This window comes from Aethalodelphis obliquidens, unplaced genomic scaffold, assembly GCF_003676395.1.
Source record: "Aethalodelphis obliquidens isolate GAN/ISIS:26980383/991018 unplaced genomic scaffold, ASM367639v1 scaffold11, whole genome shotgun sequence".
Classification (NCBI taxonomy): Eukaryota; Metazoa; Chordata; class Mammalia; order Artiodactyla; family Delphinidae; genus Aethalodelphis; species Aethalodelphis obliquidens.
The window spans coordinates 25,821,371-25,882,318 of NW_020837955.1; the positions used below are offsets into that span (position 1 = coordinate 25,821,371).

The following is a 60,948-nucleotide window of genomic DNA, read 5'->3' on the forward strand; positions in this document are numbered from 1 at the left end:
ATCATCAAAAACTGCAAAAACTTGACCTTAAGGATGGCAAAGAGTAAAGGAAGAAAACTTGTGAACATGGAATTAATGCCCTACTGAAGGCAGACCGCAAAAAAGATTTTAACAAGACTCACCACTACCCCTGAAGGTAGGCAGGACCTGACATCTGCTTCTAATTAATAGAATATGGCAAAGGTGGTGGGACGCTGTTCCCATCTGGCTAAGCTGGTGAAGTAAGCATCCGTGTTCACAGAGCTCATCTGTTTGGCTTAAGGTGATTGGGGTGGGCATTGGTTTTTGTTTTCTGTTACTTGCAACAGGAACTGTACTAACTGATATTACACCACTGGCAAACTCAGAAGTCTAGTTTCCCACGTTGATCTCCACAGCAACATAGATCAATCAGAGTTATAGATTTTTTTAGGGCTGAAAAGAACCCATTGAATTTCTAGTCCAGCACACTTTTCTTTATGAATTAAGATCCACAGTGTTTTGGAAAAGGGTGACAAACTATATACCGATCAAATTTCTTGACTTGAAGTCAAATGATTTTTTTCGACTACTCCACACTACTTCAATAATACATTAAGAATCTTTTAGACTGATTTTTGATAACCAACTATGTACTCAGCTTTCTGCTCCCCCTTAAAGAAAGACTGAACATTGAGAAGTACTGCCCTTTGGAAAAACTGAAGAAAGGCATAAGAATGTCAGTGCAAACAACAGTAAAAATTCTGTGCCCCCTCCAAACATTCTAAGATGATATAAGATTTTGTAGGATTTATATTTATCCACATATAATTTTCGAAATAGCCTATTTTTTTCCAATTTTTTATTGTGGTAAAATACACATAACAGTATTCATAATAAAAGTAGTGAGTGGAAATATAGTTGAACTATACTTGTTAAGGACCTTTTTACTGTGTACCTTCAATTACTCCTTCCTGTCCTTTGTGCTATCATTGTCATGTATTTTAATCTTATGTATGCTATAAACACACAAAACATTGTTACTATTTTTGCTTTAAACAAGCATGTGTCATTTAGAGCAGTTAAACATAAGTACATGTTTTATTTTAAAAAAACTGAATAGTTTTTTATCCCCTATCTCCTATTTCTCTTCTTCCTTCCTTTTTCTCAGCCACCATTACCACCATATCATTTATTGCAGAATATATTTTACTTAGTCACAGGTCAAATTGATCACAGGTCAGATTTAATTGACAGGTTCTTAAAATTTAATTGACAGTTATTTTTTTTAATTTATTTTAACATATTTATTTATTTTTGGCTGCGTTCGGTCTTCGTTGCTATATTCGTTGCTATGCGCAGGCTTTCTCTGGTTGCAGCGAGTACGGGCCACTCTTCATTGTGGTGCGCAGGCTTCTCATTGCGGTGGCTTCTCTTGTTGTGGAGCACGGGCTCTAGGTGCGCGAGCTTCAGCAGTTGTGGCACGTGGGCTCAGTAGTTGGCTCATGGGCTCCAGAACACAGGCTCAGTAGTTGTGGCACACGGGCCTAGCTGCTCCGCAGCACGTGGGATCCTCCCAGACCAGGGCTTGAACCCGTGTCCCCTACCTTGGTGCACCACCAGGGAAGTCCCGACAGAGTTATTTTTAATGGGATTCTGGATATAGGTGGAGGTAAGAAACTCCTTATCTTAACCATAATTTTCAATTCCTTTATTTATCATAGTAAATAATTTCTGAATTATAGCCATTAATAAAATTAACTTCTCTATCTACAAAATGTAATATTATCTAGAAGTTGTAAACTTATCTTTGGTCATTTTTTAAATACACAGTTCTACGTGGTGATGGAGCCAGAGTTAATAATTTGGACCTCTCGTTTTACTTGCTTTCAGTGGGAAAAAAATTACGTTGATACCAAAAATTATGTTGATAGCTTTTTAGAAAGGAACCAGCTGAAAGCAGTGGATCAGGAACAATCTCTAAATATGGATTAGTGTTACATTTGATTCAAGATGGATTTGGGAACCTGTTTCAATCGGGTTTAATTGTAGGATGTACATTCAAATGTAATGAAGGGGATTTTGCTCCTGGCCATAGAATAGCTATAACATCCTATCTTTTGTTCTATAGCCAACTTGACCTAATGGATATCTATAGAACATTCTACCCCAAACTGCTGAATGCACATTGTTTTCAATTTCACATCTAACATTCGCCATAACAGACCAGATGCTAAGCAATGAAACAAGAATCAATACGTTTTTAAAAACTGAAATCAAAGAAAGTATGTTCTCTGACCAAAATACAACTAAATTAGGTATTAATAACAAAATGATGTCTTAAAGATCTCCAAACATTTAAAAATTAACATATTTCTAAATAGCCTATGTGTCAAAGAAGAAATCACAAAAGAAATGAGAAAAAATGTTGAATTCATGAAAATTAAAACAGCATATCAAAATACATATGATGCAATTAAAGAAGTGTCTGCAATATATCCATGTACAGCACAGGGAATATAGCCAATATTTTATAATAACTATAAATGGAATACAACCTTTAAAAATTGTGAATCACTATGTTGTATACCTGAAACTTATATAATATTGTATCTCAACTATACCTCAATTTAAATAATAAAATAAAAAGTGTCTGTAGGAAAAGTTATAACTTTGCTTACATTTAAAAAAAATGATAAACATACAAAAATCAGTGTACGACAAAGATATTATAAGAAAAGACAACTACAGGCTGACATCCCTTGTGAACATGGATGTTTTAGAATTATTTTTTAAAAATTAAGAAAGTGAATCCAGCAATATACTTAAAAAGCCAAAAAATTATGACCAAGTGGGAGGTGTCACAGGAATGCAAGTTTGGGTTAACATTTAAAAATCAATCAATAGGGCTTCCCTGGTGGCGCAGTGGTTGAGAGTCCGCCTGCCGATGCAGGGGGCACGGCTTCGTGCCCCGGTACGGGAAGATCCCACATGCCGCGGAACGGCTGGGCCCGTGAGCCATGGCCGCTGAGCCTGCGTGTCCGGAGCCTGTGCTCCGCAATGGGAGAGGCCACAACAGTGAGAGGCCCGCGTACCCCGCATACCGCAAAAAAAAAAAAAAAAAGGAAATTGCATATGTACAGAATGGCCCAATGTCTGTGCATATGATGTGTATGTGTGCATAAATATTCTTTTATCCATGCACACATACTTTTTCTATATATTAATGAATGCTAAATACAAAGAAAGAAATTGGCAAAAATACATAGCAAATAGTGGTTATACCTATGGGGTATGACTTGGGTTCCTAAAGCAGCAGACCCAAAGACAAGGATTTGCATGTAAGTGGTTTAATGGGAGACAGCTCCAGGAAACACTGGTGGGAGAAAGGGAAAGTCAGACGCAGAAGGGAAGGAAGAAAATAAAGGGTGTGTTATTGAACAAGTTCCCACAGTGGGCAAGGAGGGCTCAGTCCCACTGAGAAACCCCAGGAGGCAGTGTAGACCACGCCTCGGACATCCCAGCCAAGGGAAGAGGAGTCCGTTTTCCCATGCCCAACCATCATGGTCTGAGGCCTCAGGGGCTTTAGCTCTGCCGGCCCTTCAGGCTGCCCCTCATGCGCAAGTCCAGAGAAAGCCAGATAGGGAGTAGCAGGCACCTGCCAAAGACCACTGTCTATAAGTAGTGAGACAATGAGACGCCTGCACTGTCCACTGTAGGGTAGACCACAGTAGACTGCCACTTTCGACATGATTTTTTGTTGTTGTTGTTGTTTTTTAATATCAATGATGTATTTTAAAATCTGGAAAGAAAAACTTAGAATACTCAACAAAATATTAGGTTTTCTAGAGAAAAGACTTAAGAGGCTTGAAAGTAAGTCAGAAAATATGCGGGGAGGCCAGGGAATCTCTCCTCAAAGGGGTCCTTCCACCTAGAAAACGTGCCCTGGACGTGAGCCCACCCCACACACAGGGTGGATGGTGCCGGAAGAAGAGAGACGGCGGAGATGAAGCACGTTCTGACATTTTATTCACTGGTCATAAATACAGTCTCGTGCGCATGAAGGGGATCATGAACAAGGGACTAGCACCTGGAACGTGACTGTCGCAGAGCACTCACTGCTTCACCATCACTGGCCAGAGGACTCCCTGCAGCTGCTCGGGGCATCCCCCGGATCAGGCTTTTGGCTTTGTGGCGATCCTCCTTCTGGGACAGCAATTTATTCTTGGCTCATTCTCAACAATTTTAAAAAAATTCATAAAAGAGTGTTTGCAAGAAAATATCAAAGAGGATAAGAAGATTTTCAGTTCTTCTCAGAGTCTAAAAGTAAAACGGGAAGGTAAGGAAGAAGGAGAGAAAGGGAAAAGATGTCAGGGGTGGGCCAGGCTTCTTCCTTTCCCCAGAGCGTTTAAAAAAACAAAAACAAACAGGTATTAATGCTGTTTGGAGATGGGCTGCGTCTCTCTGATGAGCCACTCGAGGGCTTCCTGGCGGCCCTGTTTTTGCAGTTCCTTCCCGATCACGTCCCTGCAGGTCAGGTGGTAGTTGTTGAGCCAGTCGCACTGCAAGAGGGAAGGAATACAGATGTGGTCTCACCATCACACCTTCACCAAAGGCTGCGCAGCGAGCAGTGAGGCACCATGTGCTGAGATCACAGGATGAGTAAAGGAGCACAAAACCCTTTCTCCCTGCTCATGGACAAGCGACCTCCTTGTGTTCTACCTCCCTGGAAATAGATGGGACGAGGCCACATGGCCGGTGGTGAAAATGCTCCTGGAACGACCTGCATGTGGACTGGAGTGACGGTGAGGGAACCACGAATGCCTGACGGTAAGCCGTGGCTCTGGATGCAGAGTAACCTGTAACCGGGTGTCCCCCTCGACAACACCCCTGGAAGCCATGACGAGAGAGTGGGGGCAGGGGTCTCACAGCTCCTGCACCCACCCTGGTTGCCTCAGCTGCTGTGAAGACACACCTGAGGCTGTCCTGCCAACGCGCTGAGTTTCCTATCCCGTGTCCGCCTACAAAGCTGAATAAACTAGGATCAGTCAAGCCGGTGAGGGTCTTGTGAGTGTGGCCGTCTGGATGCGCCCAAAGCCTTTGGAGGTCAAGGCCTGCGCTGCTGCAGGGTGAGGCTGGGAGTAAGCTTGACCTTCAGAGCCTCAAATGAATGGAGCCACCACACCAGGAGATAGAAAAGAGGTAAAGTATGGAACCTGACCGGACTTGGGGGGTGTGTGTGTGTGTGTGTCTGTCTGTTGGGACGGGGCAGGGGGTACTGATGCGCTGAACCTGATGACAAGGGTTCTGCCAATCTCCTCTGGGTGAGGAGTGAGGGAGGATGAGGGCTGGAGGGAAGCCCGCTCTGCCAAGACGACGACAACCCATGCTCCCCACTGCCCCGAAGGGGGCCTGACCACATCACATCAGACAGACGGGTTGGTGTCGCCGATGACTTTGACCCAACTGGTGCTCCTAGGCCCACGGATAAGAGGTGGGGAAGAGGGGTCGGATATCAAACACAAGCAAACGGCTGCATATCAGCAGCAAGGCCAGGCAGGGCTGTAAGGCAGCCTGCCGTCCAAAGCAGCTCAACAGTACAGACAGGAGCAAGCCTGGGGCCACAGAGACACTCCCAAGACCCTTTTGGTTGGGGCAAGCTGGGGCACCCGCCACCGCAGGGGGCTGGAGCAACGTCACAAAAGCCTTGGCAGCCTACAGCACACACATTCATGTCCAACCAAAGTCCTCTGCTGCCACCTGGTGACAAATCGATGGGAATGCAGCACTAACCCCAAAACTCCCTAAAGTTTCTACTAAGACTGGGAGACGGTAAAGGGCAATGACTGGTACTTTAAAAGCCCAATGGACAGCATCTTGCTGTGGGGTATTACGATGCCTTAAGACAGAATGAAGCCCCAGATTTACTGAGTGGTATATGGGAAATGAACACTTTTGCTAAAAGAGGTAATAAATACACTCTGCTTGGAATATTAAATACTGTCCTCTACTTGTAATTTGTGGAAACTTGCTAATGATTCCAAGGTAAGAAGATATTATCTGTCCTATAAAAACTAACTGGCTAAAAGAATAGTTCAGTGATTGGGGCATGTAAGGTACAGTAATGAACACTGGACCAGGCAGACAGCACTGGTCTCTGTCCAATGTCACGGGGGAGTCACAGGTTAAAAAGACTCTCCCCCAAGGAAAAATGGCCTCGCTTAACCTTCCTCAGGCACTATTTCCCTGGATAAAGTGGAAGGTCACGCGGGAGAAATGTGTCCTGACTGGTACACTTCACGCGGACAGCAAGGCCTATGTGACCTGGAATCACTTGGCAGATGCCACAGCCTTGGGCTTCCAAGAGGGTAAAGTGACTTCTTAGTAGAGGGTCCCTTGCTAAGACCCTGGAAGCTGTGCTCGAGGGCCACAAGAAGAGACTGGCTCCTTGGGCAGAGGGCTGTAAGCAGGGTGGCTGCCGTGCTCACTTCTGTGCTGTCATGCCCTCTCACCTAAGCCAGCCCTGTGGGACCGGAGAAGAGGCCCAGGGCCGCAGGAGAGACTCTTCCCGCTGAAAAGACACACCTGACACTGTGCTGCTGACAGGCTGCTGCCTGTTGTGTATCCATCTACAGCCTGAATAAACCAGCATCAGCAGGGCTCGTTTGGGTGCTGTGAGCGGGAACGTTTGGCTGAATCGAGGCACTGGCGGTCAAGATGAGGTGCCCAAGCACAGAGGCAATCGAAGCAGCAAGTGGATGACCTTCCTCTGTCACCCATCTGTGAGCTGGATGGGGCAGAGGGGAGCGTCTGGCTGGGAGGAGCCCGTTCCACGGCCCTGCAGAAGGGAGCTCCTCAGCCCTCAGAGGCGCTTTCCTCTAGTGCCAAGCACAGGGCCCACGCAGGCTCCATTGAGGGTACGTTTCTGCCTCAGAAGCCCCTGGGGTGAGGCCAGTGGCTGCCTCTGGTAACAAGAACTTCTCATCCCTCGAGTGCTGCACCACGCGCCTGCCTTTGCCTTCTGCTGCACTGCTGCCTGCCTGCCTTGCTCTGGAATTCCTGTCCTTCTGGCTTCTGGCTTCCTGGCTTCCTGGCTTGGGCCTGACCACTTCACAGCAGACAGACAGGGTGGTGTTGTTTCCACCCTGTTTTGACCCTTGTCCCTGCTCTGACCCTGATCACCTGCCCCATCCCTCAAGCCTTACTCCAGGTTCCTGGGCCTGCCGCCTCACGTGGCCTCACGAGCCTGGGGACCCGTGCTGGGATTTGCAGGGCTTCCAAGACCTGTCACCCTCTGAGCCTGACAGGTGAGCGCTGCTGTGCGTCTGCTCTGTGACGGGTTTCAGAGCCCAGAGCAACAACCTCTCTCCCTGCCTGTGACAAAACTCGGCATATGGTAATAGCGTTTGCTTCTCAGTTCCTTAGTTTCACGCAACACAAGAAAACAATCTGGCGTGTGCAATGGCCCCACCCACCCACAAAAATGCAGGGAAGACACATGCCCATGTTTGCTAAACACGCCTCAGGGCAGCTATGGCTCTGGCCCTCCTGGAAAACAACAGCACACTATTCATTCCCACCTGTGAAGCCCTACCATCCCCAACAGTGAGGAGAGCAGGGCTGTATCTACCTTGAGACCCAAAAATACAGGAAAAGCACCTCCAGTCCTCAGGAGACCTAGGATTTTCCAACTCAGCTGGCCTAGGCTCTAACTTAAAAGTGACAGCGGAGGAGAGAACGTAGGGCAGCTCTCCACCCCACACGCTTCTGCCCTCCCCCAAGGCTTCCTTGTTACCTCTTTGTCTGTAAGAGAATCCACATCTATCATTTTGGTCTGTATCGGAACCAAAGTTAGAGGGTCAAAGGTCAGGCTTCCCCGGTTACTGAAGTTATACTGTGGGAGAAGGAAGAAAACAGAAGCTTTTACTCCTCTTTACCACAATGACCCGCCACGAGGTCACTCCCACCCGACAGGACCGTCCCTCAGAGCCAGGTGTAACTAGGAATCGAGACGTGGTTAGCTGGTCACCATTTTTAACAGACACGGGAGACACGATGAACACAGCGGATGCCACTTTCCAAGAGCTGCTCCACTGTGCAAACCATAGCCTGTGCCACCAGGAAGAGCCAAAGAGTGCTGAGGGGCTCCCAGCAGCAGGTCCACAAGGCTCCTGCCTGCTGTGATGGAGGAGAGGCACAGAGGGTGTCTGGAAGCAGGGGGAGCTCTGGTTTTGGTTCTCGAGCCTCTGCTAAGGCATAAGTTCCCCAGCAGATCCCTTTTTTTTTGACATCAACCGTGCAGCCTGCCTTGACCCAGCCAGGCCCATCAGGTGACAGGTAACAGGTCTGTCCGGTGCACGTGGCATGGAATGGCCAGGGTACACAGGGCACGCTGGGTCTCTGTTCCTGGCGGGGCCTGTGGGAGTGAGGGGAGAGGCCACTCTCAAGAAGAGTGACATGAGTGTGCAAGCAGAGAGCAGACTCCTGCAGTCAGCTTCCCTGAAGACTGAGGAAGCCACCTCCCTCCAACGGTTCCACGTCCAAAATCACCCATGGAGGAGAAGCAAACACGTCTTCTAGGTCAAGCCCAGCACCTAAAGCCTGTGACCTCTTGGTAACGTGATGGGGAGAGGGTGACACACCTGTCTTCCAGAGGGCACCACACCTGTGGGGCCCGACCCAGGGGGTAACTCGGGCCTCCTCAGCTTTACCTGATAAAAATCATCTGGGGCATTTGTTGAAAATAGTTCCCGGGCCCCAGCCCTGGAGATTCTGCTTCAGTGTCTGGAAGGGGCCTTTAAGCGAGCACCCCTCCCCCACAGCAGAGGCGGCTTGACGACAAGAAGCTGCCTCCAGTAAGCTCGGAGCCCCAACTAACAGCAGCAGGGGGCTGCCTGGGGCTCCACGAGGTCCAGTTCAGGGTCCCAGTTCACTAAGGATTTTCCTTCTGGCTCTGCAGAGGAGAATGAATTCCAGGAGAGGCACCACTATCAGGGGAAGGAGGCTCCATTCTGGCCCCAGAATGACATGCTCTTGGTTCCAAGGACAAAAGTCCTCATCCTCCCCCATTAAGGAATAAGGGAATTTAAAAAACAAAATCCTAATTACTCACCTTGGTCTTCACAGGCACCACCAGGACAACATTCTCAATGCGAATTCCGAAAGCCCCGTCTTCATAATACCCTGGCTCTAAAACAAACCAAACCCCAAAATGAGAAACAGCCCACCATGAAGATAAGCACAGAGAAGCCTGCACTCCTGGGACGACAGCGCTTCCCAAGAAACAGATGAAGGGCCACTCAATCTGGGTGTAAGAGCCCAGAGAGCCTCCTCCCGCAGGGCACTTTTAATAGGCACTTGAGGTCCAGACAGAGAAAGGCTCAGAAGTTCCTGAGAACTGGCTGCAGGGTAGGGAGTACAATAACAGAGGATCCGCCAAATAAATGATGGGGCATATCCATAAGACACAATGATGCAGGCAGTAAAATACATTCACAAAGATGTGGTAACGACATGGGAAAAGACAAGAAGCTAACGTAGCAAATTATTAAGCCATGTTTCCCCTGGGTGTCTGGATTACAAATGATTATCATTTTCTTCTTTATACTGTTCCATAGTCTCACTTCTTCTACAATGAATATTTATCACTTTTATAATCAAAAAAGGTTGTTGTTTGTTGTTGTTTAATTCAGGAGGGGGAAATTATTTCCAATTTACTTTATAATAATGAAAATATAAGAAACAACAAAGAGCTTTCAGAAAGGCCAGAGGACCCATGCACACCCTCTAGGTAAGGGACACCTACCATCAGTGACAATCATGCCGGCCTCCAAGGGCTCATCAGAGAATGTTTTATAACTGATGCCACAAGGACCCTCGTGAACATTCAGAAAAGACCCAACACCGTGTCCCGTCCCGTGCAGGTAATCCAGGCCAGAATCCCATAAAGCTGAGCGGGCGAAGGAGTCCAGAAGGTGGCCTGAAAGACACAGTAAGAAGCACTCGGTGATTCTGTACAGTACTTTTCAACTTGCAAAGCACTTTGGAGATTACATTTGTTATGTTTGGCTCCAGAAGGCGAAACAGAAACCAGCGGGTAAAAGTTACTGGAGGATTCAGGTTTCAGCCCAACACAAAGAAGAACTTTCTCACAGTCAGAGCTCCTGAGGAGGGCAGCTCCCCCACCAGTCAGAGCTCAGTCTGAAGCTGGAGGATGCTGGTGAGGAATGGTCGCCTGTAGCAGGTAAGGGCTGCAGTAGATGACATGGACGTTCCCTTCCCAGCGCTGGGACCCTACAGTTTCAGAATTACAAGATGAGATTCTAACCAGACTGCAAGCGTGGGGAAAGTGGTGCCCAGGGAGATGAGTGCCGGCCCAGCCTAAGCAGACTCAAGGCCCAGGTCTTGTCAACTCCCCGTGCAATGGCCCACCCACCCATCCTCATGCAAAAAGGTATATGTCTCAAGTCAGGTTCTCAGTAAAGTAAATCCCAATGAGGGTCCTGAAAGGAGGCACTGGCCCAGCACTGAAGGGCAGACAGGAGGCTGCGCCAACTTCCACTGGGGCCCTGAGGCCGTCATGCCCTGCTGCCCTCTCCTGGGAGCCACCCACATGGGTCACCCGACACCATAATAGGTCAGGAGGGAGGCTCACACCTGACCCTGGGCCCAGTCCGAAGCCTGGCTCCCTGGAGGTCCTCTCAGCTCAGTCCATGCAGCACCCCCATTTGCCCAGGATGGGCCTGAAGTAGGCTGGGGGCTGGTACGGCAAGGGAAGGACATGTTCTTCCACCCAAACTTAGACACGTCTGATGCCTGCCATATGATTGAAGGAATCACCTACCTTTGGTTCCAGTCGGGAAAACAGCTGCACTCACAGCTATGTGGCCCTTGAGGACACATGTGAAGCACTCCTGCCAAAGAAAACCCAGAGGGCATGTTCAGGACTGGCAAAGACGTTTTAATCCTGTCGTTTTCGGGTAGCTCTGAAAACCTTGCCTCTGAAGGTTTTGTAGCAATACCACAGAGAAAATCAGAGGAAAAAGGAAAAAAATCTGGTGGTGGAGAAAAACCTTGGCCTTGGTACCAATTTTCCAGAAAATCTTGAAATTCCATTTAATAAAAGAGAACTGACTGAGAGATGACCCCACAAGTCTTTCCCTTGTAATGAACATTCTGCCATACTCTCGGCCATCTGAGCCTCAGAAAGACTGGGGAAAAGTACTAAAAAGTACTGATGACACTAGCTAACGCTTACTGAGCTACTCCTCTGCCAGGCATGATGCGCACAGCACTGTGCGTTTAATCCCACACTTCTTACTGGAGGCACTCTTGCCATCCCCACTTCATAGATGAATGCCAGGTCACGCAGTTCATAAGTGGCAGCATGTGGCCTTGGAGCCAGGCAGCCCTGCTTCAGCCTCTGTGCACCTCACCACCATCTATACTCAGGGTTTAGTCCCTACTGCCTGGACAAGAAAAGTGCTGTTTGGAAGGGTAGTGGCTTGCCAGTAAGGTGCAGAGTCAGGACTAAACCCCACACTGTTCAATCTGGTCTGGATTGAACACAGTACAAGAAGAGTCACACCAAAGGTAGGTATCTGGAGCCAAGGTCACACCCTTCTTCATCTGCTGGTGCCTGCAAATGAATGACACAAGGGACCAACTCTGGGAAATGTGCCCTGCTCTACCCAATAAAGCCCTCTTCCCTGGACAAGCTTCCTGAAGGAGCTCCCTGGAAAAAGAGATATACTCAGAGATTCAACCAGTATTTGCCAAGCAGTGACTATCATCCAAGAATCTGCTGGGCTCACAGAACCTTCACAGCCAGCCTTGGAGGTGAGTACTCTTCTCACCGCTTTTATGGATGGTCTAAGTGTTGAGTTCAAGGTCATGGAGTCTGTAAACAGCAGAGAAGATCTGAAGCCCGGTCTCCAGACTCATGGTACACATCTCTCTACCTTACAGCTGTTTCCTCTTTTCCATGCCAGACAGACCAGAAACTGAGCAGTGCATGTCATTTCAGAGGGTTCCTAGCGAGTTGAGCCTACAAATAGGAATGCTGAACTTGAAAAAAGAACGGGGGTAGCTTTCAGAATGAAATCTAGCCACTGTTCGTAAAAAGGCATATTTTCACTACCCCACTCCCTTCCCCAAAGAAACTTCCTGACTGAAGAGAAGGCCAAAGCTATTAAAACTTGAATCTGAGCCACTCTGACCTTAGCAGACAGAATGCTTTTAAAATCTCTCCAATAATTAAATGGATGTCATAAAGCAGATAGCCTGATTCCACAGTCATGAGCTATTTTATTGCCCCACATATAATTTTTACTTATGTATACAATCCTTTTCACAAGAGAGAACTGTCAAAGAGCAGAGAGGGCCTCTCGAGTTTTCTCTTACCTTCTCATAGGCTGTAGGGGTTCCAAAATGCATGGTACGAGTCACATCTGTGGTTCCATCCCTTTCCAAAAGGAAGGACAAATTAGTTTTCACTCAGAATAAGCTTTTGCTCAAATGTGAGACAGATGAGGATGTGGAGAAATTGGAACCCTCATGCACTGCTGGTGGACATATAAAATAGGAGAGCCACTCTGGAAAGCAGTTTACAGTTCCTTAAAAGGTTAAACACGGAGTTACCCTAGGACCCAGCAATTCCACTCCTAGGTAAACCCCCAAGAGAACCGAAAACATATGTCCACACAAAAACTTATACATGAATGTTCATAGCAGCATCACTCATAATACCCAAAACGTAGAAACAACCTAAATGTCCATCAACTGATGAGTAAACAAAATGTAGTATACACATACAATGAAATATTATTCAGCAATAAAAAGGCATGAAGTACTGATACACACTATAACCTGGATGAACCTGGAAGACATTACACTAAGTGACGGAAGTCAGCCACTGAGGCCATATAATTCCATGTATATGAAATGTCCAGAATAGACAAATCCAAACAGACAGAAAGTACACTAGTGGTTCCCTGGGTAGAGAGAGTGGGAAGCGACTGCTAACAGGAATGCTGTTTCTTTTTTGAGGTGATGAAAATATTCTAAAATTGATTGTGGTGACAGTTGTACAATTCCGTGAATAAACTAAAAACCATGAATTGTACACTTCAAATGAGTACGCTGTATTATATTTCAATGAAATTGTTAAAAAAAAAAAAATGAGACAAAGTGTGAATGCAAGGATGGCCCAGTGTAGTGGGAGTGAACTCAGTCAGGCCCTGACACACACACTCTTGGTCTACAATGTGAGGACTGTTTCACGGAAGACACCATCCCTGGGATTATGAATGAAAGGGAGGTGGACAAAGTAAATAGGAACCTGTTTCTAGCAAAAGAAGGTCAAACTCTAATTCCTCCTGTCAGGATGGCAAGCGGTTTATTGGACCCTAAAAATGCCCAAATGCATCTTTTAGAACACCCTAATCCACCCCTTGACACAGAGTAACTTCCAGAATACTGCTAAAATTTAGAAGTGAACCATTAGAACACCATTACCCAAGAAATCCAAATACCCTTAGCGCTAGGCTTTTATTAACTCCAACACACACATCCCAAGGCTAGGTTGTGGCTTCCACCTCCACCAGGCAAAGTCCCAACTTAAGTGGAGAAAGGAGTAGTAAAAGGCCTTGCTCGTGTGCTCTCAATGCAGACAACACCTATTCCTCTCCTCCTCGTGGGTTCCACATCAAGACCCAACCAAATCTTGGTTTCTCTGAGAAACTATTCTAGATGATGACTGTGAAAGCAGCAAGGCATGAAGAAGGAAATTCAGAAATTCAGGGACAGCCCTCGTTTCTCATTCATTCATTCAAAATTATGCCATCACTTCACAAGGCCCTGGGGCCACTAAAAGTCTGGGGAGCTGCCAGGTGATGTATGGGCTGGAGCAGAAGACTTCCCAATGGTTCTGAAAGCTTACTTTCAGTTATTTATTTAGTGTTTAACAGCTTCCAGCCAAGGACTAAACATTTCTATCAAACAGTCTTTTGTGGGAACAGGATCACAACTGGGCTATTTCAACAAGGGGTGAAAAAAAGGACAAGACGTGGTAACAATTCCATCAGTGGCTGGCGCAGAATGAGATGACCAGCTGAGCACTCTCGGCTGGAGCCTGGCTTGTCCACCTACTCATCTGCCTTGATTCAGTGGAGTCAAGCTCTACGCAGCCCCGATTCACTTACTTGTATTGAGCACCCGAGTCAATGAGGTACACCTCATCCAGAGACAAGGTCCTATTCGTCTCAGGGACCGGCCTAAGAAAGTTAATTAAAAATTAATTATTCCACAAATGTAAATGCTTCCTGAATCTGGGAGGAAGGAATACAAGAGTTCTTTGTACTGTGCGAACAATTTATGTAAGCCTTAAATTATATCACACTAAAGTTACCCAATAGGTTAATTATTTCAACTCATATTAACCTTCTACTATTCAAAGTCCTAGTCAACCTATCTCCCCAACAGATAAAGAGCTCAGGAGAAGGAAATAACATATTTCTTTGTATCTTCCTCCATTTGTGACTGGAAGAAAACAAGTGTTCATCAGATAATTGTAAAAGCTACAAAAAAATAATCATCAACAGAAGCAACAGGACCAAGCTGGGAAGTGGGAGGAGAGCAGCCGCAGTCATTTGTCTTTTTTTTTTTTTTTTGCGGCGGGGGGGGGGGGGGGGGGGTGGTCCAGGCCCCTGCCTCAGCCTCCACTTCCCTCCCTCAGTCCTAATCCCACCAGGTGCCTCCCCACTTGCTTCCTAGACCACCAGACAGGCAGAAGGTCAGTGTCTCAGTCTGGGAGAAAACCTAACAGGATTTTTGCTGGGGAAAGGAATGGGCCATGATGCTCTTATGCTGGAGCTCTTTTTTCAAATGAACATCTGGTATTTTTTAAAGTGATCTGATTTCTCCATGCCTTTTTCCAGACAATATGCTGCACTGGGAAAAGCTAAAAGGGACGCGAGCATTCCAAGTCTCCGCCCTGCAGCCGAGAGAGGTTCTCCTTCACTTCCAGGCAATAAGGGTGAAAGTGGGCACTCGAGCCCAACTGGCAGAAGAGACAACCAGACACGGGCCCAGTTTCAGCACCCTCTCTGTCAACAGGCTTCCAACAGCCACAACGAAGAGACACCAAAGGAGAAGCAAAATTCTCCCCCCTTGGTCTGAAATTATTTATTGTGTTAATTATATGCAAAATTCTAGAGTAGTATCCAGCCAGGAAATTCATCACCTGCATTAAATATAAGATAAAACTAAAGTCCTTTTGCTATTTTAATGTTGGAACAGAGGCATTAATGTGAGAGAACTTTACAGTCACATATCTGTGACTGTCTCCCACACAACAGCTTCAAAATTCGTCCCAAGACTAAAAACTCTGAAAGTGATTAAAAAGGCGGGGGGCAGGAATTTGTGCCCACGTACAGCACTGCAGCACAGTGAGACAGCCAAGTGTTCCTTCACTATGCACATCACGGGTGGGGAGCAAAGGACTCAAGATGCCCGCACGAGGCAGAACCGTGTAAGCCAGGTGAAGCTGAAGCTGGAGCCCCACTTCCCACCACCTCTACAGGCAGGTCTAGCAGTTCTAAAATACATCAGCGCCCCCTTTGTCTCACAGTGCAGGGATGCATGGCTCTGTGGGTCCATGGGCTCTTGTAGGTCATGTGGTACAAATCCCCATAGGCTGGGGAGGAAAGAGAGGTTACAGATTATCTCTTCAACCGTAGCAGGGTGCTCCACAACCTAGTGATAAGCTTTTTTGGTATGGAGGTGATGGAGCTCACAGGACGTCTGGACTACTGCATCGAGAAGGCTGCCACTGTCAGAAAAGAAAAACACTAAAAATTCTAACTACTAAGATTCAGGGATTATGAATACAGATACTGCAGCCTCAAAGGAAAGAGGGACAACCCGTTTGACATCGCGAGAATGTCAATGCGAAACCTCTGTGCCTAAGAGTTGGCTCCCAACAGGATTTAGAGCAAAGAAGAGAAAATAAGACCTCCAAGGTCCTATTTCCCATATAAGAACAATCTCAACAGACACACGGAGGTGGGCGCCAGGGCCTCTGGTAGAATAATGTCTCTCCCCTGCTCAGGCTCCTGTGCAGAAGCAGCAGCAAAGCCGGGCAGCGTGCTCCTCCGCATGCCTTACGCGTAGTGAATGATGGCGCCGTTGGGTCCCGTACTGGAAATTGTTGGGAAGCTCAGGTCCACAAAGTCAGCCTGCTGCCTGGAACAGAAAGATACACAAGAGCAGAGTGGCTTAAAGGTTTTTACTGTGCCAAGAATCGGGGCCCTCCCGGCTTCATGTAACTTGCCAAGGAAATGAGCACAAGGTTCATGGGCCCCCACAGTGATCCTTACCTGCGGAATTCCTCAGCTTTGTCAGCAGCTGAGATCTCCGTCACGCCACCTTTGGGCACCTATAAGGAAGTTGCTTATAAACCACTGGGGTGTGATAAATTCATCCGTCTCCTACATATTATAGGAGGTGCATTAAAAGCTTACTTTTTCCTCAATCCCCATGTCCCAACTGTCCAATCTATAGGACACAGCATATGTCTCATCTTTACAAGGAGGGAATTTCCAAAGGCTCTTACTAAAGCCATCTAAAAGTAGAAGCGTTTCTATACATTTAATTTTTCACTCAACTATTTCCCTCAGTGTCATATCCTGAAAACTCCCAAAACTTAATACACCTAAATTTAAAAATTAAAAAGCATCCCCACCTAGGATATCATCCTAAGAAAGTGATCCTAATAAAAAAGATAAATGCAAAGATATTATTACAAGGTAAGTGCAAAAAAAATTTTAAACAATCTAAAACATTTGAAAATAGAAGGAATGGGTAAATAAATCAGTCTAGCTACTAAACACAGTCTCTATTTGAATCATTTTTTTAAAGACCTCAAAGCACATGGAAAATGCTCACACTATGATAAGTAAATAAAATAAAATACAAAATCATAGCTGTACAGTGAGACACATGTAAAAATGATTTATGTTGAAAAAACAATGTACACAGATGAACAATTGCCGAAGAGGAAAAAACTGCTACACCAGTGGGAATCAGGGCGATATTTTCTTCTTCCAATTTAAGCTACTTTAAAAGAGTTGTTTATATAATATTTAAAGGAAATATGATATTGTTTAATAAGAGCACAAAGAAATCACCTTCCTGTCAACTACAAGGAGTGAAAGGGCAAGAAACTAATGCCCAGGAATCAATTTAATATAAAAAGTTTTATGGCTTAAAGTTCAAAACATACACAAAGATCTTTTTTCTCTTAACACAGTCAGCTTGCCTGTAATATCATAAGAGTCATTTTTTCTTATAATGAAACTCCACTTAGTTATAAGACAATTCCTTAACCACAAAGGATCCATTCTGTTAAGGAATTTCTTTCTTCATCTTTGTTACTACTGTCCATAATTAAAGAATTTTTACACACACACCAAATTCCCACAAAGAACTATTAAAAGAGAGTACTAAAATTAGATCAAGATCTTAGACCTCGTGGTCAACCAGAGCCACAGTTCGAATCACATGTAGATAATTTCTGAATAATCTATATCCATGTGTTAAACAAAGACTAAGAACCGACCTCTTTCTCCAGCCAGTTAAAGAGTTCACAGAGGGCAACAGCATCTTTAATCTGTGCAAATAACAGAGACATTTTTTAAAGTTATTACTGAAAATCAGATGGGCAGATTCAAAGCCCAGCCCTAATGTGATACTGAGAGGGCTGCACTTATAGGGCTACAAACCATCAGCAATCAGGGCTCTACATGCAGGCATTTCCTGTGAACAAGTGTGCAGCGATTTCCACTATGGGGGAAAGGGCTCCCCTGCTGTTGAGTAGTTCAGGCACAATCAGGAAGGGGCCCACCTCAGAGCACACAGGAGCACCCTCAGAGGGGTCATTCCTGTACTACTGGAGCAGGAAAGACAGGCCACTGTCAAAAGCCGTCTCTGGGCCCCAAATCTTTCTAGATCTACTGCTGGCCTTGAAACACAAATCTAGGCCTCTTCAGAGGCTTCACCTTCATCATTACCATCACCTACACTATCATCATCAACCTCCTTTTGTGTTTTATATTATGTAGAGATCTAGCCCATCCAGTATTTTATTTCATTCTCTCATTAACTCTGGAAAGCTCAGAGAAGTTCCCACCTTGTGCCAGGCTCAAGGCCACACAGCAGGTGAGGGAGCTGGGCCTTCTGACCACCATGCATCCCCTCTTCTGCACAGGCTGCTTTACTCACGTGAGCTCTCCTCATGCCTTCTGATTCAGCAGAATTCTTCACAGCTTTGGCGATGCAGATGGGGGTGTAAGGCATACAGCAGCGATGGTCCTGGGGCGAAAGGCAGTCATATGGGAAATCGAGTCTGGCTCACTCACCCAAGACCAAGGCTATCACCTCTCCACCCAGCACAGCACACTTAAGACAAATCATTGGAAGAGCTCCCACTCAGGACCCACCTAGCTGTCCCCTGGGGCCCGAACACCTGCCCTTTTTGGTTAGTGACTCTGAGCATGGCGAAAGGTGCTTGAGCTCATCCAAAAAGATAAAGTAAAAACATAAAACAAGTTATTTCTCATCTATCCCCCACCCCGTAGCTTTTTGAGACTGCTGGCTGCCAGCCATCAGAGAGATACTGCTTTTCAAACCTCCAAGGTCATGGTCAGAGTTCACTAACAGATCAAAGCTTGACCGAAACAACCCCTTTCTGGCTGCACAAAGGAGGCTTTTTCCCACTGTCTAGGGACGCACATGATGGATGAGGGGGGAGGGGAGGCTCCTGCTCAGGGATCAGCTACTGTTAAAGGTCTGATCTTAAAGGGCCTTAAAGGGCCGGGGAAGAGCCTTCCCAATTTGAAAACAAGTTAGAATCCAGCCCTGTGTTACAGGGAGGGGGGAGGGATTTTGCACCACCTTGCACTTGCACTAGCACAGAGCTTCTCAAAGGGCTTTCCTTCTCTCCACTCTCCTTGCTCTCTCTCTCTCTGAGATACCTACCTGTCATGAGACAAAGGCAGGCATGATCCCCAAGGAGGTAAAGCTCTGAGTAACTATGTCATGCAGTGTGACAGTGACAGGGGTGCAATGGCAGGCCAGGTCTAGAGGGCCAAGCCTGGGCTCCTCCCAGGATGGCCCACTGCTGAGTGGAGGAGAGAGGCCCAGGGCAGGACAGTCAAAAAGGCTACAACTCCTTAGGTAGATTTATTCCTAGATATTTTATTCTTTTTGTTGCAATGGTAAATGGGAGTGTTTTCTTAATTTCACTGTCAGATTTTTCATCATTAGTGTATAAGGATGCCAGAGATTTCTGTGCATTAATTTTGTATGCTGCTACTTTACCAAATTCATTGACTAGCTCTAGTAGTTTTCTGGTAGCATCTTTAGGATTCTCTATGTATATTATCATGTCATCGACCTGTATGCAGAAAATTATAAGACACTGATGAAAGAAATTAAAGATGATACAAATAGATGGAGAGATATACCATGTTCTTGGATTGGAAGAATCAACATTGTGCAAATGACTCTACTACCCAAAGCAATCTACAGATTCAATGCAATCCCTATCAAACTACCAATGGCATTTTTCACAGAACTAGAACAAAAAATTTCACAATTTGTATGAAAATACAAAAGACCCCAAATAGCCAAAGCAATCTTGAGAACGAAAAATGGAGCTGGAGGAATCAGGCTCCCTGACTTCAGACTATAATACAAAGCTACAGTAATCAAGACAGTATGGTACTGGCACAAAAACAGAAATACAGATCAATGAACAGGATAGAAAGCCCAGAGATAAACACATGCACATATGGTCACCTTATCTTTTTTTTTTTTTTTTGCGGTACGCGGGCCTCTCACTGTTGTGGCCTCTCCCGTTGCGGAGCGCAGGCTCCGGACGCGCAGGCTCAGCAGCCATGGCTCACGGGCCCAGCCGCTCCGCAGCATGTGGGATCTTCCCAGACCGGGGCACGAACCTGTGTCCCCTGCATCGGCAGGCGGACTCTCAACCACTGCGCCACCAGGGAAGCCCAGTCACCTTATCTTTGATAAAGGAGGCAAGAATATACAGTGGAGAAAAGACAGCCTCTTCAATAAGTGGTGCTGGGAAAACTGGACAGGTACATGTAAAAGTATGAAATTAGAACACTCCCTAACACCAAACACAGAAATAAACTCAAAATGGATTAAAGACCCAAATGTAAGGCCAGACACTATCAAACTCTTAGAGGAAAACACAGGCAGAACGCTCTATGGCATAAATCACAGCAAGATCCTTTTTGACCCACCTCCTAGAGAAATTGAAATAAAAATAAACAAATGGGACCTAATGAAACTTAAAAGCTTTTGCACAGCAAAGGAAACCATAAACAAGACCAAAAGACAACCCTCAGAATGGGAGAAAATATTTGCAAATGAAACAACTGACAAAGGATTAATCTCCAAAATTTACAAGCAGCTCATGCAGCTCAATAACAAAAAAACAAACAACCCAATCCAAAAATGGGCAGAAGACCAAAATAGACATTTCTCCAAAGAAGATACTCAAATTGCCAACAAACACACGAAAGAATGCTCAACATCATTAATCATTAGAGAAATGATGGAGAAAAGGGAACACTCTTGCACTGTTGGTGGGAATGTAAATTGATACAGCCGCTATGGAGAACAGTATGGAGGTTCCTTAAAAAACTACAAATAAAATCACCATACGACCCAGCAATCCCACGACTGGGCATATACTCTGAGAAAACCATAATTCAAAAAGAGTCATGTACCAAAATGTTCATTGCAGCTCTATTTACAATAGCCAGGACATGGAAGCAACCTAAGTGTCCATCAACAGATGAATGAATAAAGAAGATGTGGCACATATATACAATGCAATATTACTCAGACGTAAAAAGAAATGAAATTGAGTTATTTGTTGTGAGGTGGATGGACCCAGAGTCTGTCATACAGAGTGAAGTAAGTCAGAAAGAGAAAAACAAATACCATATGCTAACACATATATATGGAATCTAAGAAAGAAAAAAAAAGTAATGAAGAACCTAGGGGTAAGATGGGAATAAAGACACAGACCTACTAGAGAATGGACTTGAGGATATGGGGAGGAGGAAGGGTAAGCTGTGACAAAGTGAGAGAGTGGCATGGACATATATACACTACCAAACGTAAAATAGATAGCTAGTGGGAAGCAGCCGCATAGCACAGGGAGGTCAGCTAGGTGGTTTGTGATCACCTAGAGGAGTGGGATGGGCGGGTGGGAGGGAGGGAGATGCAAGAGGGAAGAGATATGGGAACATATGTATAACTGATTCACTTTGTTATAAAGCAGAAACTAACACACCATTGTAAAGCAATTATACTCCAATAAACATGTTAAAAAAAAAAAAAAGGCTACAACTAAGGTACCTTGAACTCCCGTGCCAGGCCTCAGTTAAAATGAGGGGGAAGGTGTCAGTTGCTTAGCACCACCCAGCAGGGGCTCAGTCAAGGGCAGGGCTATCAGTATCATTTGACCTTTGACAAATCCCCAACTCCCAAAGCCTCCCTGGGCCTCAGGTCTCCTTAACTATGAAATGTGGTGGGAGAGGTGGGTGTAGGGTAGTGTCTCCCAAACTTCAGATACTCTCATACCACCTGCACAGGTCTTACCCTAGCTGCTACCCCCTGGACCCTTATTTACTAAGACTTTTCTTTAGACTATCTTTGAATCAACATAGGCTACTGAACTCAACTCTCTCTTAAGAAACAATTTTTATAATATATGGTCTCATATGCTAATCATATATTTTTCTAGTACACACTAAAACACTTTTTTTATAGTTGATATACAATATTATATAAGTGCGAGGTATACAACATAGTGATTCATAATTTTTAAAGGTTAAATTCCATTCAAAGTTATTATAAAATACTGGCTATATTCCCTCTGCTATACAATATATCCTTGTAGCTTATTTATGTTATACATAGTAGTTTGTACCTCTTAATCCCATATCCCTATCTTGCCCCTCCCCCCTTCCCTCTCCCCACTGGTAACCACTAGTTCATTCTCTGTAACTGTTAAAACGCTTTTAAAACAGAGACATTTAAATAAACCTATGTATGAATGTGTACCACCTAAAATCATCTCTCATGTCACGTTTTGGAAAACACAGAACTCAATGGGTTCTAAAAGCTTCACACTCCAGCCCAAAGGGCTCATCCAGGGAGACGACACCTCTGACCCAACAGCCAGTCCTGGAAATCTGCCTGAACAACCTCTGCTTCAAAGACAAGCCGCACGACGCCAGGACTGGAAGGGGCCCGGCAGCTGGAGTGGCAGGTTTAGGTGGGTCTCTGGGGCTACCAACCTTGGGGATGGCCTCGCTCACAGCATAGCTGGCCTTGTCGCTGACCCACACCTTCTCCCTCGGGGAGAGGCTGGCACACAGGGTCTTGAGCTCGCTCAGGATGGACTTGTAGGGAAGCACCTGGATTCTGTATTCAGCTTCCAGGCCCAAGTCAAGCAGCAGGTGCTCCTTCACACTGGGGGTATCTGTGCGGTCGCCATCAATGAAGAGCCTGCAGAGGGGCCAGAGGTGAGGTGACAGAAAAGGCGGGCACAGGAGTGAGAGGACGAGAACACAGACCCACACACAAGCGACAGGCTCTACCTCCCGGCATGCAAGCCAAGCAGTTCCTCTTTCCTCCACGCCTTCCCCAAATCCTGCTCCCCAAACTGCGCTCCCTGCCCTGCGTATGCCGTCACCTTCCACCCCACTCCCCAAGCCAGGACCTGGGCACTCTCCTCCTTGATGCTCCTCCTTCACTCCTACATTGAGATCTTTGAACCTATAGCTTAAACACCCCTCAAACCTCTCCAGCTTTCGCTGTAGCCTGGCCCAGTCGCTGCCCAGGTACAGGTCACTACTGTCTCTCACTTGGATCAGTACCACAGCCTCCTAACTGGTCTCCCTGCCTCCAGTCTTCCCTCTCCACCCTATTTTTCGCAGCAATTATAATTCACCCCGTAATTTCACTCCAATCATAACATTCCTTATGATTTACAAGCCTGACCATGTAGTTCTGTGTGAAAAACTCATTCAGTAGCTCCGCAGCATCCTCAGGACAAAAGCCCCAAGCTCCTGAACCTGGCTCACAAGGCCTTCCTTATGGGGGCCCTGCCCACCTGCCGGCTTCCCACTCCAGGTTCAACCACACTGGACCACTCTGGGTCCTCCACGCATACTGTGCTCTCTCCTGCCCAGAGCCTCTGAAAATGCTGCTTCCCCTGCTTAGATCACCGTTCCTCTTCCTCCTCGCCCCCTACTCACCTAGCTAACCCACACGTACCCTTAATCTCTGACTCAATATTACTTTCCCCAAGAGCCTCCTCTGACCAGGTCAGGCCCCTCCAATAACACCCGTACCCAGTCCAATGACAAGTTAGTGCCCACTATGTGCCCAAATGCCCTCAGGTAACCTCTCATCTCTGCAACTCTAACCCAGGACCCTGTCTGTCTCATTCACCCCAACATCTAACAGAGACCCCAGCACATAACAGGCACTCAATAAATATGTTGTCTGAATGCAGAAAGCCATCCAAATAAGAAGAGCAATGGCAGGTTGGCCACAAGCAGCAGTTTAAAAGATAAACTGACAAGGCACAGCTCAGGGGGTTTTTCTGTGTCACTTCTGACCTTCCAAAATGACTGGGTCTATATGCATCGTGGACCCAGGATTGTATAACAGAGCCCACATTCCCCTTGGCATTGGCTGCTAGGAAACCTGGAATCAAATGTATGGCCTGAACAAGACTTTGCAGCAGGAATTTTGTGAACTAACCTCACTCTCTCCAGTTTTGTTCTGATGTCCTTGACCACCTATTTTTTTTATCTCCTAGTACTACAGAGACTTTCAGAGATTTCAAATCATTTTCAGGATTAAAAGAGAGGCAGGATATAAATAATTATCTACTGTTAAGGAAGACAAGAAGGGGAAGGAAGAGAGGCAGGAAAGGGAAAGGGCAGGAGAAAAGCAGCATTCTAGCACACGTCAGGCCGAGGCTGGTGGGCCCGGGCCAGAAGGGGGCGCCTGGGGCTCCGAGGAGCGTGGGGAAGGACTTTCAGGTGCGGGGCCAACACTCACATGATGGTCTCTAGTCCTATGATTGCATAGGAGAAAAATACTGGATTGTGCTCCACATCCGATCCTCGGAGATTGAACAGCCCTGGAAAAAAAAGTTCCTGTCACCTGCCTGAGTGAGAGTTTAAGGGGTAGGTTGTAGAGCAAGGGAAGAGCTTCCACGCGCTAGGGAAGGACTGGGCGGCATCTCTCAGAGAAGCTGGGAGCCTCACTTCCTGGTCCCACCTCTGAGCTGCAGTTGCTCATATCCGCCAAATGATGGCACCAGAACTGTTTCTTACGCTACCGCATCACCATCCCAAGAAGGGGATGGAAGAGTTATTAGTCAGAAAACCCAACAAATGCCCTCCAGACAAGAGTTGAAATGGTCCACCTGGCGGTGACCTGCCAGGCCTAGCAGGCCTGACGTGCCACAGAAAAACGCTCCGGCACTCCCAAATACAGGGGACGGAGCCAAGCACCCGCTCCCTTCTGAGGGGAACGACCTAGAGTAGAAAAACTGAGACCCACCCATGAGGGAGGCCAGATGAGGCCCTCTGTGCGAGGGTCAAGAGCCCCAGGAAGGCGGGGCTTCCCGGCAGAGGAACAAAAGCAGTGAGTCAGCAGGGCTCCAGCCCACGAATGAAACCCGAGCCTGCGGCCCACCCGGAACCACGGCTGGGTGGAGGACCTGCCTTGGCCAGTGTCAGGGGGTCTAGTGAGGTCACTGCGTGTTGGAGAAACTTAGAGGGACCAGCAGAGAGCACAGCTCCCGTCCGAGGACTTCCAGCTGCCTAATGCTTGCTCTCCTGAGGATCAGAGTGCAGAGAAGACCCTGGCGTAAAAAGCACTGCCTCTATTTTAACATCATGGCCTCGCAAAGTAAAGCAATGAGGCAACATGTTTTACCTATCAGACCAAACTAGCACTCTTTTTAAATGACAGCACCTGGGGCTGGCAAGGGTGTGGCGAGAGGGGTGTATTCACACACGCCTGTGCAACCTTTCCGGCAGGTACATGGCAAAATGGTCAAAGCCCTGCCATGCACGCCCCCCCTAATCCATAACACCACCTCTAAAGCCAACCAGAAGTTGGAAGAAAATTACCAGAAACTAAGACATGGATTGTGATGCACCAGGACTCTGATGGATGTTAACAAAAGCACGAGAACATTGGAAATTACTCAAAGGGCGTAGGTAGGGGAATGGTTAAGTAAATTATGATACAACCATATGATGAGACATTTAATATTCACTTAAAATTATGCTTATGTATGCTTAGAGTATCCCGATACACTGGAAAAAATCTAGCTACAAAATTACAAATGTGCAGAATGTTAGCTGTGATTTTCTGTGTGTAAGGAAATTATAGGTGATTTTTTTTCTTCTTTCTACTTCCTCTGCGCTTTCCAGGTTTTCCGCAATGGAAATGTGTGTCTTTTTAATAATAAAGGAGAGAAATTAGCTTTATATGTTATTTTCTCCGACGTTAAAGTTATTTAGTTAATTAGGGATATAAATCACTGACACTCTTGACAAAGTTTGGAACTGGGAATTAGAGAGCTAGGATACTGTGCAGTAAACTTTCTTTCTCTAGTGAGAAAAATCAAAGAATAAGGCAGTGCCTTGTCTCAGGTACCCTGGGTCAAATCCAGTCAGAAAATCGCAGACATATTAAGAAGATTCCTTCAGGTTCTAGAAGGCACTGAACAATTCCATGGGGATAGTTTAAGGTCTAAAGATTAAAAAACTGCTATTGTACCAAAAGGCTTGTTGAAGAACTTTCAGTTCCTGAGTTTTCTGAAGTAGAAATATTTCTAGAACATCCTCATTGTGAAGAACTTGGGGATATACAGGAAAAGGATAAAGAAAAAAATATCTCCTGTGATCTTACTTCTATACCCATAGAGACACACGAATGTTGACAGGCACCAAAAGTTTGTTGGAGATGTCCCTCCTCAGAGATGTCACAGTCCTGAGTAGACTGGCCAGAGAGGGACATCATCACAGATTTAACATCAGCCCCTGGCTGTAATACAGCTCCAGACCAAGCTACATTCCCCTCCCTGACTCCCTATAATTACTTCTCCATCCTACTCGGCATATCATATACCCCACTGGTGACAGTCTTTTGCTTATTCCCTGGCCACTCAGAAAGCTGAATTGCATGAACACACAGATTCCCAGAGAACCAACGCAGAGACTGGGTAACACACCCCAACAGTGAAACCAGAGCACTCACATGCAATCTCATCCAGGGCAGTGACCACAAACCACACGACGTTCCTCTCGGCCATTTTCAACCGAAGATCTACAACTTTGTCCTTCCAGGAGATGCCTGCAAGAAACAAACATACTTGCGACTCCAGCCCTGGTCTGGTCCCAGGGACCTGCGGAAGCCAAGTGAAAGAACCCATTCCAAACATTTTTAACCAGCACCATATCCCAGGGAGCATGTTATCTGAGCAGACAGCAGGCCCAGATTCAAGCCCCATACATGAGAAGAGACTCTAAGCTAGTTGACTGTCAAGAGCCCCGACTACCTCAAAGAAAAAGTAATTCATTTGTTCATCCAACAAATGTCTATGAAGCATCTACACTTCCCAGGCATAGATATCTGCAGGTACCATGCTGGTCACTGTGGTTACAGCTCTGAGCTACATGCAGTCCTTGAGCTCATGGGGCTTACAATCTAGAAGGGAAGACAAGACAATTAAACCAGCAATTAGTGGGACTTCCCTGGTGGCACAGTGGTTAAGAATCCACCTGCCAATGCAGGGGACATGGGTTCGATCCCTGGTCTGGGAGGACGCCACATGCCTTGGAGCAACTAAGCCCGCAAGCCACAACTACTGAGCCCGTGTGCCACAACTAATGAAGCCTGCACACCTAGACCCCGTGGTCTGCAACAAGAGAAGCCACCGCAATGAGAAGCCTGCGCACCACAATGAAGAGTAGCCCCCGCTTGCCGCAACTAGAGAAAGCCTGCACAAGGCAACGAAGACCCAACACAGCCAAAAATAAAATAAATAATTTTTTTAAAAAACACCCAAAAACCAGCAATTAGTTATACTTCTGTACAGGGAGCTTTGATAACACACTACCCAGCAGAGAGAACTCACCGAGTCTTAGAGGTCAGGGGAATATCACCTACCACTTTACATTCCTGGAGATACGAGACTTGCCCTTCAGTGCTAAGACCGAGGAATTCTCTACAGTCTGACTCAGTGTGACAACCACTTCCAAATCACACTTGCACTGTCAGACACAGCCACGGCCTCCCTGCTCTCCCCAGGATGAAACTGCGGTCCTAGAGGAGCTCACCCCACCACCACCCAGCATGAAACAGCACATGTAACACAGGGCACAGCCACCTGTGAACACAGCAGGCATCTGTCTTATTCGCCCAGCACCTAGCAGTGTCCTGTACACAGCAGGCACTCATGTGTCTGCTGAACAGAAGTTTTACCAGCCACACCTGCTCTCCCCCCTTCTATAAGCAATAGGTCAGAGCCTCTGCTTCAGTTGAACAAAACTCAAAACACACTGATGGAAAATGCTGAGCTGACCCTGGGCCACTCACTGGACCCATCCCCCTAATCTGTAATACCCTCAGGTGAGGGTGTCACAAGGAAAGCAAGCTGGGGGCTGTCCCCACAACTAAACGCTGCTTTGAAGACCAGCTCGGAAATGCTGTTTAAAACTTGACTGAGAGTCTGGGCTGTAATGCTTTCTTCCCAGGACCCCTCTGGGCAATGTGCCTACATTCCAGACATCCCCCATCCACCTCTCCTCTGCCGTTTCTACAGCAAGGCTCCCTCCCCTGCAGCCCCACCTCCCAGGCCTTTCCCTCTGCGCTCCTCACTCTTCCATAAATCACACTTTCGTCTCCCACAAAACGTTCACAGAACTTGCTCCTCACTCACCACTATCACACAAGCCAAAGAAACCCACCCACACCCCAAAGCTACTAAAGCAGAGGACAGACAGGAGGAGGGCGCCTGGGAAGGTAAACGTACAAATGCTGACAGAAGAAAAGGAAATGGAATCTAGAAACCTCTAGGCTCACTATAGTCCAATAAAAATTAATTTAAAAAACAAAACAAAACAAAAGACAATCTGCTAAGGCTGGGGTGTGTATACAACCCAATCAGCTGTTGACACTGATCGTGGATTAATAAATATGAGAAGGAAAAAAATTTAAATAAAGAAATAAAACTCTCAAGGTGACTAAATCAAAACAAGAAAAGAAACCTGTCGTCTGTTTCCAATAAGACACGTTAGAGGGGCAGTTAGCAACTGAATGGTAAAAAAGCCATCTCAGCAGCACCCACAGGTCTGCCCAGAGGAGCTTTGCAAGAATAAACTGTGCCAAAGTAGGTGGCAAGTAGGTGGCAACTGTGGAAACAAACTGAACTCCTGCTGCATCAAATGCCCCACGTGCCAGGGCGGGGCAAAATCCTCCAGTCAGCTCAAGCTCGACCTGGATTCAGAGGACTTTCGTTGAGGTGAAGGGGCCGATGGTCGGGGGCCTTCTGGGCACAGCCGTGGTTCTGACCTGTGTAATCCAGGCCCAGTGTGATGAGGGGCTTGCACGGACGCTCAGGCCGGTCTGTCCAGATCTTGTCCACAAGGTTCTCCTTGACAGGAATGAGGTGGTGGCCAGCGCTTCTCAGAACCTTGGCCATCTTCTTCCAGTAATCTGAGGAGAAACACACGTGGTCTAGCTATGAACTGAACACCCTTTACAGGCAGCAGGGCTTTGAGAGCCTGGCACCTTCTGAAAGGCTATCCCGTGGCCCTGTGCTAACTCTTCTCCTCACCTTGACCTTTGTTGTGACATCAAATCATGCTGAGCCTCCAAATGTTCCACAACCCACAAGCAAACAGGGAGGATGGAGAGGCCTCTAGAACACACTTCCTCACCCAAGATGAAAGGGCCTATGCTTACTCACCTGTAGGAATGATCAGTGGGTCCACACCAACCCTGGATCCTTCAGGAAGTACGCTCACCAGCCAGTCTTCCTGAGTTGGTGTGTCCTTCAGACCTACAGAGGGAAGAACTGATGAGAAACAATTCCCAGGGGACCCGAGCTCATTGTCCTATCCAGAAGGAGGAAATTCACCAACATCATGATAGCAGGGTCTTTATTAAGCACCTTCTTCAAAAAGAATTGACAGCACTTGGAAAATCTGAACTTCCCTTAATCCTGGAAGGCTATGAAAAGTGTAAGATGCTATAAAAGGAAAACATAAAGTAAGATGGTATATAAGGAATGGGTGAGACAGAAGAAAAAAGGAAACAGGATTTTCATTAGACCCCTGGTAAAAAGGCATCCCAGGAATCGCTGCAATACAGGTACATGGTGTCATCGTGAAGATCGTCTTGTATCAGCCTTCGGTCACTTTACCACTACTGGTGATGAGAGGGTGGGTGGTGATATGGTGAAGGCTGGGAGCCTCCCTTACATCGTACACCAGGTAAGGGGAACACACACCACAGTGCCCTCCCCATATCTGTAGGGCAGCATTGCAGAGTGAAGGCCCCCGCCAGACAACCAGGCCTGACTGGCAGCAGAGAAACGTATCCAAAGACTGTAAGAGGGACACACAGGAACCCAACATCGTGTCTTTAACTGGCTCCCTGGGCTTCCCAACTACCAAGAGCAAACAGTCATAGGACACCAAATAAGCTTCAAAAAGGAACTAAAGTTATTTTTATATCCCCGTTTTTCTTTAATTCGACCCAGTATCTTGTATGTTTCAGATGTATACTTTTTTCATCAAATTTTTGCTAAACAACTAACATTTTGAGAAAATATTAAGAGCAAGAGTTCACATATTCTGAAATAGTACTGTTTTACTATTCTCCCTAGCGAGTACTGATAACCACATAACCACAGAAGGGAAGTTCAAAGGTTTGTAAAGAAATGAGCTCATGGGACTTCCCTGGTGGTCCAGTGGTTAAGAATCTGCCTTCCAATGCCGCGGACGTGGGTTCGATCCCTGGTCGGGGAACTAAGATCCCACGTGCCTCAACCACCAAGCCAACCAAGCCCAAGCGCCACAACCACCAAGCCCACACGCCTCAACTAGAGAAACTGTGTGCCACAAACTACAGAGCCCACATGCTTTGGAGCCTGAGCGGCACAACTAGAGAAGCCCGCACGCCACAACAAAGAGCCCGCATGCCGCAACTAAGACCCCGCGTGCTGCAACTAAGACCCAATGCAGCCAAAAAAAGCAAACAAATAAATAAATATTTAAAAAAAAAGAAATGAGCTCATGAATCTGTTCTAAAAAACTGCCTAGAAGCTGGCACTGAGTTGTTATTTTGTTATTTGATTCTTTCCTATTTTTTTCAAACCGCTAAACAAGCCACTTACTAACAAAGTTTCTTTAATGCCCCTAGTATAACTTTCACAGGATGAAGTCATATCATCTCCTAGAAGACAGATGTTTGGCAAAAACCCCAGGGATGAACCACTCCCCAACTACACCCACCAGAATCTCCCTACACAGGAGAGACAGTGAGGAGGTGGGCTTAGGGCAGAAACTAGAGAGGGGCTTGGAAGGGAGAAGGACTCATCCGCTGGGGCTGTTTTAGAGGACAGGCAGACAGTATTCGCTCCTCTGACACTCTGACCCCCAAAGCGCTGACTTATCTAACAGCTGGAGTTTAGGCCCCAAAGAGAGATGACCACACCCCAGAGGCACACTGAATGATCCACTGGGGTACAAGCAGAAAGTATTAGGACTTCCACTGGTAATTTTTCTTAAAAAATAAGATATCAATCTTTGCTTGTATTTGAAATACAGATGGACTGGGCGCATATACCATCAACAGAGGCATGTAATCAAAAAGTTTAAAGGTCTAGTGGCCTATCCATTTATAACAGCCCTACAACCCCAAGTGCCTGTGTGTGTGTGTGTGTGTGTGTGTGTGTGACAGAGAGAGAGAGAGAGAGAGAGAGAGAGAAGAGGGAGAACAACTGGGGCAACAACCACCTGTAGCTTTGATGTTTCTATATTTTTAAAAAGACTTTTGAGAAACGTAAATTTAAAATAAATCCACTGCCAGGATAAAAACGTTCCTAATTCCTCCTTCCCTAAGACAAACAACACTTATATATGTGGAGAGTGTGTGAAACACACACACACACACACAAACACACACACACACACACACACACACACTACCTCAGTAGGCTAACTGCTTGGATCTTGGAGTCAACTCAACTCAACTCAGTGTCAACAGCCCTCTGTTCCGTGAACCGTGAGTCTGGTAACAACCTGATTTCCTCATTACTTCCAACTACAAACAAGAAATACCAGGGATTTGGCCTCATCTTCTCTTCCTCACTCAGCCCTGGTAGCCCCTTTTCCCTCCTTCTATTGTCCAAGTTCAAAATTCAGAAGGCAGAGGCCTTTGTACAACCACTAAAATCATGTTTCAAAAGACTATTATAGTGACAAGGAAAAATACAGCATAAAATTAAATGAAAAAACAAGAGTACACACACACACACACACACACACACACAATCATTATCCAATAAACACTGAGCTCTATGCTTCCCATATACTATTTCTTTAACCCTCACCATTTTATGTGGTACTTTCTATTACTATTCCACCTTACATATGAGGAAGCTGAAGCACGGAAGGTGAAGCAACTTGCCCAAGAAAGTTCCAGACCCATGCTCTTGCCCTATGGCTGAGCTGCCAGAAGCAAGTCAGGATCCTCAGAGGGAGAGCTTCCTAGCTTCAGTTGCCAATGGCCCCTTACCTTTATCTCACTTTGAATCATGAGGCAGCAAAGAGCAATGGAAAGGCCCCAGTGCATGAATCAAATGCACAGCAAGCTATGTGAGCTGCAGCAAAGCAACTGTCCTCTCTGGCCCTCAGTTTCTCCTCACTGAAATGAGTATCCTGAACCAGGATCTTCCAAAATTAAATGCGTAATGGTATGTGTATATCAGCATGTCATTTTCTTGCTTTTCCTTGTGCCATGAACTGGACTGTGTCCCCTCAAAATTCATACGTTGAATGTAACTATATTTGGAGACAGGAGGTTTAGGAGGAAATTAAGGTTAAATGAAGTCATAAGGTAGAATTCTAATCCAGGAGGACTGGTGGCCTTCTAAGCAGAGGAACAGAGAGAGATAGCCATGTAAGGATACAGTGAGAAGGAGGCTGTCTGCACGCCAGGAAGAGAGCTCTCACCAGAACCTGACCACAATAGCACCCTGATTTCAGACCTCCAGCCACCAGAAATGAAAAAGTAAATTTCTGTTGTTTAAGCCACCCAGTCTGTGGTATTTTGTTTTGGTAGCCTGAGCAGACTAAGACACCTTGGATTCTAAAAGGGGCCCGTGGCCCCATAAAAGGGGTAAGATCCAGAAGCCCTGAGGAGCCCTAGGGTCCCCTGCCAGAGCTGACCAACTGAAGTTGAGATGGCTGTGCCTCTACGCACCCATCTTCATGAGCGTCCAGTTGCTGTCCATCTGCTTGGCAGCCTGGAGGAAGTAGCGCCCATCAGTCCACATGGCCGCATGTTCTTCTGTGACGATGGCTGTGCCTACAGCAGGGGAGCAAGGAGATGAGAAAAGTTTCTGACCACCACCTAGAAGCTGCACAAAACGGCAGCAGGCAGGCAAGCACGGTGAGGGGCACCAGATCCCGTGTGGCCTCACCACCGCTCCGGTGGGGCCTCTGGTGGGGCAGCGGGGCCTTTAACTCCAAGAGAACCTCCAGGCAAGAGAAGATGATACCACTGAAAAACAGCTGTGGGCCAAGCTCCGAAAGAAACAGTCCTGAGTCAGCCTGGGTATTGGTCCCTGCACAGAAAGGACCCCACTTGTACAGCATGAGTCAAGGTCAGTAGAAAGAGGTCTGTGGACCTGTGGCCACAAGGGTCTCGTAATTAACAAGACAGCAGTGAATCTGCTCAGTGATCACAGCCATCTGCTCCACCAGGCACCCTAAAGGAGGTGTTTCACCTTTCCCAAGAGAGACCACCTGGATGCTGTCAGTGTTCATTGTGATGCAGCAGTTGGTCACCAGCCAGGAGTTTATGCCTCCCACCTCTATCTGCCCTCAGTTCCCACAGGCCCAACAGAACTCAGGGCTTTCAGCAGAGGTGTCAGCCAAAACCAATTCTAAAGTGCCTTTTACATCAACGGAAGCAGTGCGCTAACTGCGAGGAGAGGGGTTTGCACCGAGTCTAGCAGCTTTGAAGGATGGGAGTCTGAAGGGGGGAACCCATCCTAAATCTCAAGGGCACAACAGCTTTGGGAAAGTTAGGGCAGGGCAACAATGTAGCTCAACATTCATCTTTGTTATTTAAGCTGAAACTGAAAACAGAGAAACCAAAAGTCAAGCGCTTAGACAATTACACAGGACCAATAGGCTAAGGAGGGGGTTTTAAGGGATGCTATTAGTGTCCCACTTTTTATTTGGAGTGCTAGTTACACGGGGTATTCAGGTTAATTGATACACTTTTCTGTATGTATGTTACAGTTAATAAAAAGTTCAAAAATATTTTTTAAGTAACATTTTTTAAGATTTGAAAAGCAAAGGCATAGAGAAAAGAGACACAAAAATGTAAGCTTAGGAGCTGGGGATGCTGGGACCACATCCCCTCTGCAGAGGCTCAATGGGGACGTCTGGTTTGCTTTTTTTTTTTTTTTGGTTCTATATCACAGGCTGAAACCGGTTCTAGTTATTTTTGAGAGGCAAACAAAAGTACCAAAAGAACAAAGAGAATTTAGAAACTCACCTGCAGAGCCATCAAATCCAGAGACAAAGGCCCGCCGACAGTCACAGGGAGCAATGTACTCACTCTGGAAAACAAAAAGGACAAGGAATTGGACCTTGATCAGTCACATGCGACTCCTGCTCAGCCCAGCAGGGCTGCAAAGCTGGCAAAAGCTGGGCACCTGCCTTCAAGGAACTGCCAATCTAGCTGAAAAGGCAAGCTGAACTTTTTTTTTTTAATTAGTGCACACTACAGAAGACCCTAATTAATTACGGGCTAAAGGGCTGTTCCCTTTAACCTCAATTTTTTCATCTGGAGAACAAAGCAAGTCAAGAGAAACAGATCAAAACTGCTCTTTCCTCACTGAGATCTTACTCAAAAAACAAACCAATAGCCTTCTCCCTTCCTTGCCACTGACATTTAGGCATCTGTTATTTTTCTCAAAAGCCCGAATTTCTGTTTTATGTGCCAATAATTCTCTAACTTAAGTCTCTTTAGATATCAGCTTATTTCTGAACTTCCTGTTTGTATCCTCCATCCAAGGCAGTGTCACCAATCTCTCCCACGCAGACCCTGTCCCTTCCTGTTAGGGAACAAAGGGAAATGCTTCCTCTAACCCAGGAGGCTTCAGCAAAATAAAACATCATGTTCAAATCCAGGTCCTTCCCAGCCGATAATCCCTTGCCTCTGAATGGAATGGGATTAGGGCTAAGAAGGTAAGAGGTTCCCATTCCTGGGGAAAGGGTACGAGGCCACATTGTGTAACTTCTGGTAATAGCCAGTGAGGCACAGAGAGTCAAGTAACTTGTCCAAAGTCACACAGCTAATAAGTAGCAGAGGCAGGATTTGAACCTGGGCGGTTTCAGAGCCTCAACTCTGAAGCCCTATGCCACGCTGCCCCCATAAAACACATCGCATCCCATCCTCAAAATAACTCTCCAGGATAAGACCAATAGCAAATGAGAAAACTGAGGTTCAAACACAGAATCTTTAAGTAACCAACACGTCAATAGCAGGGCCAGGATCTGGTCTACTCGAGACCAGAGCCACTGCTCCTTCTCCTGTTAGCAGGTTTTTCCTGAGCTAAAGGACTTGGCAGGGTTAAGAATGCTTAGGATAGAGAAGGACCCCAAGGCATTTTGGGACAGTCAACATGATGTAGGGGAAAACGGCTCCCAGGTTCTAGTCCTGCCGCGTGGATGAGAGCTGCCCCTTTCACCAAGGCAGCCACAATCGCAGCCTCAGACCAGTCACAAGACCATGACCCACAGAGGTGCTGGAAGGGTCAGCAGAAAGAATCATGATGGCAGGATGAAGGGGCTCTGAGAGCTCTGGGTCGCACCTGCCCTCTAGCAGGCCCAGCTACGTGGTCTGCAACGAGTCTCCTCACCTCTTTCAGCCTCAGTTCCTCATTTCTACAACGGGTCATTTCAGATTGCTGAATGCAATGGCAAGCAAATGTTTGATCCCGAAAACACAAGGGAACATTGACCAGACAGCACTAAGGACATAAAAGGAAGTGGCCTCCGGCATCATTTGTGAACTGCAGAGCCCTCCTTTGTTTACTGACCCAGGAATTAGTGAGTGCAAGACTGAAAAAAAAAAAAAGGCCAAAATGGGGGAGTCTGTTCCTACCCTTTTCCTAGTTCTGTTGTGAGGAACAGTAAGTGAATGTTCAAAACAACTCACCAGAAACCTGGGAGTGCTGCGTATATGCAACAGAAGAGACGATATTAATCTCTTCCTCCTGAGGGGTGAAAAAGCAGCTAAGAGGCTGGGAAAACTCAGTTAACAAAAAAAACCTTGTGCTAAAACTCAGAGTACACAACAAGGAGAATACAGAGGGGGCACTCTGGGCCAACAAGGAGGTCCGCCTGGCTGCGTGCTCTCCCACCCGACGCACAGTGAGGAGGCAGGGGAGGGGCTCGGCCTGGCTGGGCTCTGGCACACAGGGACACAGCTCTCGAGCAGTGCCTCACCCCTACCTGGGGAAGCCGGGGCGGAGGCTCACGTCCCCCCAGGGGTTACCTGGAGCTGCCTCTCAGCAAAGGCAGGAGAAGAGTTTCTCCAAAGGGAGATGGAATTAACAGCAGGTGGATGTGTTTGGTTTGGGATCGAGATGAGGGTGGAGCAAGAATGTCTAGACATGACCTAAGTGGTCAACACGCCAGAAAGACATCACTGACCAAAGCTGTCACCTCCACACCAACAGGCTAAGCAGAGCCCAGACAAGCACTGGGCCCGGGCCTCCCACTCTTCCCCCAGCCATGAAGCTGGCAAAGCCCGGGAACATTCTCCCTAGAGAACAGCAAAAGGCCTAAAATAAACCAAAGCCTTAGCATACTAGGAAAAAGCCGCAAAGAAACACAGCCGTTGGCTTTTTTTCCAAAACTGTCCATTTATCTCCATCTCTAATATGTCCCTGTCCAAGCCTCCCTCATCTCTACCTGGACCACTGTCCCTACAATCCACTCTTCACACACACTCAGAGGGAGCTTTTCAAAATGTGTATGTGTCATGTTAGCATCCCGCTTAAAATCCTCCAATGACTTCCCATCACACTTAGGATAAAATCCAAACCCCAGGCCGGTCCCCAAGGCATAGCTTGGTCCGGCCCTGCTCTCCGCCCACAGTCCTCCCACTCACAGTGCTCCAGCCACACCACCTGCTTTCTGCTCCTCGCGCTTGCCAATCTCATTCCTGCTTAAAGGCCTTTGCACATGCTTTCCTTGTGCCTATAAAAGTCTCCCTCTGGTCGTGGTATGGCAGGCTCCTTCCCATCATTATATTTCAGGTCAGATGTCACCTCCCCAGAGAGGCTTGCCTAGACTATCCAACTACAGTAGCCACTCAGCCTCTTCTACCTCTCTGTACAGTACATTTTTCTAGATGTTTCTTTTCTTAATGACTCTTTTACACTGTTATTGTCCTGCCCCCCAGAATGTAAGTCCCATGAGATCAGGGTGTTTGTCTGTCTTGTTTGTCACTGTCCCTGTACAGGGCACAGGTGACACACACTAGGCCCGCAACCAATACTTGCAGAATAAAGGAAGAGCAGGAAGAGAGATGAACCTTTCTCCGTAGTTAAGACCTTAGCCACCTCTTTGAAGACAGAGAAAGGGCTACAAGCCAAGAAATGCAGGTGCCCTCTAGAAACCGGAAAAGACAAGGAAATGGATTCTCCCCAGAGCCTCCAGAAGTCATTTTAGCCCTGCTGACCACTGCAGACTCCAGCCCTCCAGAACTGTAAGATAATAAATTTGTGTTGTTGTAAGCCACTAAGTTCGTCACAGCAGCAACAGGAAACTAATGCTTTATCCAACAGGAAAAAGGCCAGAAGGGATTACAACTGGGGTTTCAAACTCAAAAGCCCTAGGGTACAGGCAGGTAAACGAAATGAGTAAAGCAGGACAAGAGGTTGTCTCTTCTAGAGAGAGCAGCTCCCACTCAGCTCTGATTCCTGTCATGCTGGAATGTGAACCACGTGTTGCCAACCTTCAGTATTTCAGGAAAAGCTAAATATATGTATGTTCGTGAGAGATCACTCAATTTTTAAACGTTGGCACCTAATTCAAACAATTTAAATAACACACACCCAAATAAAGCATATCAGTAAACTACAGAAAAACAAAAAAAAAGCCTCAGCCATGTCTCAAAATCCAGCTCAGACATGCCCTCTTCCACAACGCTTTCTGACCCAGCCGGCTTTCAGAGATCTCCCACACCTCTGGATTTTACCAAACCATCCACAATGGCATTCATCCATGCTCCCCACCTTGGGTGATGATAACAAATAATACTGGCTAAGACTGACTACTTGCCAATAACTATCTTCATTTCCCCTAATTCTAACCCCAACAGCAGCTCTGTAAGGTAGCATCCTTCCCATTTACAGATTTAAAGAAAAAAAAGAAGAAGAAGAATCAGCAGCTCAGAGAAGTAAATTACTTACTTACCACCCCCCCCCCCCCGCCCCAACCAAGACACCACTGCTCTAAGTGGCAGAGCCGAGATCTGATCTCAGGTCTGACTTTCAAAAGCCCATGCCTTTGCCACACTGCCAAGCAACTGCCCCCCATTCACCTCTACCTTCATCAACCACATAACAAATGTCTCCTACATGCAGGAATCAAACCTATGTTCAAGCCTGGCTCCCCCACTTACTGGCTTTCTTGTCTCTTAAATGAAACCAAGTCAAGGTACGTGGGAAAAATGGATAGCTGCCCAAAGATTCACGCCCTTTCCTTACTGTAAAGTCACTGAAGAGCGGTTGGTTTCCCATCCAGGACTTCATTTCCCAGGCCCCCTTGCATCTAGGCAGGATCACATGACTAGTTCTCACCAATGGAAAGAGGGTGGGAAGTGATATCTGAGTCAGGGCAGTTAAAGATGGACGCACCCTCTCCATACTCCTTCCCTTCCTCCAGCTGGAATGGTGGCATCACATGATGGAAAGTGCCTGGATCCCTGAATCACTCTTCTTCCTAGTGGAAGAAAGTCACCCACCAACCAGGAACACCCACTCTGGACTGCTACATGAACAAGAAATAAGGCTCTGCAATACAGAGTCACTGAAACTTTGAGATGTGTTACCACAGCTAGTGTTACTCTAATTAATACGGTGAATAAAATCACTCCGGGATAAAAATCACTACCTCCACCCCAGGAGAAAGCCTATTTAAGAAATACAAACAGGAAGCCAGCTCCTGGAGGAATGGGAGTAGAATCAAAAAGAGTTTCGGAAAATCGGAGTCATGTCTTCCAGAAGGAGGAACCATAAACACAGCCAAAAGCTCAAGGTGGCAAAGCCACCCCCACAAGGATGGGATCTGTGGACTAAGCCGAGCCCAAAAGCAGACGAGGGGCCTCACAGAAGGGGAGGATGAAGAGTTCGGAATTCTCAAAGGTGGGGCCAGCGCAGTTCTGGCCCCAGCCAATGATTCCCCTGGTTTGGGGCCAGTCGTGCCCGCAAATCCCAACATTTGCCTTAGAAGGTACAAGAAAACACCCAGATTACATGAGAGAATGGACACTTCTTCGCTGCAAAAGTCCCCCCGGGCCCAAACTCATTAATACTACAACCATTGTTCTGAGTTTAAAAGAAAAAAACCTTAGAGTCGAAAAGGACAGAGAGGAGCAGACCCCTGGAGTGCCAAGTCCTTGCACAATTACATATTCAGGGTGCGTGTTGTCTCCAACATGCAACAGTGTGTGGGTGTGTGTATTTGTGCTTTGGAAAGTACACAAAGGACAGATTCAAGACTCCTCTTCATTTCTCTAACACCCTCCCCCTCCCCAACCGTAGGAGAAATTCCATCAACACTGAATCTAGCCTGAAACGAAACAGGAACAAGAGCCCCAGAGCACAGCAGCCTCTCTATTACTAAGGAGGCTCCTGCGGCAGGTCACACACAAAGCCAGCACTTCCTGTCCTCACAGTCCTGGCAAGGACCCAGAGTCCCACTTAACAGTCATCCCAACGAGGGCCCTCCTCTCCACAGGACCTGAAACAAGGAACGTGGGGCTTCTCATTTCTTTCTTTGGATGGCAACACAAACCCTCTCAGCTTCCAAACTTCCCAGTTCCCTCGGTCATCTGCCTGCAAGGTCCTCGCTCAATCTACCTACCGCTTCTCCTCCAAATCCTTCCCTTCTCTCTGCTCCTAAGACCAGCACCCAAGTCCAGGCCCTCTGTACCCCGACGCTGGGATCCTGCACTGGCCTCGGAACAGGCTTCTCAGTTCCCAGTGTCTCCCTTCTCCAATCCACACTGAACACTGCTCCCGTTGATTGATCGTGTCACTCTCTTATTCAAAGACCTTCAGTGGGTCCCTACTCCTGACCTAAACTCCTGACTCTGGTGGCTCCTGAGTGGCCTTGACCAGACCCTATTATTCTTTCTTCTTTAGGGTTATCATTATTCATGTTCTCCTACTTCCATGGATTTGCCCATGGTATTTCTTGCACCTCTCTACCTATAAGCACCCAAATTCTATCTGTTCACATTCCAATTTAAATGCATTTCCATCATGAAGCCTTCCTTGACCCTGCCAGCTTAAAATATTCCCTCTCACCTATGAGTTCAGTCCACACTTTAAATCTGTGCTTAGCATTAGAGTAGCCACCAGACACATGTAGCTACCAAGCACTTGAAATGTGGCTAATGTGACTGAGAAACTAAATGTCTGATTTTATTTCAACTAATTTAAATATAAATTTTAAAACTGATGCTCAAGGCTCAGATATTACAAAACTTTTTAAGTATGTTTAGAACAACTTTGGTATGTAAGGCCACTTTTTCAACTGTAAATTTTATGAAATCTAAATACAGATCAAATATTTCCAACAAACATTCCACATTCAAGTTGAGATGTTTTGTAATGAAATACATACCGGAATTGAAGACTCAGTATAAAAAAAGAAATGTAAACTATCTCATTAATGATTTTTTATACTGATGATGTGATGAAATGATAATATTTTGGACATACCGGGGTAAATAAAATGTATTATTAAAAATAATTTCACTGTTTCTTTTTACTTTTTTTTTACTATGGCTATTAGAATAGTTAAAACTACATATGTGCCTCATATACTACTACTGGACAGTGCTGATTAAGTTCTTTCCTATGACATTTACTAGTCACATTTTGTGTTAGATTTGTGACTGGGGCTATCTACTCTTTAAACTCTTTAAGGGAATATTTTCCCTCATTCATTTCTATAATAGTAATAATAACAACAACAGAAATAGCAGCTAATATAATGAGACTTATTAGGTGACAGACATGCTTTAAGCATTTATATCTATTAACTCATTTGATCCTAACAACAGCCCTAAGAGATAGATATGTCACTGTCCCATTTTTGCTGGTGGGGAAACTGAGACGCAGAGAGTTTACCTGACACTTAGGAGTTTGAGGTAACTTACTTGAGGTCAAGCAGCTAGTTAAGTGGCAAATCTGCCACCTGAACCCAGACAGTTTCTAGAGCCCATACGCTTACCTGTATGCTAACTGCTTGCCTTTTACATTTGTCCCAATACTTAGCCCTGATATGGTAGTCAGGAAATATGTACCAGACAAGCAAAACACAACTTCCCCTGCCTTGTAAGGCAGATGGCTAAGCTACAGCAATAGAAATGATAACCAAAGATTATAAAAGAAAAATGGGGGGGGGTAGTGGGGAGGGAAGTGAGAGAGAAGAGGACAGCAAGAGTACAAAAATATGTTTGTGAAGCCTAAACAAATAGACACTTCTGCAATAAAAGTGCCGCCAGCTCATATCAAGCAAGCTTAATTTTTTGTGTTTTCAGGATGTTGCTGGAAAACACATTTTTCCAGGATTAGAGCTTCAACTTCCTCATTTAGGGAGGAGCCATCCAATTCTGATATTCCAGATCCATTAGCAGGAGGTGAAACACTGAGGGAAAGCCTGGAACATCACTGGGGTTTGGCCAGAGTCGCTGCCATTCCCAAAGCTGAATAGGAAATTGCTTTGGGTCTATTAGGTCACACCTAATGTCAAAGACAGAATTTTAAAACATCAATCAGGGTATTAGACCAAAAACCAGCATTATGATACCAAAAAAAGTTGGCTCAGGAACAGCACCCAGGACCAAGAACATCAAGATAAACTTGGCTTGGCTACAAGAATGTCCCCTACCAGTAAACACAGATTTTATCCTAACTCCAGGCAAAAGAAAACTGAAACCTAAATACCAACACTACAAAGCTTCCAGCACACCCTTAACTGGAAACCTTCAAAGGTTACTGCAAGTAATACTCACAGGTCAAATCTTTCCATACGATGAGGCCTCACCTAGAGGTGAAGGTTCATAAATAAAGCAGAACTAGTAGGAGTTTGGCTGCTGCTCCACAACAGCCTGTGAGACCCTTTCAAAGGAGAGACCCAGTTTCGGAAAACAGTGTGCTAGTGCTATGAGGGTTAAGGTTATGTGTCAACTTGACTTGCTAAGGGATTCCCAGATAGCCAGCTGGTAAAACATTATTTCTCGGTGTGTCTGCGAGGTTGTTTCTGGAAAAGATTAACATTTGAATTGGTAGACCCAATAAAGATCGCCCTCACAGATACACATGGGCTGCATCCAATCAGCTGAAAGGCAGAGAATGAAAAACACCACTGCTGAATCCAGCAGAGAATCCATGTGACAGGAGGCCCAAGTCCAAAGGCTGAAGCCTGGGCCTGACAGGAGGCAAGGAAGAGCCCATCAGAGGCACCCAGGCAGGAGAAGAAAAAAGGAGCTCCTTGAGGACAAGGACAAGGTCTGCCCTTCTTAAATGGTGGGATGCCCAGTTCCTCTGCTACTTACACCTCCTCAGGCCCAAGCTATGTTGGCTACCCTACCTACTCATCCAGCCCTTAGTCAAGATGAAACTTTGGTTCCTATGAAGCTGGTGAATCTTGTTCATCTAGAGAACAGAGGTGAATGGAAGAATTCTGTTACCAAAGCCCCACCCTAAACCCCACCAGTCTCTCCTTACCTCCCCCCGTCTACAGTACAGGGCCACCTCGGCTTTCTCACATGCCAACAGCCCCCTTCTGGCCTGATCTGCTGCTTCTCCTACACTTACACATTGTTCTCCCACCTCCCCCTTCACCCCTTCAACCACTTCTACTTGCCAAACCCTCATCTTCAGGGGCCTCTCCTCTTTACACCTCCGCTTCCTCTCACGTCTTCAAGGAGCAAGTTCAAACCCACTGTGGTACAAAAAGTGCTACTGAAGGTCAACAGACTAAGGAATTCCATGGAATAGAGTCCCTACCCCACTCCTGAGATGACTGTGGAAATTCCATGGACATTTAAATCTGAAAAGTGCTGAATACTTCATCTGTTCCTTAGAGTTGTACAGTACACACTCATATATTAAAGGCCCTGAGAAATCCTACAGTTAAGAAACTGTTCAAATGGGCAAAGGACTTGAATAGACACTTCTCCAAAGAAGATACACAAATGGCCAACAAGCACATGAAAGGATGCTCAACATCACTAATCACCAGGAAAATATGAGTCAAAACCACGACATATTACCTCATATCCATTAGGACACCACCACCAAAAAAAAGAAATAACAAGTGCCAGCAAGGATGTAAAGAAATTGGAATTCTTGCACGCTGTTGGGGTAAATGTAAAATGGCATGGCCACCATGGGCAACAGTATGGAGGTTCCTGAAAAAATTAAAAATAGAATTACTATAGGATCCAGCAATCCCACTTCAGGTATATATCCAAAAGAACTGAACAAGATCTCAAAGAGACATTTACAGATCCATGTTCAGCGCAGCATTATTCACAAGAGCCAAGAGGTGGAAGCAACCTGAATGTTCATACACAAATGAATAAAGAAAATGTAGTATGTGCATACAATGGATTATTATTTAGCCTTATAAAAGAGGAAATCCCGTCATAAGCTACAACATGGATGAACCTTGAGGACATTACACTAAGTGAAATTAAGCCAGTTACCAAAAGACAATACTGCATGATTCCACTTAGATGAGGCACCTAAGGTGGTCAAATTCTTAGAAAGTAGGATGGAAGTCGGCGGGGACAGGGAGAGGTGTTCAGTGGCTGTAGTTTCAGGTTTGTAAGACGAAAAAGTTCTAGAGATCTGCTGTACAATTATGTGCACACAGTTAACACTGATGCATTGTACAGTGGTGTGAAAAATGGTTAAATGTTAAGTTTTTTTACCACAATAAAAAAAAAAAGGAACTGTTCCGCTCATTTCACTATGTTCTTGACCCCTGACTACATTTTTTGCAGAACACCTTACAAAACACAACAGGAATGCTGTAGAATACGGTTTGGGAAACTCTGTTCTAAACATCAAAATATCCTGAATGTCATGCTGTCGCCTCAAATCATCCAATCCCTTTGGTTATTCATTTCAGCCCTTCATTTGCTTCTGAGGCCAGGAAGTCTCCTGTGCCTCCAAGCAGGGGTCCAATCTTGATGCTGTCCCCAGGTTAACACTGGCCTGATATTGTCACGACCATATGGTTTGCCACCGTTGGAGAAGGGGCAGAAAGGAGGTCAGCTAGGGTGGACCTCTTTGGGGAACTTAGCTTCAGCTAACAGTAATACCCTTATCTGCCACCCCCTCCATCATGGCAGACCCTCATCAGTCATGTCAGTGCCACACGTGATCTCACATGTGAGCACGCACACATACACACACACACACACACGCACACGTACACGTACTTATACACTCACAGTGACCAAGGGTAAACACCAAGCTACTACACTGATCAAATTCTCACCCAGGACTCCGGATTTGGAATTAAGGTTCTGGTTCAATCTGGTATCTTGAAAGTAACAGATAAAGAGATATATATGCAGAAATTGTGGGGTGGCCATCTATTCACTATCTACCTTGTTGCCTGAGACAGAAAGAAACTTATCTGCAGCAAGAGCTGAAACCCCTCCCATTCCAGTCCTCCTAGGGGGCCAGCTGCACCCTGCCCTCAGGTTCCACGGGACATCCTACCTGAGGCACAACTCCAGAGAGTACCATTCACAACCTGGAGTTGTGCCAGTGCAGTGGCCCTGCCCCTAAGTCCTTATAAAGCAGCATTTTTATTGCTCAGAGTACTTCAAGGTGGTTTCTATTGCCTGCAACTAAAGAATTCTAGAACACCAGTATTTCTGACTATTGCTTTTTACTTCCTTAGGCTTTTGCCAGAGGAACTTACCACCTTGTTTCTGAAAAGCACCCTAAGCTTCCCTGCTTCTCTGCCTTTGCTCCTACTAATCCTTCTATCTAGAATCCCTTCCCCCTTCTCTATTTACCCAACTCTATGCGTCCTTCAAGGCCACGTTCACATGCCTCCCGTGCCCATGAAGCCTTCCATCACCCTCCCCTCTTACCCTCAAACATCCACAGCCCTCTGCCCAGATTTTCTTGATGGAACATCCACATTCCACCTTGCAATACAGACACGTGTATGCGTATCTTAACTCCATCACTAAACTGTCTGCTTCTTGAGACCAGGACCATTCTCATCTTTGTGTCATGTACCATACCTAAGGCAGTGCACATAAACAAAGGCTATAAAAAGTATATGTGTAGATGACTCTATGGAAGAATAGCACTTTGTATACCGTCTCAGGTCTCTACTAAACCGTAAACACGGGAGGGCAGGAATTCAAACTTAAATTCGTCTTTATAACCCTGCAGTACCATGACCATGGTGTAGGCATCCAAACACCTGCTGACTCAATGAGCTAAAAAAGTAAATCCTAGAATCCTTTCGTCCTCTGCTTTTCAGCCCCATCACATGCAGTCTCCACCTCTCTAAACCCGACTCTCCCATAATTAAATCACTCGTGTTCTCAGATATAGAGGGCACTTATTGAAATGCTTCCGCCAAAGGCAGTGGCTGGGGGGATGACGGGGGTAATATACAGAATCATCCCTAAAACCTGCTAGAGTGGAGATCCAAGATGAATTTCTGGCTGCCCTTCTGGCTGTGCCAGTGGGACAGGACAGTCTGGATGGGGAGAAGGGAGGCAGGACAGACAATTCTGCTGGGGACGTGGTGTGGCAAAGGAGATGGGGTAAAGTGCATCAGCAACAGAGAGGTCCAGACTTCTGCCCCTTCGTTTATCTCCTAATTCTTCCACAATTTATTGAAAGCTAGCTATATACACTGGAAATAAGGAAGCCAGGGCCACATCAATAAGCATTCAGTGAGACTCTACTGGACATAGGTCCCTGTGCCTAGCCCTGGAGAACATGCTTAGATGTGAGTTGACAACTTGAATCCTACAAACACATTGGGGCTGAGGGAAAGGAATAAAAAGAAACGAGGGGCTGACGAGTTCCATCACCAGCCCATCTCCACTCAGTACCTGGTGGGCATCTCCCGACGGGATGATGTAGGCCTGGATTGGTTCTGTCACATACTCCAGGTTCCTCATGGCTTGTCTCAGCTGCCGAAGCAGCTCCGAAGTTACCTTTGGAGCCATTCTGCTGTCTGCAACAACAGGAGAGTTTGTACCAAAACCAGACTGCTCCACGCCACTCAATGACTAGTTAAGTACCAGAGTGGTACATTTGTTATAACTGATGATCTATATTGACACATCACGATCCCCCGAAGTCCACAGTTTACATTAGGGTTCACTGTTGGTGCTGTATACTCTATGGGTTTTGACAAATGTATAATGACACGTATCCATCATTATGATTTAATAGTTTAATAGTTTTCATTGCCCTAAAAATCCTCTCTGCTCAGTCTATTCATCCTTCTTTCCCCTCCCCCCAATCCATTGGAATGACTAATCTTTTTACTGTCTCCATAGTTTTGCCTTTTCCAGAAAGTCATATTGTTGTAATCTTACAGTATATAGCCTTTTCAGATAGGCTTCTTTCACTTAGCAATATGCATTTAAGATTCCTCCATGTCTCTTCATGGATTAATAGTTCATCTCTTTTCATTGCTGAATAATATTCCATTGTCTGGATGTACCACCGTTTGTTTATTCATTCACAAACTGAAGGACACCTTGGTTGCTCCCAAGTTTTGGTGATTATGAATAAAAATAAAACATCCATGTTGCAGGTTTTTCTGTAGACGTAAGTTTTCAATTCCTTTGGATAAATACCAAGGCACATGATTGCTGGATCACATGGTAAGAGTATATTTGGTTTTGTAAGAAACTACCAAAATGTCTTCTAAAGTGGTTGTACCATTTTGCATTCCCACCATTAATGAATGCAAGTTCCTGCTGGTCCACATCCTAGCCACCATTTGGTGTTGTCAGACTTTTCGATTTTGCCAACCCATTTTTTAAACAAATAAAAAATACCTGACTTAACCAAAAACATCCTAATGTACAATGCTGTAAGTAATTTACGTTGAGGCTATTGTACTACAGGTTATCCTCAAGAATTTACACCCTGGCTCACTGTGGCTTGTACTCTGCTAGGTATAGATCCTTTTTTTGGTTTTTTTCTTTAGCATTTTTATCTGCTGCTTCTCCATCATCACCAGCACCTTAGGCTATAAAAGCCTGTCTTTATGGTTATCTCCAACAGATTCCCCTACGAGGTACCATACTACTACTATTGGGACTCACTGAAAAAGTGCCCCATTTTATTCATAATCTGCAAGGGCAGCTTCAGCTGCTGGCCTCAGGGCTCCCACTCAGAAGTCTCCAAAAGACAGAAGTACTCAAAGAGAGAGACAATGGAAATGGTCCTATTCATGATTCAAACATGTCCATGATCCCTGCATTACAGATGCTTCTGAATACTTTTCAGAGGGACATCCTTTCCTTTTGTCTGACCTACTGAGCCTATAATTTCTCATGTACTTGAAAAAGAGGGATCAGAAGTATCTAATCTGACCTAAATTTATATGTCAATACCTCCATTGGGTTCAAAATGAAGCCTATTATGACCTCATAAGCTTGCCAGTATCTGAAAACTTTATTATGACGTCTTTCAGGAGCTTCAGAATAAATCTGTGTTTCCGAACCATATTTCTGAGCAATTTAACATTTTTAAAAGTCAAGCAAAAACGTAGACATCCTTTGGAGCAGTATTCCAACCTTGGCTGCACATAAGAACTACCTGGGGAACTTATTTAATTAGTCTGGAGTACAGCCTGAGCATCTGGAATTTTAAAAAGCAACTATATGACAGCAGCCAGTATATTTTCTTTCAAGATCATTAATTTCCTCATAGAATTGGGCTTCTATTTGGGCACATCCTGACTTAACAGATTTTGATGGCACTGACTAGGTGTTTATAGCACTGACTGTAGTATGGATCGATATTTTGTTACTGACTTCATCAATGAAGTCAACAGAACTAACGGCAAGCACAAAATCCTCAGTTACAAACTGAAAACCATCAAAGGCAAAATGGAGCCGGTCAAAGACATCCTCTGCTTCCTGGTCACCACAACCGTCCTCCTCAACACCACATTCTGACCTTCATCACCATCTCTTGCCTCATCATTACATTCCTCCTCTTGACTGGCCTCCCCAGAATCACCAGCATCCTCAGTTTCACTCCACTACAGTGGCATCTTCACACTTCCCTCCACAATGCCACCTGCCCCCCTCACCACTATTAACATCTCCCCTGAGCCTTCCTTCCTCATCCTTCATGCCCTTCATATTTGGTCGGTGTCCTGAGTCTGATGCAGCCACTTGTCACCTATATCAGACCCAATGAAAGAACTCCCAATACCACAACTAACAGATAAGATGTGATAAGGGGTGGGAAGCAGCCGCATAGCACAGGGATATCAGCTCAGTGCTTTGTGACCGTCTGGAGGGGTGGGATAGGGAGGGTGGGAGGGAGGGAGATTCAAGAAGGAAGAGATATGGGAACATATGTATATGTATAACTGATTCACTTTGTTATAAAGCAGAAACTAACACACCATCGTAAAGCAATTATACCCCAATAAAGATGTTAAAAAAAAAAAGATGTGATAAGGGGCAGTGGCTGAGGCAACGAATGGGCTGTGGCAGTGGAAGCACCTATCAAGGAGGAGGATACAATGGGCAAAGGTGGCTGAGGGAGAGGTGGCCACAGGCCAACAGGCCTTAAAAGTGACTGAATGGGTGAGCAGCTAGAGCTGAGGAGGAGACAGAGCAGGTATAATTATAAGACCCAGCCACTGAGGTGGCAGCAGTTGAAATGAGTCAAGATGGCGGAGGTGAAAATTATGGCTGGTGATCCTCATAGGGTAATTTTTATGAGGATTAAATGGGCTACTATATACAAAGCACTTAGAAATAGGGCCTGGCATATAGTAAATGTTCTGTTTGCAATTACTAGAGGTAGATACACAATTAACTAACTATGAAAGCAACGTGATAAATGGTGCATTAGGTGTATATATTGCTTCTCCTTAAGGCAGAGACCATGTCATCTTCATCTCTGAATCCATGTATCTCGCCAAGCACCTAACATATGCATACACTCACTCAAAGATGGCTGAATGAATATCACAACTTTGTGTCTATGATCTTTTCAGACTCAGCATAACAGTAATGAATCTTCAGTGAAAGAAAGCTAGGATCCTAGAAGATGCTGTATAATAGCATCTGCTCATTCCATATCCCATTACTTTTCAGAAATGTTAGAAGCAGCCAAGAGCTAATCAGGGTGTGCAGGGAAGCGGGGAGCCAAGAACAACAAACCTAGGCCATGATGTAAAATTAGCCCATACATTGCCAGGCATTTTTAAATCATGCTTTAAAAAGAATGACTCATTTGAAAGTCTCTTGCATATGTGGGTCTGCTTTTAGACATAAGCTCCTAAACCTTCAGCCTTTATCACAAACAAAAGACTTTTCACTGCTTGGAAGTACATGAAGAGCACACCCTATTTACCTCACTGGGTGGCTAGGAGAATTTAACATGACAGCATGTGTGAAAGCTCCATGCACAGCATCTGATACATTGTAGAAGCTCAAGAAATATTATTTGAATCTGAATCTGAAGCACCAGCTGGGATTCCTCCATGCCTTGTTATAAGAGAAGGGACTAGTTTACTCCAATTTCAGCATCTTAACATTTGTACAGATGCCAAGCTGCTTTTCCAGCATCCATAGCTTTAGAGATGGTGGTTTGTTTCTCTGTCCCACTGCTGAGCAAGGGCCAAGGGCTTTACATACATTAGTGGTTAATTCTCACAATAATCCCCCCCAGGGAGATTTCACTATTCCCATTTTACAGATAAATAAACAGGAGTTAAATCCTTGCCCAAATCAGCTGGGTCATCAGGACCAGGACCCCAGCTCTAGCCAATCACCAAGCCCACGCTCTATTAGATCATATTATCTAGGGGACATAACAGAGGCTCTCTTAAAGCATTCTAAGACCAAAGGAATCGAAACAAGTGGGCTCCAGTTTCCAGCTGGGATTTACAACCTCAGACAACTGAAGCTTTCCAGTTTCCAGCTGGGATTTACAACCTCAGACAACTGAAGCTCCCTGAACCTCTATTTCTTCATATGTAATAAAAAGAAAGGTAAGTTCTCTTCAAACTTTAAATTCAATTATTCTATCACTTTTCCCTTTCCTGCTTCCTCTTTTTCCCATTCCTTCCTCTCCTCCCTCCTAACACGGCCCCAAATGTGTTGGGTACATCTACATTTTTAAAGAAAAAGGACCTAAAATTGGATGTAGCTGCAGCATTGACCTTCCAAAGAAAGATCCGTTACGGTTTCTAATGTGCTTCACGGGATTGATTTTTTCAGTCAACTAGAAGGAAACACTATAGTTCTCCTGGGTAGCCCACAGAAAAGCACCAGTTTACATGGGCCAGAAATATAGAAATACACCACTTTTCAGAATTCAGGTTTCTGGCAACCCAATAATATAACTAACCAGTCCTGGGAAGAGGATACGGTTCCAGAAAATTTTCCCAAAAAGATTTTCCTGAATGCCCATTCAATTTATAAAGCACAATAATACACCATAAACTTTTCTTATTTCATAGTCTTATGATGAAAACTGAAAGCTAATCTCTAAGGTGGTCAATAAAGGATTACATTAGAAATTAGAAAAATCAGAATAGGACTTTTTCAATAACAACCTGTCTCTACCACTACCACCACCATCACCACCATCCCAAGAACAGGAAATGCAAAAACCATAACTCTAACTTTCTACTGAAAAATAACTATACGCACACACACACATAAAAACAATAACCAACAACCCGGGAAACCAAAAGACAAAATGGTTTTTAATTTCCAGATATATATCCCTTCATCCCCACGCATGATCAATTATTAATCCCTTACCCTCTCTTCTCTCCCAACTTGGTGTTGGGGTGAGGGAACCCAAAATCCTTTTGAGATGTTCCATCTCAGTAACAGATAAAATTATTACCTGTTTCTACACCTGGGTCTCCTGAGTGTGTCGCCTCGTTAGGTTCAATTATTCTTAGATTTTTCAGCTGAAAATCCTGGTAGTTTGCCCTAAGGAAGAGAAAGAACAGGATATTGCAGACTTTGACCTTAGTAAACGTGGCAAGGCTTAGTCAGAGAGGAACATCAACTTGACTTAGCCGTTTTCCTTCGTGAGTCAGAAGAACTCTCACCCCAGTATCAGTGATGAAATAAGTTTCAGATAAAACTTGCAGATACAACAAGACCATTGGCAGGTAAACCTTCTCAGTCTCAATCTCTAATTCATGATTTCTCTTCAGCTATGTCTAATCTCCTGTTTAACTAGTCTAAAAATATTTTATTTGCAATGACTATATTTTTCACATGTACAGTTCTATTTGGTTCTTTTTCAAATTTGCCTGTCCTTTCTTCATGGTGTCATATTCCTTCACTATGGTTTCTATTCCTTCTCTTGGCTTTAATTATTTGGGGCCCTTATTTTAAAATTCATTTCAGACCCTCCACTAGAAGGTCTTGGAATAGTAATCCTCAAGTTTGCTCGGTCTGCTGGCTCCCTCTTGGTGGGTCATTCTTTTTCTTACAGACTCACAGACTATTTTATCTATGAGAATGAGACGTATCCTGGATTGTACAAGCACTACTGTCCCTGTTGTTTGCTTCTGAGATTAATTTTCACTTTAACTTCTCAGCAAGGAGATTTACATACAAGTGTCCTGTCCTCATACAAGGATAGTCTGGTGCCATGGACCCCAACTACGAAGGCCTACAGCGTGTAAAATCCCTCAAGGCTCAGTTTACCAGATGTCATGCAGGCTTTAAGCTCCCCTACATTTCTGGCACCTGAGGATTTCCCTTTCTTTCAAGCCCATTCAGTCAATAAATATTTACTGAATTACTGAAAATCTTCTATAATCCAGGCCCTATTCTAGACACAACAGTGAACAAAACAGAGAACATCTCTGACCTCAAGAGGTTTACATGGTGGGGCAGGGGAAAGCAGGAGGATCCTAGAAGGGGAGGATATAGGAGGAGAGGCAACAGACACAAGAAAACAGTCTAACAGGCAGTGAGTATGTGTTCTATGAAAAAAAGTCAAGCAGGGCAAGGGGAAGACTGTCAGAGAGGTAAGAGGAAAGGTTATTTTAGATGGGGTTGCCAGGCAAGGCCTCTTTACTAACAGATGACATTTTAGCAGAGACCTAAACAAAAGTGAGGGATGGAGCCATGTGGATGTCTAGGGGAAGAACACTCCAGAAAAGGGGAACAGCAAGTGCAAGGGCCCTAACGCATGGTATACCTGAAGGAAAGCAAGGAGGCCAGTGTGGTATTGATGTGTGTGTTGGAGGACAGGGAGGTAAGTGGTTAGGAGACAAGATCAGAGGCAACAAGGAGCCTGTTGTTGGCTATAGAAAGGGTTTTAGATTTTATTCAGCTATGAACTTAAAAATAGTTTTAATTTTACCACACTTGTATGTGCTTAGACCACCACACAGCCAGACATTTTCACCAGTCACTCCAGGCCTGCTCTTAGATGGCTGCTACTTTAATTTCCTTGGACAGAATGAGGTGTCCTTTACTGGGGGAACCGTATATTCTTTCATTAAAAAGTAAGGTACCTAAATATTTCTTATAAATATAAATGCAAATATCCTCAACAAAATACTAGCAAACTGAATCCAGTAAGATATAAAAGGATCACACACCATCACCAAGTGGAATTTATCCCAGGTATTCAAGATTGGTTCAACATATAAAAATTAATGTAATACACAACGTCAATAGAATAAAGAACAAAAACTACATCATCATCTCAATAAACACAGAAAAAGCATTTGACAAAATCCAACACCCCTTCATGATGAAAGTACTCAACAAACTAGAAAAGGAGAAGTTCCTCAGTCTGATCAAGAATACTACAAAAGCCATGGCTAACATCAACCTTAATGTCAAAAGGCTGAATGCTTTCTCCCTAAGATCAGGAACAAAATAGAGATGTCCACTCTTGCTACCTCTAGTCAAGATTGTGCTGGAGGTCCTATCCAGGGCAATAAGGCAAGAAACTAAAACAAAAGCCATCCAGATTAGCAAAAAAGAAGTAAAACTATCTCTACTGCAAATGGCATTATCTTCAATATAGAAAATCCTAAAGAATCCACACAAAAAATCAGAACTAGCAAACAAGCTCATCAAGAATGCAGGATACAGGGCATTCCCTGGTGGTCCAGTGGTTAGGACTCCATGCTTCCACTGCAGGGGCACGGGTTCGATCCCTGGTTGGGGAACTAAGATCCTGCATGTCATGTAACGTGGCCAAAAAAAGAAGAAGAATGCAGTATATTAAATCAATATACAAAAATCTGTTGTATTTCTACATACTTGCAATGGACAATGCAAAAATGAAATTAAGAAAAGTTCATTTATGACAGCATCAAACCAATAAATACCTAAGAATAAATTTAACAAAAGAGGTAAAAAACCTATACTCTGAAAACTACAAAGCATTTTGAAAGAAATTAAAGAAGACCTAAATAAATGGAAAGACTTTCCATGTTCATGGGTTGGAAGACAATATTGTTAAAATGGCAATACTCCCCCAAATAATCTACAGATTCAATGCAATTCCTATCCAATTCTGGCTGGCTTCTATGTAGAAATTTACAAGCAGATCCTAAATTCATACAGAAATGCAAGGAATCCAGAATAACCAAAACAATCATGAAAAAGAACAAAGTTGAAGGATTTACCCTTCCTGATTTCAAAACTAATAAACCTACAGTAATCAAGACAGTGTGGTACTGGCAAAAGGATAGACTTATAGATCAATGAAATGGAATTCAGAAATAAACCGTCACATTTACTGCCAATTTTTTACAAGGGTACCATTCAATGGAGGAAACTATAGTCTCTTCAACAAATGATGATGGGACACCTGGATATTCACATGTAAAAGAACCAAGCTGACCATCTACCCTCACACTATATACAAAACTTAACTCAAAATGGATCACACAGACATAAATGTTTTTTTAGAAGAAAACACAGGCATGAAGAAAACACTGCCTAACCTTGAATTAGGCAATGATTTCTTAGATATGACATCAAAAGCACATGCCCCAAAACAAAAATAAATAGACTGGACTTCACTAAATTAAAGACTTTTATGCTTCAAAGGATACCATAAAGAAAGTGAAAAGACAACCCATAAAATAAGAAAATATTTGCAACTCATATATATAAGATTCTAGTATCCAGAGTATATAACTATTACAACTCAAAAATAAAAAGACAAATATTACAATTTTCAAATGGTCAAAGGCTTTAATAGATATTTCTCCTAAGAAGATATACAAATGGCCAATAATCACATGAAAAGATTTTCAACATCATCATTCATTAGGGAAATGCAAATCAAAACCACAATGAGATACCACTTCACATCCACTAGGAAGATTATAATTAAAAACAAACAAACAAACAAAAAAAACCGGACAGTAACAAGTATGGGCAAGGATGTGGAAAAATTGGAACACCCAGACATTGCTGGTGGGAATGTAAAATGGTATAATAGCTTTGGAAAATTGTCTAGCATTCCTGAAAAGATTAAATACAGAGTTAGCCTATGACCCAGCAATTCCACTCCTAAGTGCATACCGAAGAAAACTAAGTCCACATAAAAGCTTACACACAATCAGCCTTTATCGCCTTTGTGCTTCTGTCTGTATTCCAACCCCCTTCCCCGCACTGGATCCTGCTGGAAGCAGCCTGGTCTGTTTCTGAGGCCCGGGTTCCTGTTCCGCTAACCCAACTCTCTAGTCACGTTTGCTTGGCTGTGTAACCAAATAGTTGGGATCACAGAAGAAGTCCCCTTCCCTGCATGTCAGCACAGAGGCTGTGACTGCCACCCCGGTTCCCCGCCAAGTGCCCTGTGCCCGAACCCGTCCCCGGCGTTGCACTGCGTGAGTTATGAGGTGCCTTTCCCGGAACCCTCCTCTCGCTTGGACCCAAGAGAGACGACAGCTCTGGCTGGGGCTCTTGGTTTCGAGAGGGTCTGGACTGGTTTGGGTGCTTTAAAGTAGATTTTTTAGTTCAGTGGTGCTTATGGGGGACACGGGAATAGAACTTCAGTGTGAGACTTGGGTGACGGGAAAGTTAAATATTGGTCTTTTTTATTATTTTTTTTTGCTTTGCTATTGTTACCACTTTTGTCTCCATGTTAAAATGCCCAAAATGGAAAAAAAAAAAAAAAAAAAGCTTACACACAAATGTTCATAGCAGCATTATTCATAATGGCCAAAAAGTAGAAACAACCCAAACGTCCATCAATTGATGGATAAATAAAAGTGGTCTCAACTCACAATGGAATATTATTTGGCAATAAAAAGGAATAATTACTGATACATGTTACATCACAGTAAACCTGGAACACATTTTATGCTAAGTGAAAAAAGCCAGTCAAATTAGACCATATATTGTTTGATTCCATATTCAGTGTCCAGAATGGGCAAATCCATAGAGACAGAAAGTAGATTTATGGTTGCCTAGGGCAGCAGTGGAGTTGGGGAAATGAGGAGTGACTGCAATGTGTACAGGGTTTCTTCTGTGGAGGATTAAAATGTTCTAAAAATTGACCGTGGTAATGGTTGTACAACTCTGGGAATATTCTCAAAACCACTTAATTGTACTTTTTAATAGGTGAATTGTGTGGTACATGAATTATATCTCAATAAAGCTGTTATATTTTACAAAGTAAGAAACCTTTTCTCGGACAGCGATACAAGTCACATTCTCACCTGATCTCCATTGACTTCATAGGCACATTTACAAGATGGTGAACCAAGGAAGTCAATTTCTCTATTCAAATTTAACTGGTGCCAGTGACTGGTTCAGACACAGGACAAGAGAGCTGGAGGGAGGTTATTCAGAAGTAGCCCTATTCATTCACTTCACAAGAGAAGAAACAAAGATAACTTGCCACAGGCCATACACATCAGGAGCTGCAAAGCCAAGACCAGAAATCAGGTCTGACAGCTGATGCTCACAGAGAACTTGAGTTTAAGCTCTCTCTGTCAGCATCACCACCTCCACCTGCCTGTAAGGATCAAAGGAGCCACAAAGCAGCTAAACATTAAAATGGTCATGCTCCTGTCATACCCTGGTCTCTGTAGAGTCCAAGATCCATCTACCCTTCACTTACTTGGACAGACACATTCTCAGACTCTCAGTCAAAGCAGGGCTATCATTAAATGTTAGAGCTAGAATATACCTCAGGGATGATCCAGCTCAGCTCCCCCCTCTAGAAAGAAACTGAGAAACAGAGATCACACAATTCGCTCAAGGCCTCGGGGCTATAGGATGACACAGCTAGAACTGGAGTCCAGGCCTGCCAACCTCCAGCTCAGTGCTCTTCTCCTGCCCAGGACTTCTTCAGTCTACACCTTCTCAGTGTCATGATGTGTCATGAGATGGGTAAGAAGAAAGAAGCATGCAGAGAACTTCCTGTTCAATCTTTTTATAAGATGGTTATGGCACATTTTTCTCCCTCTCTCTTTTTAAAGAACTCCCCGCAGTGTTGTTACCCTCCCCCTTCCCCCAGTCCATGATGAGAATCGTACATGTATATCATTCAGGATGGGGCAAAACAAGGACCAAAATGCTCAATCATGCCCTGTGAGGTGAGACAAGGGGAGAATGGAACAAGTTCTAGGATGAAGAAGTGGGCAATGTTATTTTGCCTACCCAGAATCCAACCCTCCTTCTTTTGATCAGAGCACCTAGGTTTTCTTTCTGAGAACGTCTCTTCTCCACTTTCAGTCCACAGAGTTGGAATGAGCCTCACCCATTCACCCACCAAGTACTGGGACCCAGACCTGCTCAATCCACCCCTCCAAATCACAATGATCGGTTCTGGGATGGACATTAGGATCAAATCAGTCCAGCAAGGATCAGATCTGGAATTTCTGCTCCAACCATTGGGTAAAAGGGCTCTATTTCTGCGGGGGCTGTCAGACTAGAACTGTCATAACCTGCCAAAGGAGAAAGTCTGCCTGAGAATGAAGCCAACACTGAAGAAATCAGAGCCAAGAGGTGTAAGAGAGAAGCCAAGTCTGATGCCAGTGTGGTCTCGTGGACTCAGCTGCACTAGAAGCCAGCTCACCCCCTTACCTAAGTCCATTTGAGTTTAGTTTCCATCACCTAAACTAAGTCATGTTTACACTGAATGGCACTCAAATTCTGCCATTAGGGGAGGTGCCTGGGGCAAATGGCCTCCCTTCTCTCAGCCTCTCAATTGCCTCTTGTGTGAGGTAAGGAGGCTCTCTCAGCTGATACTGAAAGACCCTTCTACCCTTAAAATGTTGTGATTCTATGAATCCAGCAAAGACCAACTTGGTCCTCAAAGGCTACTTCTCAGCCTATAAGTTTCTAGAAAGAGAACTCATTATCCACTTGCCTGACCCCACTTCCAGCACTTAACACATAGGCAGCTCCTTCCCCATGCAGGTTAGCCGCACATCAGACAACCTTCCACCGAGCGGGCAGGTCCTCTACTCATCCCCAACATGCTGTGGCAAGGCCAAGTCCAAGTCAAGGTCAGCTTGGGATCTGTCCACTCACAAACACAAGCACAAGCCATGGTCTGTGTTCAGCAAGTGAGTCTGGTCATGCTGTCCAGCCTCTTCATTCAAGTTGCAACTGTTCAGAGGACAGCTGATCCCGTGTGGATTGCCAGGGAGTTTGGCTTCTGGCCTTTGTGACATCTCAACGTATCTCTCAGTCTCCCATTTTGTCAGCTGCTCTGGTTAAGTATACCCTGGTTGTGGCGGAAGCACAGGCTGAAAGCCGTTTAATGTGAGACCAGAGGATTATCCTTCTCACCTCCCTGAATCCAGGGAGAACCCAGGGCAGGTTACTGGTGGGATTTTCCTGGAGATTATGCCCAAGTATTCCCGTACACAGCCTCTGAAACCATCTAGGTGGGAAGGGCCGCGGCTGCCGATCCTAGTGGCGGTGACAGATCAGGAAGACGAACTGAAGGTGTCATACTGTAATTTGAGAATTACATTCCCAGGGTAGAGGGGCGAGGGCAGGGGCTCGCCCGCCTCCCCGAACCCCGGGAGGGGCCAGGAGGGGTCAACTTCCTGCCACAGCGGGGCCTCTGGCCGGGCCGGGGAGGGGGCTGTGATGGCCACCGCCCCCTCAGGCCGAGCGCCGCAGCTCCGCACACACACTTGTCCGGGGACCAGGCTCGGGCTGCCCGGGGATGCCCGCGACCCCGCCGGAAACGAACCGGAACTTGCCCGGCTGCATGGCTCCCTCCCCGTGGCCTCGCTCGCGGGGCTCCGGTCAGCCCCGGCCGGCGCCCGACTGCGGTGGGCAGCCCACCGCTCCTCACCCGCTCGTCCCTGCCCTCCAGAGTGCAACATGCGCGCTCGGGGCCGGGGGTGGCGCGCGCTGCCCGGACACCGGCTCCGCGGCAGAGTGCCCTCACCTTACTCGCGGTGCCTTTCTGGAGGCTGCCATTCGGTGGTGACGTACCCCGGCCCACGTCACAGCAGCGCAGACCAGCTGATCTCCCGTGGACCTGCGAGAGGGAAGGAGGCCGGCCTCGCCCGCCTCTGTGACGTACGCCCGCGCCGCGGCCCCGCCCACCCTCAGGCACCCGCCCACCCGCCCTCCAGACCGCCCCACCCCCCGGGACCCGTCTGCGTTCCCATCCCAACCCGCATCGCGTCTTTCCTTGCGGCGAGCGAGAGGGTGGAGGCTGTGCCGCGGCGCGTCAGTTCTGTTCATTTTTCTCGCCATTCCCCAAGGAGGAAAAAGAAGGGCTTTGTCGGCTGAAGGGGCTACGGCGCGATGAGCTGCCCTTCAGGGATGTTCTAGCTTTTAGGAGGACGTGGCCGGTTCTGGAAGTACCTCAGCACGACCTCACTTCCTGAAGCTTTACTATATCCCCCAGATCACTTATACAGGCAAAATCCCGCTGCACACTCCACTTGGATAGCCAATAGGCTCCTCAGACTTACAATGTCCGAACGGCACTCCTGGCCCAATGCACCAAAACAAAACTGTGCTCCACCAAACAATCAGTGGCTAGATCTTGGAGTCATCCCTGCCTTTTTTACACCCCACGTCCAGTCTGTCAGAAAATCGTGTCGGCCATGTCTTCAAAACAGATCCCTAATCCAACCGCTCCTCACTACCCACACCTGTCCCCCCTCTAGGTCTGCGTCACTACCTTCTCACCCTTGAGATTGATTACTCAGGCTTCCCTAATGCCACGGGCACCTGCACAGTCTAGTCTAAACACAGCAGCCAGCTCAGTCCTTTGAAGTCTGAGATCTTGTCCCTGCTCTGCTTAGCACTTTCTGATGGTTCCTCATTTCACTCAGGCTAAAATCTCTGCTTGATTTGCCCCTAACCATTTCCTGCTGTTCTCACACTGATCGCTCTGCTCCAGTGAATCTGACCTCCTTGCTTTCCTTGAAAAAGCCAGGCACACTCATGCCCCAGGGCCCCTGGACTTGCTCTTCCCCCCAAATCCAGGGTCCCTTCCTCACCTTTCCCTCCTCTTGCCTTCTAATCTTTGCTCAAGTATCACCTTCTCAACAGACCTACCCTGACCACCCTATTTAAAATTGTAAACCACCCCCAACATTCCTAATCCCCCTTAACCTGCTCAGTTTTTTTCTGTAGCACTTATTATCATTTAACATGATTTAAAAAATGTATTTATATGTATTGTATTCTGCCCCGTACTTTACACACACACACACACACACACACACACCCCATAGCCATCAGTGCAGGAATGGTATCTGTGTTGTTTAATGATGAACAATACCTGACATGGAGTAAGTTCTCATTACATATTTTCTGCATCAGTGAATGCCCCCAGAATGTGCAGTACTCAAGGGTAGGGATGGTCGCTCTCTTGTTCATTGTTATGACCTGGTACTTAGAACAGCTCCCAGAACAGAGTCAGCACTTCAGAAATATTTGCTAAATGAAAGTGACTACATTTTTATTTATTTATTTTTTGCAGTACGCCTCTCACTGTTGCGGCCTCTCCCGTTGCGGAGCACAGGCTCCGGACGCGCAGGCTCAGCGGCCATGGCTCACGGGCCCAGCCGCTCCACGGCATGTGGGATCTTCCTGGACCAGGGCACGAACCCGTGTCCCCTGCATCGGCAGGCAGACTCTCAACCACTACGCCACCAGGGAAGCCCCGAAAGTGACCACATTTTTAAAAGTGATCTGCACCTCTTGCTTTGACCTTGGTGAACCCCTGATACACCTGTATCACAAGTAAGTTATGCTGCCTGCAAGAGCTTAGAGTTCTAGTTGTTATTCAGTCAGCATTTAGACAAGCTAAATTAGACCCTGTAGAAAAAAGTATAAAAGAACTAAAAGATGTGGCGCCTTGTAAAGCAGCAGACCGTCTGCTTCATTTCCCCAAATTTATGGAGCCAAAAAAAAAAAGAATGTAAATATAATGACTGGTTCCAGCCCACATCTAAAAGATGGTGGGCAAGATCAAGTTGTACGAAAAAAAAAGGAGATGTCTGAGAGACAGATAAGTGGGACCTAAAGGGAACAGGTATTTCGTAATCACATCGCCTAGGAGGAGGCTGCTCAAGATTTATCGCATCTGGTTTTAGGCGAGAAAGAGAAATACTTTGTGTTCTCTGAACTGGATTTGAATTTCTGTTTGCAGGATAACAAAGCATCCCTCCCCTTCTTGAATTTCTTTCAGGAGAACCTCAGGGAGAAATTATTGAGCCGAATTATCAGCAGAGGGTGAGAACACTGAGGTTATGTCAGGCTCTTCTCCTATCTCTGCAGTCCTCACATGTTTGAACAGGTGGAACAGTTACACTAACATTTACCGAGTGCTGTGTGCCTAGCCCACAACAACCCAATGAGCAAACGACTGTAATCCTCATTTTACTGGTTGAGGAGACAGATTTACAGTGGTTGAGTCACTTGCCCAAAGTCCGCAAGCTAGTAAGTGGTTGGAGTGTTGTATACATTCAGGCAGCAGGATGGATTCCTAGCCCCCAAACACTTAATCATCACTAAGTTATATAGAAGGGACCCTAGAGGTCACCTCATCCAACCTCCTAGTTTACACAGTGGAAAGCGGGAGGCAATGGGATTCATCATTCAAACTCAGAC

General features: G+C 45.5%; 1 protein-coding gene across 4 annotated transcripts; it reads right to left on the minus strand.

Annotated features, from left to right (window-relative positions):
* Nucleotides 1-3,970: 3,970 nt before the first annotated feature.
* Nucleotides 3,971-58,387, minus strand: XPNPEP1 (X-prolyl aminopeptidase 1). Of its 4 annotated transcripts, XR_003433916.1 has the most exons (22): nt 58,262-58,387; nt 50,756-50,844; nt 45,745-45,869; nt 33,889-33,952; nt 32,584-32,688; nt 29,063-29,155; nt 28,666-28,809; nt 26,350-26,445; nt 24,133-24,214; nt 22,356-22,566; nt 18,238-18,327; nt 17,576-17,626; nt 16,335-16,393; nt 16,123-16,200; nt 14,160-14,231; nt 12,361-12,421; nt 10,802-10,871; nt 9,764-9,937; nt 9,071-9,147; nt 7,754-7,852; nt 6,544-6,745; nt 4,410-4,520 (listed from the first exon to the last, which is right to left on the minus strand). XR_003433916.1 is itself a non-coding variant. In XM_027112543.1 (21 exons), the coding sequence occupies exons 1-21, from the start codon at nt 58,291-58,293 to the stop codon at nt 4,392-4,394; spliced, it is 2,001 nt and encodes a 666-aa protein (XP_026968344.1). In that variant the 5' UTR covers nt 58,294-58,387; the 3' UTR covers nt 3,971-4,391. The 4 variants fall into 4 exon arrangements, 3 of the variants coding, with proteins under 3 accessions (XP_026968344.1, XP_026968345.1, XP_026968346.1); XM_027112543.1 differs by lacking the exon at nt 6,544-6,745 and having other exon boundaries at nt 3,971-4,520; XM_027112544.1 differs by lacking the exons at nt 6,544-6,745; nt 7,754-7,852 and having other exon boundaries at nt 3,971-4,520.
* Nucleotides 58,388-60,948: the final 2,561 nt, after the last annotated feature.

Excerpts from the sequence above, each read along its gene's own strand:
- XPNPEP1 (XM_027112543.1), bottom strand. The coding sequence starts at position 58,293 with ATGGCAGCCTCCAGAAAGGCACCGCGAGTAAG. Across the intron at positions 50,845-58,261 it reads AGAAAGGCACCGCGAGTAAG|GGCAAACTACCAGGATTTTC; the intron begins GTGAGGGCACTC and ends TCTCTTCCTTAG. Across the intron at positions 22,567-24,132 it reads ATAGGACTAGAGACCATCAT|GCTCTTCATTGATGGCGACC; the intron begins GTGAGTGTTGGC and ends GCCCCTCTGCAG.